This window comes from Amphibalanus amphitrite, unplaced genomic scaffold, assembly GCF_019059575.1.
Source record: "Amphibalanus amphitrite isolate SeventyFive unplaced genomic scaffold, NRLGWU_Aamphi_draft 000651F_arrow, whole genome shotgun sequence".
NCBI classification, from domain to species: domain Eukaryota; kingdom Metazoa; phylum Arthropoda; class Thecostraca; order Balanomorpha; family Balanidae; genus Amphibalanus; species Amphibalanus amphitrite.
This window is the reverse complement of record NW_024882145.1, coordinates 271019-337187: the sequence shown is the minus strand read 5'-3', so window position 1 is coordinate 337187 and position 66169 is coordinate 271019. Positions and strand designations below refer to the sequence as shown.

Here is a 66169-nt window from a genome sequence, read left to right as displayed (position 1 = left end):
CATCCACAACCTGCCAGAATCAACAGGGGACACTCACACTGACAAAAGGAAGGGTGATGAGGAAAAGTTCACTGGCATGGTAAAGGATAGTGGTGTCAATCGGAACTTGAATCTTCGGAATTCCGATTTTGTCCAATGTCCAATTCGGAATTCGGTTGGACAATGGCAGCAGGCTTTGGACAACTTTGGAGAATCGCTTGCTACACCTCAACATTTTCAAAAAGTATTCGTGTTTAACATTGATTGGCTATTAGAAAGCTCAGCTTTCGATATGATTAACACTTTTGAGCTTGTAACGGTACATGAAAAGCAAATTAAATAACAGTGTTGAGTGTAAACTATTGCGTAGGTGTCGGACATCTTTGGACAAATGGCTGGCTTGGACATTTTTGGACGGACAATCGACATAAGCATTGGACATTGGACGGACTTTGGACATACGTTTTCTGAAATTGACACCACTAGTAAAGGAGGGTTTGAAACTCGTAGTGAAATGTGCCAATTCGTACAGAATTGGCAAGAGGGTGGAGAACAAACCTCGGCTTCTACTCATTACCCTCACGAACATGGATGACAGGATGAACATCTTGAGGTCCGCTGCTATTCTAAGATCAACAACAGAGTGGGACAATGTGTATATCACCCCGGACCTCACATGGCAGGAACGTGAAAAGGCACGCACACTGCGGCAAGAGCTTGCCAGAAGGAAAGCCGCCGGAGAGAAGTTCCTACAGATCAGGCACGGCAGGATAGTACCCGTTCCAGAGGATAAACGACACCCCACTAGCAGGACCTCAGTGACTCATACCCCTACTCAGTCAACAGGATTCCAACCAGTGACACAGAACAGCAATGGGAACACTGACAGTGGCGGATCTAGGATTTGAGTTTAGGGGGGGCAAACATTGCGCCGCCAGGCAAGTCGGCGAGAATTTCAAACGTCCAGTCTAAGGAGCAAAAAAAAAACGAGCTACCCCTATTTTTCTCCTCGGATTTTGGGATTTTTTTTTTTTTTGATTTTTTACATTTTTGTCAGTCCGGCCAAGCCAGGGCAGCGCAAAAAAATTGCAGCCACCCTGACTCCGGGAGATAGTTAGAGAATAGCTCACCGGCGCTATGGACGGTCCGTCCTCTATCTCCCGCATCACCTCGGCAAGACCTCGTCCGAAAGGTCCGCCCGCGCCGGTTCTCAAGGGCTTCTGTATCCGGAGACCGATAAGGGTCGCAGCAGCAGGTTCATGTGTAAATGCCCACGACCAAAGGCCACATCAGCGTACCTGCGAATTCAGGGGCGTCGCCACGGATTTTTGACTGGGGGGGGGGGGACGGATTGGCTGACTAAAAACCCAAAAGTTAGTTAGTTTACCGTACAATTTCAGGCCTATGCACTAGGGGAGAGCGGGGCCAGTTGAAACACGGGGTCAGATGAAACATGGCTTTATTTTCAACAGTATGCAACATATGGCGTTGCCGACACCACTGCGCATCCGCGCTCGACCACTTCCTTTGTCAACGGCGTTTGGGTGGCAAACGGACGGTAATTTTGATTTGACACTTGTTTTTGTGTTTTTGAGGGGCGTTTGGGAGAAATCGTTTTTATGAATATTTTGTGATATCTCATATACCTTTGTTTGCTGAAAGAAGAACTCCTGGCTCCGGAATAACACCTTATTTGGCCCTTCATTCAGCATGATGCCTTCCCTCCAGCTCGTTTGACATGTGATTTACGGCGCGTGCGAGGTGGCGGGAGCGGATGGGGTCAATTGAAACGCTTCTCTGAGGGTCAGTTGAAACAGGGCCACAATCCGTTTCAATGGACCCCGGTGACCTTTGCAATGGTTATTGTTCAGGGGCTGTAAACATTAAAGGAAATAGTCCACCTTTAAAATGAGCTTTTAAACTGAAATAGTAGTTTAATAGAGCTCAATTTTTGACCCCTTTTTCTCCAGCCTTTTGCTTGAAAGCACACTATAGCCTGAGATATTTCTCATTTTCCTCATCCGCCCATTTTACCATAGTCTATGTACTTTATGTCACCTATTATGAGGAACTTTGCACTTTTAGCTTTCCAACGACCTATTGAATGTAGCATTTGGAAAAGTAAACTGGACAAAATATCTCCTTAAGAAAGTGGCCTTATCGAGGAAAACATCCCATTGTTAAGGATAGGTGCAATTGACCCCATGGGCTGGTTCAATTGACCCTCGCATTGGGGTCATTTGAAACGGGCGTAGAGCTGTTTTATAAGCATGCGTTTGGCAGCAAAATATGTTTGAAACATAATTTTACATATCTTAAAATAAAGCCAAAAGAGCATATTTTTTCATGGTATTGTGCATTTTTCGATATGACAACTAGATCTCGCTGTGCATGTCAATATATAAAAAGTGTGGTTCAACTGGCCCCGCTCTCCCCTACTTGTAATGCATACACAATACACATGTTCTCATGTTCTCGCGTGGAGGCGTTATTAGTCACACTCTTTTCTACCTGTGCATGAATTGGCGGCGCGAAGCGCCGCGAAAATTCACAAAAACTCTTGGCAAAACAGTCCCAAAACGCATAGATTTTGCATCCCGCGTAATAAGTTTGATACCAGGACAGTTAGGGTCTGGTCACCAAGTCCAGCAGCCCTGCCTCTAAAAAATCGTGTGGTCCTCTGTAAACTGCTGTCAACCATTACAGCTTTTTCCAACTTCTGTGCAGTGTAGCTGCAAGACTGCGGGGTCGAAGTCGACTTCGGTCGTAGTCGACGGTTTTGGTCGGATACGGAGTTGGAGTCACCAAAATCGTAACAGACTTCAACTCTGAAGTCAGAGTCAACGTCATCCCCGAGGATGGGTCGAATAAGAGCTGGAGATTCTGTTGGCTGTGGTGATTGTAGGGGTCATGGTAAGACCAAGGTAGGGGCATACTGAGCATTACGTCCTCCTGGGCTCTCTCAGACCAGGACGAGGTCCTCTCACCCTCAAGCATCAAGCGTTCAAAGGCCATGGTGAGACCTTCTGCTATCGGATGGCCTCGAACGGGAAGAGGGCCGTTTGAGAGTGAGCTGAAGGTCTTGACTATTACGAATATCCTATGTAAAATGCATGGTCTCTGCAAGCTGTTGTCCTACTGCACTCTGAGACTTTGGGACAGATCTTCAGCCCTTGTTGGATATGGTCGCCCCTACAACTGGAGCTTTGGCTCCCTATCGAGGACCTGGGACGGACAGTCCAGAGCTGCACCTCGTAGGCAATGTTATCTTTTAATGTGCCAAGAAACGTTCAAAGAGACAAAAACATCACATCACATGTTTTTTCACTCCGATGCGGGCCGAGGGATGCCGTGGTCGGAGATGGAGTGGGGACTCCGAGCGTTTTTTTAAAGCCGGAGTCGGAGTTACCAAAATCATCTACTCCGCAGCCCTGTAAGCAAGGGTACAGTGTCAGCAATTCGCAGATTCAATTTGTATACGAGTAGGTATCCGCAATTTCATCCCAAAACGACAATACACCAATGTCGTAGGTCACTTTTTAAATCATTCATGGGGATATTTTTGTGGGGGACGTCCCCCCTGGTCCCCTGGATTCCTCGACTGGGGGGGACGCGTCCCCCGTCCCCCCCCCCCGGTTTCGACGCCCATGCCTGCGATACTATACGCATTACGCAGTCAGGGTTGCCACGTAGTTAAACGTATTAACAGTTGTTTCCGGTAATAGAAAATGAGATCAGTCGATTAAGAATCCCAACAAGAAATAGACGAAGAACAGCGCATTTGTTTTCGGTCCTGCATTTATTGATGCAATTACAATGAACATTCCTTAACTTTGGGACTAAAGTTCGCGAGCTAGCAAAATTATACAATAAGTGTTACTTTCGACTTTCGAGAGGAGATAAACGATGCTTCTACAGACTACATAGGACCAGACCACAGCGCAACAGCCAACGGAATCACACTGAACAGCGTTAAGTTCCCACAACATATATACTGAGCTTCTCCAACACCTCGCAAACCAAAAGCTCTGACTGAGCCTTCCTGTATTTGTCCCCGTTAGATAACGGTATGGCTCATGAAAAAGCCGCGATTGGTAATCTTCTTTACGTTATTCCTCTCAGAAACCTATCTCGCACTTGTTCTCAAAGGCACGCAGTACACCGTTCTTTCTGGCCATCACTGCTCGGGGTTACATGAGCAGAGTTAATACGCATTACAAACGGACTACAATGGTGAGCGAATAGGAAAATCCGTTCCTGATACGCATTTACTTGCTCATGTAACCCCGGTAACTGAGTGACACAGCGGCAGTAGCTCAACCATATCGTTCACTCAACACTGTAAAAAAAAGTTTAGCATTTGGGGTACTAACGGCTGCTATTCGTAGCACCTTTTAGCGTCAAAAGAACCCTACGACGTATTTACAAAGAAGCATGGTGCTAATACTGTGCTAATGATAGCTAACATTCCCATCAAATATTATAAGTTTAGATCACCTATTCTTCTACTGAGCTTAACGGCTACTTCTGCTAGTACCCAGTCCATCAGTGAGTGCTCTTTCAAGCTGGATTTCTAATTAGAACCATTTTAAGTGTTTTAGAAGTTGGTAATGCTGAATATGGTGCTTACGTTAGTATCACAATAGAACCGGACATGCTTACAGAGGAAACAAATTTGAAATTGGCGCCAAAGAAAGTAGCTAAGCCCTGCTTTACAAATCTCTGGGAGTCTTATCACCAGCCCTTTAGCACGTTTTGACGGCGCAGAGCGATATGCGCATGCGCGTGCCAGCTGTTTCCGGCCACGTGTTGCGCCATTTTAGTGGAGTCCGTTGGTCGTGGTGGGAGTGTGTGCACGTGCTCCGGTATATGAAGTGAAATGAAGTGAAGTGAAGTGCTCCGGGCACATGCCACCGAGTGATAGCTCTGGAATGATAGCTTAAATCAGCTATTATCGGTGGAATCCGTCGTGCGTGGCATGGGAGTGCGTGCCCCTGCTCCGGGAGGCAGTGAGGTGGAGGGAAGTGCAGTGCAGCAGTGCAGTGAAGTGAAGTGAAGTGCTCCGGGGCCGGGTGGTACATGAGCATTTGCCACCGGCACCGACACTTGCCACCGACACCGACGTTGATCGACTTTGGTGAGTCTGACACGTTGTATCTTTTGACATTATCTTATATTGTTTAAGTGCTTCATATTCCGACTTTGGCAAATCGCGCTTCTTGGTCTGAAGGAAAGTTGTGTTGTTTGCGAAAATAGCTCCCAACAGAAAAAAACCTTGAAACTGATCCAGTTTTTTTTTTTGCTCCAGGCATGGGGCCTGGTCAGTTCTTCCGTCGACTACCACTTACAATGGAGGACAACTACGACAACAACACGCGGTCTCCGGTTCCGTCTATCACTAAACGCCGTCTGGTCGTGGATGAGGTCGAACTTATGGCCATGAACGGAACGTCGGTTCAACGACTACTCCCCCCCCCCCGCCTCCCCCAGTCGATCTCGCGTTAATCGTCGGTCACTGCGAGTGTGCAGGTATATGAGCGACCTTTCGTTATTTCCTGTACGTTTGTTTGTGTATATATTTACATTTGTTTTTCATGCAGATGATATAAAGTGTTAATAAATGTTCCATTATTATTTTTTAATTTTATAATGTGTTGGATGCTTGAAAGATGCACTTACACGGGAATATTGCAGAATGCAAAACACAATCATTGAGACTTGTAGGTATCACTTATCTAGGATATAACCTTTTTTGCACGTCTTTTCGGCCTTACACAATTTCCTTTTTGGTAATTGATTAGTCCTTTTTGCAGTAACTAGTGAAAGTATGTATGTGCTGCTAAAGAAAGCAGTTTTTGCGAACTTTTCATGCAGCAGCTTTAACTAGTATAGATATTCTACTTTCAGCCCCAATGCTTTCGTTAGCATTATTCTACTTGTCGTGGGGTAACAATAGCGCTAAAACGGTTCATATGTGAGTACGGAAGGTACTAACTGCATGCTATTCTTAGCACCTTTTAAAGTTTAGCACCGCTAGGGTACTGAAAATTGGTCTAGCAGGTGTAGGGTACTACATTTAGTACACGAGTGCTAAACAAATATGGGTACTTATATTAGCACCTTGATACTAAACTAGATCTTAGTTAAGTACGAATAAAATGCTTAACTTAGCACCGCTAGGGTACTGAAAATTAGTCAATTGAAAAGTACCTCTATGGTGCTAAACTTTTTTTACAGTGAACCAGTTCTATCTCGCCTGCCATGTTACAGCTACCACCAGCTACACTAATGTAGCCACAGTGGAAATGCTAGGTACTAATGGATATTTAGACCCACCAATATTTTTTCAGCTCCTACACCCATGCTATCTAGCAATAAAATATTATGCAAACACTTCTTATATACCCATGCAAACCCACCACTGTCCAACCGCTCACCAGTGTGGTGACCCCTGACCCCACTGGCGTCTGGCGGTCTGCTGAGTTCTATAGCCTTGGGTCTGCTGTTGACGGTTTGTTTACTTGGTTCAAGGTTTCAATAAATCGCGTTATTTTTTTTTTTGGTAGCAGTAGCACTAGTAGCACTGCTGATGGATGATGGACTGACAAGTGACATTCATGGGGCGGAGGACTTTTTATCAGCTCACAACTTAATATCACGAATATGACAACCTTCTAGACCTCCATTTATTTCACATTTTCTTTTTAAACACCATATTTTTAGTATTCAAGTTGTAGTTTTTTTAGGGGGGGGGGGGGGCAAAAAGATATGTTTGCCCAGAGGTTTTCCGTTTAGGGGGGGCAATTGCCCATTTTGCCCCAACGTAGATCCGCCACTGAACACTGATGATGCACAGCCACCAGCCCAACACTATCAGGCTCCACCTGGACCTAGCTGGGTCCGCAGTACCGATCTACTGTCAACCACCCAGCACCCACAGGCCACACCTGCTGCTGGTATGTTACCATCTCTCCGTACCCTGGCTCCCGAACTCAGCGGAGTTGAGCAGCCAGCTCAGCCGGCAGACAGCAGAAACCAGATCTGACTAGGCAATGAGGATATGCGCAAGGCCAAGAGGTACAAGGCTCTCTATACAAATATTGATCAATTTGTAAATAAGAGGGATGACCTCGGCATGATGGTGGCAAATGACATACCAGACTTCATTCTTCTTACTGAGATTATTCCCAAGGCCCAGGTGCACCCCATCCCCCTCGCCACCCTCAACATCCCTGGGTATAATCTGTACCTTAACTTCGACCCTGCGGCTAACAACCTGGGCAGTTGTGGACAAAGAGGAGTTGGTATTTTCACCAAATTACCAATCAAAGCTACTCTGGCAGCATTCCCAACATCCCCACAAGTGGAGCAAGTCTGGCTGCAAGTTCCACTCCAACCTCCTGAGCAGCTTCTTGTGGGGTGCGTTTACCGGAGCCCTGGCGCCCATGGACCATTATCAACCAAGCATCTAGTAGAGCTCTTCAACCTCTGCTCATCAAGCAAGAACACACAAATTGTGATTGCGGGGGACATGAACTTTCCCCAGATTGACTGGGTCAACAGCTTCTCGAATGCTCCAGATGGCCACCACACACACCACTTTATCGAAGGCATACAGGAATGCGGTCTCATCCAGCACGTGACTGAGAAGACGCGGTACAGAGACGGGGTGCTGCCTAGTGCTCTCGACATCATTCTGAGCAATGAAGAGGGGTTTGTCCAAAACCTCACTTACCATCCTCCCATAGGCAACAGCGACCACGTGGTACTTCGATTCGACATGATTGGCTACGAACAGATTACTGACCCAACTACGCCCCGCCTCAACTACCACAAGGGTAACTACGCCCTCCTGAATGAACACATTAGGAACACGGTGTGGGACAGACCTGTTCCTCCTGACCCTCACCAACGTTACGAGTCCTTCAAGAAGACACTGACCCGCTTGACTGGGTCATGCATACCAAAATCGTGCCCAGCTAGCAAACGGCGGAGCATCTACATGAACAGGGAAGCGATGCGCCTGAAAAAGAAGAAGCGGGAGCTCTGGACCACCTACACCAAGTCGCTTGACGTCCTTCACCTTGCTCGCTACAAACGCTGCAACAACGACCTGAGGCGACTCACCCGAAACCTTAGAACGGAGCTGGAACTCAAGCTGGCATTGGACATCAAGTCCAATCCCAAAGGATTCTGGCGGTACGCTTCCTCGCGCACTAAGACAAGGACTGGCGTTGAGAATCTCCGCACAGGAGCAGGCGAATTGACGGCCAACGACGACGAGAAGGCACAAGTGCTCAATACATACTTCAGCTCAGTCTGCACGGACGATGACCTTCGCCCCATCTCCACCGCACACGACGGCACCTACAGGGGACCAGAAATCGAGGATGTTGTCGTCACCGCTGACCTAGTGAGACTGAAGCTCAAGCAGCTAAAGACGTCATCTGCGGCCGGGCCAGATGGTCTTCACCCTCGCGTCCTCCACGAGATCAGGGACTCGGTATCCAGCGAGCTTGCATCAATCTACAGGGAAACACTCGACACTGGAGTCCTACCAGAGGATTGGTCCCTGGCCGACGTAATCCCTATCTACAAGAAGGGCAGCAAGGACAATCCGAACAACTACAGACCCGTCAGTCTGACGTCGATACCGTGCAAAGTCATCGAATCGATCATCAGAGACGAGATCACGGACCACCTCAAAACCGAAGACCTCATCTCCGACGCCCAGCACGGGTTCCGCCCGGGCAGATCGTGCGCCACGCAGCTGCTGATCGCCATTGAGGAATGGAGCAGGTTGATCGAACGCGGCCATCCCATTGACGTCCTCTATCTTGACCTCGCCAAGGCGTTTAACACTGTCTCGACACGGAGGCTTCTCCATAAGGTGGCAGCGCACGGAATCAGAGGGAAGCTGCTCCGATGGATCGAGGCATTCTTGGTGGGAAGGAAGCAGCGAGTGATTGTCGGCAACTCCCGTTCGGCTTGGATCCCCGTGCCGAGCGGAGTCCCGCAAGGTTCGGTGTTGGCCCCAACGCTGTTCCTGCTCTATGTCAACGACCTGCCTAGCGTCCTGAACTGCAATGTCAAAATTTTCGCTGACGACAGCAAACTCTACCAGGCCGTCCGAAATCCAGAGGATGCACTCTCCCTACAGTCCGACCTCGACGCCGCTACAAGGTGGAGTACGGATTGGCAGCTAAGTTTCAACGCTGACAAATGTAAGATCCTGCACATCGGCCGTCAGGCACTCAACCATGACTACTACATGAGTGGAACAGCGCTACAGGCGGTGACAGAGGAGAGAGATCTGGGAGTGATCGTCGACTCGGACCTGAAGTTCAGGCAGCAGGCAGCAGCGGCCGTCAGCAAGGCTTCGCGAATCATGGCGGTGATTCGTCGATCCTTCTGCCTGCTGGACCAGAAGACCCTGCCACTGCTCTTCAAGACGCTGGTGCGCCCACATCTCGAATATGGTAATATCGTCTGGGGCCCCTTCAACCGGACAGATCAGCTTCGTGTCGAGCGTGTCCAACGCAGGGCTACGAGGCTGGTTCGAGACATCCGCCACCTGCCATACGAAGCAAGGTTGAAGTCCCTGAAGCTGCCCTCGCTGCGATACCGACGTCGACGTGGGGACATGATCGCTGTCTTTCAACTGATACACGGGAAGCTGGATCTGAAGCCAGAAGAGTTCTTCGACAGAACACATGCCAGGGAAACCAGAGGACACCCGTGGCGCCTGGCCAAACCCCGAGCAACTTCACGCGTCCGTCGAAACGCCTTCTCAACGAGAGTCATCAACGACTGGAATGGACTACCGCTGGCAGTCGTGAGCGCCGACTCTCTCAACCAGTTCAAGAATCGTCTCGACAAGCACTGGGCCCATCTCCTATACACACCACCTACGTCCTATGAGCCCTAACATGATCCGTCTAGAAGCTCGACTGGACCGGTAGTTTACAGGCCTTTGGCCTCTCTAAATTCCGTTCAACTTAAGTAAGTAAGTAAGTAAGTAAGTAAGTCAAAACTAAGATAAACCAACCACAAAACAATGAAAATTAACGCTTACCGTCTTTTCGTCTTTCCTCAATGATCAGACGACAGACCGAGAAAAAATGTTTTTAAAAACTCTGTAACTTTTGTCTTCAACAAATCAGAGAACGAGAAGCCGAACAGCTATCGATCCTAGGTTGTTCCTCAATTTTGTCTGCTTTTTAGGCCCTCGAATCAACCGCTAGGTGTCGCCACTTTTCATACGCAACCTTGATTAGTTTGCTTGTTTGTTGCTGAACGCCGGTCTGTATGTATTATGTATTGTGTGTTGACTGTTGTGTTTGTGTGTATTGATGTCCTGTCCTCAGTCCTAGAGTATATAAGTTGAATTGAGAAGGTATGTACCAAGGCTATGTAAACCGCATGTACCGTTTAGTTTAATAGTATTTGCTCAGCAAAACGTCACACGATCATAATAAGTCAAAGTCAAAGTTGTAGCTTGAGCTCCAGAAAAATCCACAGCAATGAAACATTTTAATTAAGTCTCAATACAAATTTTTGTTTCAATTTGCATAGATACCTACCTGCCTACCCACTTAACAATTTGCTTATCTTGTACACAAGTTGTAATAGGATGTTTTAAATCACTTGCTGTGAATCTTGTGGACAATGATGGTTCCAGAAATGTGGTACCTTGACCTATTGTGTCGGAAGTTGTGAGGGATAGGCACCACACGAATACTCGGGCCGTACTATTTTCTGGACGATTTGCCAGCTGGCGATGTATGGTGGAGCTAGCAGAGCTTGTTATATATCAATGCCAGATACCAATAACTTAATATCTCAATCTATATTTTAATTTTTCTATGAGTGTCATTTTACGTGTTTGTGTTCAAGTTCATCTTCTACCGTGTTTATATCAATAAATAACAAAGCTATTGTACATCACCAGCTGGCCAGCCAGCCGATTTTATCCAGTTGTTAGCAAGGCCTCAATACCCCCACTTGAACAAATTTGATTACTTGAAGCTGGGCTCCAGGTAGGTTCAGACCCTTATGGGGATATTACTGATTTCAACCATGAGAAATAAGTATCAATTAATAAAATCAGTTGGGCTAACTAGGCTTGTTCAATCTAAAAGTGGACACATCATTAATTTGATTCTGATTCTGATGGGTGGGGTACTGACTACTGACCATGTATGGACATGTAATCAATTTATTTATGTAGTTTAGTGTGCTCTTGCCTTCAAATCATTATAATGACTGCACAAAAAAATGTTATGGCTTGCGAGCCAGCATCCAATAATTTTCAAAATCAAGTGAGCATTGTACAGGTCTCGCGAGATTAAGCGGTAGGTTTTGCACTTTTACATTTCCGGTTATATCTCAGAAACTAATCGATCTACGATGAAGCCATTTTACACGATCATGGCCGGCTTGTTACCCAACAAGTCGATCGCATCTTCAACACTTAAAAGCTTAAGACGACGAAGATATAGCCTGAAGTACACTAAATTTTCTAGGTGCAAAACCTACCGCTAAAACCCGCGAGACCTGTACATATTGGCCTTGGTGAACGACAAAATAGGGAGTCAATTTTAAAAATGTAAAAGCTGCTTTAAGAAACTCATCCTGTATCATTCTTGTATCAATTCATAAATCACATATTTTAGTTTTTTATTAGTCAGCAAAATGAAATTGCTTTAGCCTTGAGTTGTACCATTGTAATGCATTATTGGTTGTTAGTTGGTCGTCAGAAGTGGGGTTCCTCAAGGCTCAGTTCTGGGGCCCCTCTTGTTTCTGTTTGTGGATGATATTCCTTCTGTGGTCGACTGCTCTGTGAAGATGTTCGCTGGCGACACGAAGCTCTACCGAAACGTATCCAAGCGGCATGACAGAGACTCCCATTCAGAAGACGCTGAGGTTGTGGGGCTGGCTGTCGCTCAACAAAGAGCTGGCAGAGACCACTCCACTGAACACACCCAGCTGTCGATTGAAGAACAGCGTCGGAACACTAGTGGTGCCCTACCTGAGGTTGACGAGGAGGGAGAGGTGGTTGTCTCTCACTTCAGAGATGTCAGATACCACTCTGCCCGACCATCGTCCCCACAGCAGGTGCGAGACACAACGGCAGCGACAACTCTTCAAGGCGACATTGATGCCCTAGTGACATGGTCTGACCGGTGGCAACTCCCATTCAACGAAGGCAAGTGCAAGATCCTGCACCTGGGGAATAACAATCCCCGGATCAAGTACAGGGTGTCTCAAAAGTTCGCTTACACATTTCCCATGTCAATAAAGCATATAAGAACCGGCCAAAAATCTAAGGTTTTGGTGTCCGTGTGTACACTAGACAAATATGCATGCTTTGACAACTGATTCGGAAGGTTGGAAACCAAACCCTTTGCTGTATCTCCAAAAATATTTGCTCATACCGATATTCGTCACTCCGTCAGCTGCCGGAGGCTGATAAAAGGTTACCAGATTTCAAGCTCTTGTAGGGGAATCCGCTGCAGTTTCTGCGTCGGATTTAGGTTTGACGAGCTCCCCGGCAACATCCGCTTCTCCCTGAAAGCCGACAGCTTGCATCGACACCATCCGTGAGTATTTTGTAGGTCTTCTCTGGCGCTAACTCCTTCATGAATGACTGGCGCCGACTTCCCAAGCACCATTTTTCTTTTCAAAACAACCCCATTCCTGAACAAATGGGAAGTACCAGGGGCCAATTTTTCGCAGCATATCGTAGCAGAATGTGTCGGCCATCTGTTTCTTAGACACATTTTGCAAATTTTGCAAATCCCGAACGCTCGTAATTCCCAACGCCAAGACCTTCGCTGGGTTCCGGAGTGTTTTCCTCAGGAGAGGTTCTGCTTTGTAAACGGCCAAAACCTGTCCATCGTGCGGTTTTGTCCGGATTTTGTGTGTAAAAGAAAGCTATTTGCTCCAGATCTGCCTCTTGAAACTTCGTTAGATAAAACTTTACATTAATTGACACTTTTGGAGGGTCACTTGTCCTCAGCATTGACGATTTTCGCATTATTTTCCCTCAAAATTTAGCGTTATAGATATTATAAACAATTTTAAATGATATTTTGTCTTTATTTTATGATGACCTGCAATTTTTGAAACTGGGTAACCTCTGTCTGTGAGCTTCTAGTCAGTTTTCAATAGTTAGGACTGCATTTTCAGCTGCTTTCCGGAGCACGAGTCTGCTGCGGTACAAGGGTCGTTCAAAGCGCTGTTAGTCTCGCATGGCTTTGTCCTTCAAAAAATTTAGCCACCGTTTTTATTAGATGACCAACATGTTGTACTCATCCTCGCCGACACTTTGCCATGTGTCATTTCCGACCTAACCATTCCCATTACTCGTGAAGCAGAGTTTCTCAGCCGACCCGAGTATGCGACCTCCATTTTCATGCCTGATCCATGGTCAGAGGTGAACCCTTTTTGTGAGCTCATGAAGGGTCGAATGCGCTTGAAAACGATGAAGCTGCTTGAGGAAGGTTGTTACCAATGCCCATGCAAAATTTCGACTGTTAATTTCTTGTTGATTCAGAATTATTGACAAAAAAGCATGGCTGGTACCTGTAAGCGAACTTTTGAGACACCCTGTACACCATGCGAGAAGTCGACCTAGAGGCGGTGGAAACAGAGCACGACCTCGGTGTCCATATCGACTCCTTGCTCAAGTTTCGCAAACAAGCCACCACTGCTGCTGCGAAGGCCAATCAGATCTTGGCAGTCATCAGGCGCTCCTTCGAACTTATCGACGAATTCACACTCCCACTGCTATACAAGACTCTGGTGCGCCCACATTTAGAGTACGGAAACTTGGCATGGGGCCCGTTCAATCGGGCCGACCAACTCCTGATTGAAAAAGTCCAAAGGAGAGCAACACGCCTGGTAGCTTCCATCAGACACCTCCCCTACGAAGAACGTCTACGAGTGCTAAAGCTGCCTTCATTGTTCTACCGCCGACGACGAGGTGACATGATCCAAATGTATCAGCTGTTTCATGGAGGGGTCGACCTGTCTCCTGAGGATTTCTTTGCGGCTGCCACTGACAATCGTACCCGAGGCCACTCGATGAAAGTCCAGAAGCCCAGAGCGGAAACCAGGCCAAGAAGACAGTCGTTTAGCGTGAGGGTCGTCAATGACTGGAACAGTTTACCCCCAACGGTCGTCGGCGCTGCCTCAGTCGATCAATTCAAATCAAGACTGGACGCCCACTGGGCAAACATCAGGTAGGTCTGATACCTGATAGGAGTTAGAAAGGTCCCACCTGATACGAGCTCGATGAGAGCGGTTCCCTACAGGCCAAGTGGCCTCAAAATTCCGATCATATTAAAGGGACCCTCCCACCTTAACATTAGTTTTGAGTTGAGATAGCCAAGTTTGCGGCCAGGCTCAGAAACCACCATTTATCCTGGTCGCAACCCCCGCAGCTTTATGGTGTTCAAGAAATTTCTTCCCTTTACTTGCAGGGTGGGACCAGCGTGGTCCCTATCTCTTAACCATTACGGGAATCTGATGACGTCATCAGGCTTTCGAACGTCCGTTAAATGTTTGACTAAAACGTTTTGTAGCACGCGGTGGTATATGCTGCTTTGCGCGCAACAAATGCCGCACTTTCAAATAAAGTCGCTAGGAACAGCGGAGATCCCAAAAAGTAAACAAAAGTAAAAGTCTAATATCTTGAAAACCGGTGAATATTTTTCGATAAAATTTGGTAGATATTCGTTTTTGCTCTTTCTGAACCGAGCGACATCACTTTCATGCCAATTCATTAACTTTTTTGAAGGTGGGAGGGTCCCTTTAAGGTAAGGTAAGGTATTATTATTTATTTTAGGTTTTCCTAACCCTTTTTCGGATCTTGACAATGTGAAATTATTAATTTTGATCAAATGTCATGAAGGCAGTATACAACCAGGCCTAGTGCTGAGGATGCCACTTTTTGAGAATGATAGCAAGATTGATGGTAAATTCTTGCAAGTCATGATTGCATCCATATTCAGTATGCACTCTATTTGTGAATAAAAATAGCCAGCTACTTGTGGTCTGTAGAATCAATATTTTGATTCTCCTTTACCAGTCAGTCAAGTTTTTGATTGCCTATTTTTGTTTATAAATCAGAGTATGATTTTAAAAGCAAGAATTTTGTGTTCAGTAGACAGCTTAAATATTTTTATGCAATATTAAGATCATTCCCGGCGTCAAAATAACGGTTTCCATATTTCCCCATTGACTAATGGTGAGGTCACGTGACCGACCTGACCTCATCTAACCTTTAAGAAATATCCGAGATAGGTATTTATGTTGTAAGACCTCTGTAGGATATTAATTAGCCTCTGCCGTCAGGTCAATAACCGTTTAACCCGCGCCCTGCTGGGGGGGGGGGGGGTGTTTGAACATCCCCCCCTTGTGGTTTTTCGCGAATATCTCAAAAACGGCGGCGCGGAGCGCCGCCGTTTTTGGTACACCTTATCATACATCAATTCTACACATGTTGTGAAAATTTCAGACCAAGATCATTCAAGGTCAGGTCACCAGGTCACTTGAAGTGACCTCACCTCATAAAAAGTTTCAATGTCTGCTATAGCTACACCGAGTGACCGATCGCTTTGAAACTTTCAGAGATTGATAAGGGTAACAGTATCTATAAAATATATATCACGGAATTTTGATATCGGTGACCTTAGGTCAGGTCAATTTTGCGACCTCTCCATTATAAGTCAATGGGAGAAAATTGAAATGCGCCTCTTTTGGACGAAAGACATTATAAACACTCCCAAACACTGAATTACAAGTGGTATAGACACACTTGACATTAAAATGGTGTCCGTGACCCCTGTTTATGCCCTGAGGTCATCTTAGGTCACGAATGGTATCTAACAGTTTTTCGCAAATAACTTTTGTTAGAGGCATGCAAGAGCGATGAAAACGCCTTAGATGTGTTCAGCTCGACGATACGGATCGACTGATATGCAACATGACCCTTTCCGGTCAGGTCATGACCTTGACCTGAGGTCAAATTTTCAAGTTGACCTTTCAAGGTCAAGTTATAGTTCATTCGATGCGTCTTGACGAGAGGAACACGATGCCGGTAAAAGTAAGCTCGTACAAGGCTTGGGTCAAAAGTTATTGCAGAAAACTGTTTCCGAAAAACGGCTATTTTGGTGTATATACTCTGGCTATTTTTGCAGTTTTTGCCCCCTGAAACCAAAACCTTTGACGTTAGGTCAAATCTGAGAGAATTACTCAGAAAGGGCGTTAATAAGGCTATCGAATGCGCTTTTCTGGCTTTATTGGTTCCCGAGTTATGCGTTGGCTTCCTGGAAATTGTCGCCATTCGACCTAAAAATCGGCGAAATTTTGCCTTCAATGACCTCTGGTGACCTGACCTTTGACCTGACCAAAAAATCGACTGAAGTGATTTCGTCATTATTTTTTACGCTCTTTCGAGCGCCGCCTTCCGCGTATCGCTACGTGGCCCAGGAGCCGAGTTACAAGGGGGTGTTCAAACACCCCCCCCCCCCCCAGCAGGGCGTGGAAATCCATGACCCCCAGCCGGGCGCGGGTTAAGAAACAAATTTCTCAGAAATTTCGTACTTGTCCTATGCCGGCTGTAACACCTTCGTCTTTGAAAGGATATGCGTTTTGACACACTGTTGTAGGCTTTCACTCTCTGTCGGTAAATGTGTTGTGCATGCTAGATAAATTGAATATTTTTTCCTCACATTTAAGCAAGTGGATTAAGAGGCTTGCATTTCTCGGGCATATTGTGCACTTTAATCGGTAGGCACTAAAACGGTCAGACCGTAGGCATGATGATAGCGCGTTTGCTGTGACCCAGTTAGATAATGACACGTGGTGACTACTGCACTTTCATCACTGCTCTCTGAACACTTCAGGTTTATCATTGGGTGTTGCAACATGCATTGGTCTTATCCTAGCACCATGTGGAAAGTAACACGCACTGGCGGTATTTTTCCGTGCTCACAGCTCGTGAGACTTAACCCGCGCCCCGCTGGGGGGGGGGGGGGATGAATCTGCAGGAATCGAGACTTAATAAAAAGAATATACGAGATTTCACTTCGTCTTTTAAATGGCTACCTCGTTGATCTGACCTTGACCGGGCCTGTGACGTTCTTAGGCGACAAAATTTGCTCTTTGGGTCCGTCTTGTAGAATGCTTTCGATTGCCGTTTTCCTTGTCTTTCTACGACCAATCGTTCGAAAATGTAACAGGGGGCAGAATCTCCTCCCTCTCCCCCCCCCCCTCCCAGCGGGGCGCGTAAGGGTGACAAATGATTAAGGTACCTATTTGTGGTTACTATTGGTGGTAAGTTTTCTCATTGTTTTTATTATTGGGCAGACGGCATCATTAAGATCGGAACAAATTTAAGAACGAGGAAGCTTCACGGTGTATGTATGCGAGCCAATAGCGATGTATTGGGGATGCGTGCCACGTTAAAATCTTAACCGTTCCATGCCTAAGTGGAACAAAAACGAAACATCAGACCATTTATCGCTGTTTTTTACATTAGGAGATATTTTCAAATGTGACATAGCTTCTCAGCATTCTTCTTTCAATACGCATAGCAAAATGTAGAATGATCGAAGCAGGCTGCCAACACTCAACAGTGTCCCAGCACCCACAGTATCGTGCAACTCCGCCCATGACGCGGTTTACGCAACACGGATCAATAACACCACTTCTCTGAGCGGGACAGTCAGCTGGCTAGTGTTGTGCAATCAGACGCCACTGCAAGCTCGTTGTCCATTACATTGGACGTCACGGGAATCGTTAGCATAAACCCAGGCCCCAGGGAAGGGTCGAACTGACTGTGCTGTGCATTAGACCCGGTCCAAACTGGTTTTTCACGCCACCGTCCTCGTTAACGACTCATTGATTTTTAAAACGACTGCGTAGCCTAACCGTTCCTTATGTTTCGTGTCCACAGACAACACTAGCAAGCGGGCGACGCTGTGTAGTGCGTCTCTGACTCAAAACTGGGCGGCTTCTGGTCCAGCATGTCCACCCTGCTGCGTGTCACCTCCGCCGGCTGCGGCGTTCTGGCCGTGGGCGTGCTGGCAGCGCGCAAGTCGCGCCGCCGGCCGCCGCCGTCCCCTGCCACTGACGTCCAGCGCCGGTTCCACGGCCCGCTGCCCACCCGCGCCGAGCAGCTAGAACGCCTGCGCAGCGAGCAGTTTGACGTGCTGGTGGTGGGCGGCGGCGCGACCGGCGCCGGCTGTGCCCTGGATGCCGCCAGTCGCGGCCTCAGCACCGCCATGATCGAGATGGACGACTTCGGCTCGGGCACGTCCAGCAGAAGCACCAAGCTGCTGCACGGTGGTGTGCGCTACCTACAGAAGGCCATCATGAACCTGGACCTGGAGCAGTATAGGATGGTGCGGGAGGCGCTCAACGAGCGTGCCAACCTGCTGGAGATCGCGCCGCATCTGTCCTACCCGCTGCCGATCATGCTGCCTGTCTACAAGTGGTGGCAGCTGCCATACTTTTACGCCGGAATCAAAATGTACGATATCGTGGCCGGCTCCAAATGTCTCAAGTCGTCCTACATTCTCAGCAAGCGCAGTGCGCTGGAGCTGTTCCCGATGCTGAAGACGGATGCCCTAGTGGGAGCGATCGTGTACTATGACGGTCAGCACAACGACGCCAGAATGAACACCGCCATCGCCATCACCGCCGTGCGGCTTGGAGCGAGCGTCGCCAACCACTGTCGCGCGGTGGAGCTGCTGAAGGAACCCGCGGAGAAGGGCGGGGAGCCGCGAGTGTGCGGCGCCATCTGCGAGGATGTACTGACCGGGGAGCGGTTCTCAGTCCGGGCGCGGTGTGTCATCAACGCCACGGGACCGTTCACTGATTCCCTGCGCCAGATGGATGACCCCAAGTTGAAGGAGATCTGCGCACCGTCGGCAGGCGTGCACGTGGTCCTTCCCGGATATTACAGTCCCGACTCGATGGGTCTGCTCGACCCCTCGACCTCCGACGGCAGGGTCATCTTCTTCCTGCCCTGGATGAAGCACACCATCGCCGGCACCACCGACTCGCCGTGCGAGGTGACGCCGAACCCGACACCCAGCGAGGAGGACATCGCCTTCATCCTCGGCGAGGTCCGCAACTACCTGAGCCCCGAGATCGAGGTACGACGTGGCGACGTGCTGTCTGCGTGGAGCGGCATTCGACCGCTGGTCTCCGACCCGAACCAGCCCGACACGCAGAGTATCGCGCGAAACCACATCGTTCACGTGTCGCCCTCAGGTCTGGTCACCATCGCCGGCGGCAAGTGGACTACCTACCGGTCCATGGCTGAGGAGACCATCGATACCGCGGTCCGCGCCACCGGCCTGAAGCCCAGCTCTGGCTGTCGCACCCAAGGCCTCCTCTTGGAGGGCGCGCATGACTGGACGCCCAACATGTACATCCGACTTGTCCAGGACATGGGCTTCGACCCGGAGGTGGCCAAACACTTGGCTGACACCTACGGAGACCGTGCATTCGCTGTGGCGAAACTTGCGGCGCTAACTGGAAAGGCGTTCCCGACGGTGGGTAAGCGACTTGAGGAGGAGTTCCCTTACCTGGAAGCGGAGGTGCGCTACGCTGTGAAGGAGTACGCCGCCACCGCTGTGGACGTGATCGGACGTCGCCTGCGGCTGGCGTTTCTCAACAATGTCGTCGCAGAGCAGGTGCTACCTCGCGTGGTTGAAATTATGGCCGAGGAGCTCGGCTGGAACGCTGCGGAGAAACAGCGTCAACACGAGCAAGCGTTGACGTTCCTGCGTACAGAGATGGGTCAGATGGTGAACCAGGAGTCGCGCCTGCAGGTGCCCATCAGCCTGACCGTTCGAGAAGTACAGGCGTACACCCGCCGCTTCCAGGAGCTCGACCGCGAGAAGAAGGGCTTCATCACCGTTAACGACTTGCGCCAGGAGTTGGAGGACATGCCCGGAGCCCATATCCACAACATGCTCTCCGAGGCGGACCCGGCGCACCACGGCTGCGTCGACCTGGCTACTTACATGCAGATTATGGCGGGGCTGAAGAGAGGCACCCCTCGTGGCACCCGCGCACGTCAGAAGGATGCCGGGAGCGACAACGTCCGGATCCCCGTGGAAAGAAGCGGTGGTGGCGTGTGACCAAGATGCCAGTGAGACCAAGTCTTTGCAGAGCTGACAGCTTTGTGATGAGTGAATGACGCGGGTGGAAATTGAATAACTGAAAGATGCCGGATATGATAAGTAACTAGATCTGTTGAAATGCAAATTATGAATATGCTTCAGTGAAGCATTCATTGAGGCTTAAAGCAATCGTGCAATTGAAGTTCTTTGCCAGAATGAAATACTTCATTAAAAATACCAATTGTGATATTTTACTCTTTATTACAGTGAATGAAACTAAAAGTACTTGTATTCGCGTGGGGACACAAAAAGCAGGAATAGTGGAAGCATGTCGGACAAGCTACTTGTGTTAAAAATCGAAAGGGTAACTGAATTGCGCGGTTGATGTATGGTCGTCTCGTGTTTATATGTTGCCGAAATGACATTAGGAATGCTTGGTGGTGATGCTGCTAAGTTCACTGATCCAACAAGTTTCTGCAACGACCTGTGGTGATATAGGATCACCCTCTGCCAGAGTTGGATGTAGAAAGCAAATCAAAACTACCAGTTACTGACGAAGTGGTGCGGAGGTCGTGGTAGTCCCCCGATCACCTTCACTTACCGACTGCAGAGGTCACACTCGAGGGCCGCGGCCCACTGACTAACTGGGCCGTGTTGACCGCCGTGACACCGCCGTTCAGCGCTGCGCGTCACTGATACGCCTCAACGAACACCGTGCTCTGGCGACTGGCGACTTCAACCATGCGCGACCACGCGAGCTACTTCATGTCACCGAAACACTGGCCAACGGATTGCCAACCGTGACAAAGACATAATTCAGCACTAATCATTTGTGTGCGTGTGCGTAAGTGGTTACTTTCGCCTAAGAGGAAGCTAAGTAAGCGATTTGTTGTTGCTGCATGCTTACCTGTCTTCCAATCTATCGAAGGAACGCGGTGATGGCTGATGCTGAGTGGTCCCATGGATCATGTAGGTAGTCTTGAAGACACTAGGAAATTTGTTGAGAGAACAATGGCTGGGTTCTACGTGTCACGATTGGTTCGCGTCTATTGTCTTACTACTCGTGCTCTTGCTGTTGTGAGCTAGCGTGTTTGTGAGTTGTGATTGGTTACTCACGAAACTTGAGTTCTTCACTTGAGGCAGCGGGTTTTTCTTGTTTCTGTTCCTTACCTAGTTATTTGCTCTTTCTGTTACGGTTTTTATTGGGTTTCGATTAAATCTAATAGTTTTATCGGAAACAGTCTGTGACGTTTCTCCATGTCAGGAATCCGATGCTGCCCTCGGCTTTTCATGTCAAATTGTGCTGCTTAGTGTTCACACGTTTGGTAGTTGTAAGCGCGCTGAGGGCCGTTGTGGCGTTTTCCAGATGGGTTTTATGTGACGGTACTGGTATGAAGGACTAGTCAGTCTTATCTAATTTATGAAATGCGCAGTTCCGATCATATTCAGAAAGCAACGAAGTTACGGGAAATGTGTGTTTTTCAGTATTACGTTATTTAAGAATTAGATGAATGCGTTCAACTGTAATTTTGTGTTCACATGCCCTTGCCGACATTATCTATAAGACATCTGTTCTGTCAAAAAGCTGAGTTTGTCCCACGTTTGAACTGGGATGTGTGGCTAGTTATACAGAAAAAGAACCGATTACCCTGTTGAGCACATCCCTGGCGTAATGCTGGCCCCCATCGTGAATGCTGCATCTCGCGCGGTGTTGCTGCAAATACACTGCATTTACGTGACAAAAGTATGGGCTTTGGTATTCAATGGAACGAGCTGTGAGCACGAAGGAGAAGCATTGGTCGTCCCATTTGCATCCCTTCACACATGGTATGATGTAGGGCATCAGCTAGGGAATTGGGAATTTTGACCCGGGGGGGGGGGGGCAGGCATGGGCCGCGTCATATCTAGACCTTCGAAGCCATCTGTAGTAGCTTCGAGGTCTAGTCAACTTTGTACCCTCACTAACGTTTCTTTGATGAATGAATAGTTGGCTATTAGGTACTCGAAGATCATCGAGCATGTTACCGGTCGAATCATCGTTTTATATTTCACCTCTGGACTCACTGCACATCCTCAGAGAGGATAGCAGATGGATAACAAAAGACGCGACCGATATGGAATCGGACTCACGAGTTACGCTGCGACATCTGTTAGATTGTCATGTGTGACTACTAGCTCCACCTGCGAAACCTAACAGCAAAGGGCGCATGGATGGTGCGATACGCACTTACGCCCATAACGGTGACCAAAGATTACCCAAGCTTTATTGCGCTGATATAAATGACACCTATAAATACACTAAGGAGTTAAGGACACTGGCGTAAGCACCAAAACCCTCACCAAAATACCATTTTATGCTATTGCATGTAAACATCTCGCATCCACTGTTGGCTTGCTCCAATTGCCGTATGACGTTTATGTGCACATTAGTGGTGTCAATCGGAACTTGAATCTTCGGAATTCCGATTTTGTCCAATGTCCAATTCGGAATTCGGTTGGACAATGACAGCAGGCTTTGGATAACTTTGGACAATCGCTTGCTACACCTCAACATTTTTATAAAGTAATCGTGTTTAACATTGATTGGCTATTAGGATGCTCAGCTTTCGATATGATTAACGCTTTTGAGCTGGTGATGGTACATTAAAAGCAAATTAAATAACAACGTTGAGTGTTAACTATTGCGAAGGTGTCGGACATCTTTGGACAAATGGCTGGCTTGAACATTTTTGGACGGGCAATCGACATAAGTATTGGACATTTGACGGACATTGGACAAACGTTTTCTGAAATTGACACCACTAGTGCACATACGGCTTATGGGACAGTGAGATAATGGATAGGCTCGCTGTTGTCACTGACGAGTGTGCGCTGCACACCGCGCACTGTGCCGCCATCCTGCTGTGACTGAGGGCATGGTTGGTACGATAGCACAGCTAACACTTCACTCGCAGTCTGTGAGTTCATGAGTCGTTGTAACACACTCGGACGATGTGGGTCTTCTGGTAGTTCCCTCAGAAGCACGTGAGTCAATGAGTTGCAAGAGCTCCCACGGCAGTCTCATAATGAAGTTTTCGCTTTGCGGCCCAATCACGGAATCTGAGTCTCGTCCTACTCTTCCTACGGGGTATCATCACATATCGTCCCCATGATCACCACTGCTGTCCAAGTCAGCGAAGACGCAGCACATTCCAAAACGGCATCATGACACGCACCAGTCCTAAACACGCATCAGGCTGGCCGAGGGCTATCACATTTCGTCACACGATCGCACTCATACGCTCAGTATTTCGTTCTACAGGACAGCACCGCACTGGTAGTTCTGGATGGACGGTAGAGTACACTGGAGTCTGGATCCAGACAGGCACACTACCCGAGGTAGCTGAGGAGGATGATGACCAATATGACGATGATGACGGCCACCAGAATCCCGCATACGATCCGCATCTTCCGGCCTCGCTGCTGCTTTTTCAGCGCTCCGTGAAGCTGCTTGGCACCTCCTTCTGCTTTCGCAGCCGTCTGGAACGTCTGTGGAAATAACGAGCTTTAGTTAGCCATTTAACTACGAAATATGTATACGCATTACGCTCACATAAACATCATGCCACGACTAGTGTATATGTAGGTATCTATACCTACATATATAGCCATTACATAATTCATTAAGAGCTGCTGACAACAAATGAACTATCAAATTTACCTTACGTCATGTTCGACTTTCGAGGCAAACAAAGTTAAGTTATCACAACAAATAGATAGAGCGACGCGACTCATAACCCTAATAGGTACTATGTTTAGGTACATTTAAAGAAAAATGGCGTATCATTCACTTTGACTTCATTCGTTGATCTGTAACTTAAGTTCACGCTGCTGCGCAAAACTCGGGTAAGCGGTTAATTCGGGAAGCGGTTTTATAACTTTTAGGGCAAGTGAAACGGGGAAATTGAGAACACAGCTCTAGTCGCGAGTAACTAAAAGAAATTTGGAGACAGCGACACAGTTCAACTGTCGTCATTACAATTTACAGCACGTTTGCTGCGTCTGAAGCGATATTGCCCTACAATGCTCAGTAACTGTTCTCATTGCATTTCGTCCATAAATGGCAGTAGCAAAACGCCTGGTGAGTGATACACTGTCGCAATAATGACATATTCGCGTTGCGCCCCTGGATGGCAGTAGCAGGACGCCTGCAGATATACTGTGCCGCAATGAACTATGTATACCTGCACGTTTCGCCGCTAGATGGCAGTAGCAGAGCGCCTGCAGATATACTGTGCCGCAATGAACTAGTTATGCTTGCACCTTTCGCCCCTAGATGGCAGTAGCAGAGCGCCTGCAGATATACTGTGCCGCAATGAGCTATACCTGCACGTTTCGCCCCTAGATGGCAGTAGCAGGACGCCTGCAGATATACTGTGCCGCAGTAATCTACATATACCTGCACGTTTCGCCCCTAGATGGCAGTAGCAGAACGCCTGCAGATATACTGTGCCGCAATGAACTAAACCTGCACCTTTCGCCCCTAGATGGCAGTAGCAGGACGCCTGCAGATATACTGTCCCGCAATGTCCTATCCCCGGACGTGCTATAAATATGTATGTACAGTAGGTCTACTAAAAAAGTCCCCCGCTCCAGAGGCGGCCGGCCGGCCGAACCCCCGGATTCCAGCCCCGACTCTATTGCGCAGGCCGCGGCAGCGACACGGGTCAGGTCGCGGCGCCCGGCGAGTGGGTCAGTTGGCGGCGGCCGGCCGTGGAGTGAGGACGCCGTGTGTGGGGCGCAGAGATGCCGCGGTGCAGAGGGGAAGATAATGACTCTGCACGATGCCGGAAATGATGCCTTTGTGATCTAAATTAAACACCTGCAGTGCATATCCTCCCTTGCCCCATTCCGATTTTATCATAATCCTTCAATAATCCGTAATGGCCATTCAACGCAAGCAAGCAAACAAAACAACCCGTTTAGTGGCGACATCATCTCGGATAAAAAAGCGACAGTGATGAATAGACTTAGCGCGAGGGCAAATCGAGGGGTATAACTATATGTATCACATACCGATTATTTTATTCCCATCTAGCGACTTAAGATTAAGGATCTTGTCCAATAAGTCAGCGGCCGTTCTAGACACAGATAAATGCTTTGTTTTCGGTCGCATAATCATCTGCAATAATTCGAAGCGAGGTTTAACCCTCGCCGGCCGAGAAGAAGTGGCGGCCATGTATTTTTTTGCGGTAGCTCAAAGCACGCCATCAATGGACTTTGCAAGACTTGCCGAATCAAATGTTATGCAACATGTCCTCCTTTCAACAGCTTCGTGACCTGCGTTGCCATAACATGACATTGACCTGAGGTAAACATCCTAAATTGCTTCACCTAAACAAAAAAGCATATAAATCGACGCGTCTGAGAACAGAAAACACGATTATATCGAAATGACGATAACGCGTTAAGTTATTTACCAAAAACCGATCAAATGCTTTGGGGCCCTTGACCTGCCCTAAGAGGTCACTGATATTTTAAAATGGGGTACTAGTCGCTGCGTCACGTAACGACGCAAACGCTCGTTTTTTCCGCGAGGCTCTAGCAGCTAGCTCAATTATAGGAGCTAAACATGGGGTCGGGGAATCGCTCCCTCCTCACTCACTATTTGGCCGGGATAGTGTTTGCAATTATTGTTAAAATCTAGCATTTTAAGATTTCAAATGGCCCATTTTTTCCCGCCCAAGTCTTTAAATTCAGGGTCAAAACACCAGGTCACGTCAAGTGACCTTACCTCAAGGAAAGTTCCTGTGCTCATCATATCTAAATACACCGACTAACCGACCGCTTCAGAACTTTCAGCGATTTTAACCCACGCCCCGTAGGGGGGCCGAAACGCTCCCCCCCTGTCCTTTTTCCGTCGATAGCTCCTAAACGACTGGAGATATCGCCACTGAACTTTCAGGACCCCTCCGGGCATCAATTTTACACATTGTGACCAAAATTTTCCAGAGGCTATGATAGGTTGGCCACAAATGACGTCACAATGACGTCATGTTCTGCCATTTTCGACCGAAAAAAGACCTTCGCGAGAAGAGCTGTCAGGCCTACAGCTTTGAAGATACAGAAAAATGATCAAGATATAAAAGGTGTAGAATCGACAGGGCTACAAAATTGCTATCTCGGATTTTTGAAACTTTTCAGTTTTGACCCCCAAAAATAAAAAACCCATTTTTTGTATATATTAGCCAAAAAATCCAAAAAGTTTATGAGTTTCGAAAAACCGGAATATATGTGATAGCACCTACCGTTTTCTATATACATACTAAATTTCAGATCGATATCTCGTTTTTTGCGAAGTTATAGCGAAAAAAAAAACTGTTCAAAAATGATGACGTCAAATTTTCAAACTCAATTTTTGGCAATTCTAGACATCTTAGGGCAAAACAAAGACCACCATTGGACTCCCCGTGACGAGCTGTATCGAATTGATACTCATTTTATGCAAAATATCAACTTTGAAATTTGACCTAATTTGACCTGACCTTGACCTGAACTTTACCAAAACGTGACCTAAGCTGGCCCCAAAGGCTGCCTGACCCACATTTTAGCATTTGTCATGTAAAATGGACCATAAAACATGTATCACACGACACTTTCATATTGTGACCCCCAGTGACCTGACCTCTGTGACCTGACCTGGTATCAATGACCTAAGATAGCGAAGTTTGTGTTTGACGAACAATGTACCATCGATGATTTTCAATAACTTACCAATTTACTCGATTTCACAACACATTTCTTGAAATGCCTGTGAATGGTGAAAATCCGACCTTTGACCTGACCTGTGACGTCACCGGTTTGACCTAGGCCAATGAAAGTTGGTCACAAGGTAGTTCCCTCTTGGGGCTATCGAACACCGTTTGAATTTTGAAAATCGGCCGGTAAGTTTCCGAGATCTTAGGGGGAGGGGCCGAAACGACCCCCCCCCCCCTACGGGTGGTATAGGGTCCGCCGGTAGCCCTACGGGGCGCGGGTTAATGGGCAACAGTATATGTATTTGAAACGTTTATTTTGCATGTTTGACATTGTTGACAGAAAGGCCGGGTCAATTTCGAGATCACTCAAGTCAATGGGAGAAAATTGAACTGCGCTTTTTTGGACGGAACGCATAACAAACACTCTGAGAACATGTGGTGCTTACTGCTTGATGAGATACAATACCGAATGAGAAAATTGTTTGTTTTGTTGGGGGCCATCTTTTTCGGTCTGAAAAGGCCCTTGCAGAGCTATGACATAACTATGCTCTGGTGTAGTAATTGGGTTGTGCGAGCCAGCGACAGTGATCTGCGGAAGCGAGACTGTTCCCGTGGGACGATTGCCCTGTCGGGACGGTCCAGCCGTCTCCCAAACGGTCACCCGAAAAGGATTATGTGTCCTGGAATGGATCCGACATCAACTACAGGTTGGCTGGTGGGGTGACCTCCAGTTCAGAGAGGGAAACATGAAGACTAGGGGCGATGCGGATTGGTTTTTCCTGAGGATAGCGAGGACGGAAGGAATCTAGCACCCTTGACCCTTCCTTATACTGAATGTATCTCAGGCTGTTAAATCTCCTAAGCGTTTTTTCTCGACATCGTCAAGGTGTCATTAACACAAATATGAAATCCGGGAGGGTAAATCAAATATAGAAATTGTGGCCAACAGAACATTATCAGTTGCGTTCAACATACTCATAAGCATGTTCACGCACCCAGCTTACATATGAGCCATGTAATAATTATTTTTGATAGACATGCTTAAGTTATGAAATCATCTGAAGTGTTTGTAAAGTTCCACGATACGGATCTAATATCCTGCTATGCATTATGACCATTTCTGGTCAGGTCATGTCTTTGAACATAGGCCAAATTTTTCAAATGACCTTTAAAGATCAACTTTTGATTCATTCGAAGCGTTTTGATAAGAGGAACACGAGGCTGGTAAAATTAATTTCATGCAAGTTTTAAGCTAAAAACTTTTAAGTGCTTGTGGAAAAGCAATTGGTTTTCTCATAATACCGATGGTGGCAGTTGTTGTTATTTACATGCTAAGCCGTTGACCTTAGTTAAATCTGGCAATATTATTCAGACATAGCGGTAAACGAGCTGATTGTTGTGTTAGGTTAGGCTCTTTCAGTCGATTTCAGAGTGGGAAGGATGATAGGAATTAGGGGGAGACAGGGGACCTGGGCGGGAGTCCTGGACCTCATGCTCCGCTGGGGCCGAGCCCATCACGTGGGTTGGATTGCCCTGACACATGAATAGCCCTGGGCGGTGTTTCACGGCCCCGCGCTGCAGCACGCTGCGCTGCGCTGCTGCATTGTTGCGGCGGTTGATATGAATTCGGCTCCACGCTAGCGTTGCAAGCTTCCGAGTCTGTTGATGTTCCCATGGAAATTGGAAACCTAATGCACCGGTGCGCGCAACGCACCCTGTCTAAGCAAAATTTTATGATCGATGACCTCTAGTGACATGACCTCTGGCTACGACCCGATCCAAATTTGATTGAAGAATTTTTGGTCTTCTTTTTGCTTCCTTTGACGCTACTTCGAATACCAATTAGATGCCCAAAGCTGAGTTATAAGAATGATGCTCAATCCCCATTTCCCCTCCAACAGGGCGTGAGAGTCTACGCATTCCTGTGGGGCTAACAATGACTATCTCATAATCATTGTGGTCATGAACATCTACTGCCATTCTTTAACACCGGTTTCGCTGCGCTGAGCGGTGGCCGTCCCGTTTGTTGGATTCTACAGCTGGCTGGCGGAAAGCGTTACCGGCCGCCCGTCCACCGCCCGCGGCCGGACCGAGCGGTCCCGCTGACCCTACCTGACCTGAGCGCGGCGCGATATGGGGCAGGCAGACGGGGGTTCGGCTCAGCGAAGGCAGCGCCCACTGGTGCTGGGGACTTTTTTAATAGACCTACTGTACATACCTACGGTAATGCAGGACTGAGCACTAGCCTAGCCAAGGAAACAAAAATGTTGATCGGGAAGCGTCGCATGTCATGGAATCGGTAATGGGCGTGCTAATAATGACAATGGAGTCACATCCGTCCGTCGTTTCCCTCCTCAGGATACTGAAATGCTTCTCCTCCACGATGCAACCACCACTCCGGGCTGGACAATATAGCTTAGTACACGAGCGTTTCTAAAATTTCATTTTGTGACCGAGACGCAGTCGAGGTCACAAAATGAAAATTTAGAAACGCGCAACTTTTCTAAGCAACTTTATCTCATGTGGGCTGCTCCCTCGGAGTGGCACTGCTGCTCCCGAGGGAGCACACCCGTAGCCGGGTGCAATGAGTACCTTGGGGCTGGTGGCCTGTCCTCTGGACGGGCTCAGCCCCGGCGACTCACTATAGGTGCCTGCCCAGACCAATGTCTCCCCCTAATTCCTATTATCCTCCCGGCTCTGAAATGGTCTCATTGAACCGAAAGGGCCTAACCCAACAAAACAAACAAGACAATGGAGTGAGACGCGGGTTAAAAATGAAACTGGTCGTAACCTGCCAATAAATATTTTACAAATGAATGAACACTAAAAAATAGCATGCAACAGCATTCAATCACAAAGAGATCCAGAGATAGTGAACTGCTCAGTAAAAAAGGTTACCAGTGCCGAGTTAAAGGATAACTACCATCTGTGCAGTGTGCACCGTGTTCTCACATTTTCCTCGATGCGGTCGACCATCTCGCCCTGCTGCTGCACCAGTAGCGACAGCTGGAGGAACATCTCGTGCAGCTGCTGTATGGACATCTCCAGTGCGCGGATCTGCTCGTACCGCTCCTCGGCTTCGTTCAGTTCTGCACGCGCTGTCTCCACGCGCATCAGAATGCCTGCAGGGGGAGGTAGGGTGGTGGAAAATAACAAACCATGTAGTGGGCTGTGGGCTAAACTGCACCATTTCTCTGCAGTCTGCTTGCCTGAAGCAAATATGAAATTACAAATTTAAATACGAATCACCAAATATAGCGCTAGAAAATGCTTACACTTTACAGTTAAAACTACTTGAGACCGGAGACGTAAACTTTCTATGCACCAATCGCACCGCCTCCAACCAAAACGGAAAGTAGGACAGATGTCTCGGACCTCAAACCATATCATACACGTTATAATAGTTTGAAACGATTCGCAAGAATCATAGACACCTTTTTACGCTTAATAAATGTGTCTTATGATGTGATTTCATAAGTCTACATCATAGCCCTCAATGGTTAAACCATGCTGTAAGAATCACAGCCGCGTGTGGGTGAGCAAAAGTCGTACTTTCGTTGAAGATCTGGGCGTCGCCTCGGTCTATCAAGTTCTCCAGTTCGTCGTCGTCCATGTCGGCGCCCGTGATCTGCAGTTGCCGCTTCAGGTGATCCTTCTTCCTGGCCGCACAAAAACAAATAGGACGTGGAGTGACAACTGGGAGTGGGCCCTCATCGAAGGCAACGGGACTGACATAGCAGCTTATATAGGGCGGCGTAACAGGTAACAGAGTCGGGGTAATATATCACAAAAAGAAGATTCGCAAGTCGAAAGATTTGTGCATACCCACTTTGTTTTTCATTATCTTTCTATTGATTATAAGCAAAGGCTATATCATCATTCACACCATAACTATATTAACCATGCTCATCACAGCCATCAATCATATATATGTTATCATTCAATGAGAGCCAAATGAAGCAAACGCGCGTCTCACGCGTGCATACTTTGCCCTGAAGTTCATCTCCTCCTCGTTGAAACGTTGGACGACAGTGAGCAGCTGGGTGCGAAAACCGTTCACCTGGTTCTGCAGCATCTTGGCCTGGGTCGCCGTCAGCTCCGGCAGGGACTCCGTCAGCTGGTGGAAGGACCGGTGACGTCACTATTATGCAGTCGTCGTATGCAGGATTGTTTACATGTCGCTGTTAAAAGCAGTCGGATGTAACTTTGATTTAACTGACAGGCATTGTCAGCGCACTTAGATTACAAATGTTCAGTGATTTAGAAAAGCGTGCAAAACGGGATCTTCCTGATTTTAGCATCTCATGAGGGCTTGGTTTGTGCATCAGTTTTGCTCGCTCCATCTAATGCTGCCGGAAGCAAGGTTATATGCCATGCCATCTAAGGGACTACGGCCTACTCGAGTCACATAAGACATCCCTATTCTTTTGACAGGTGCTGAGAACGTTATTAAGCATTTCCCTCTTCGATTCCATTTCCCTGTTGCCCCAGTCATTCAAAGTGGTCAGTCTCATGCGCGCGGTGTCCGATTCGAACGATCACGAAATCTTATCTGTATCTCAGTACAACTGCTCGTGTTTGAAGTGGCATTCCACCCGTATCATACTTGCACTGCACTGTTGAGGCTCTGGCAAATTCCTCATAATTTTACGATAATACAAGCCATGGATGGCCCACGTGGAAGTCAAGGCCAGGCATCCATGGCCTGGCAGACAAGGTAGCGACCGAAACAGCCAACCAAGCATGCCTGCATTCATCTCATGACTCACGACCCACGAAAAAGCAACATCCTAGCTCACCTTCTTCTGGAGTCTGTCCAGCTTGGTCTTGATCCGGCTGATGTTGGCGAGGGCGGCCGCGGCGCTGTCCTGGGTCTGTTGCCAGGCCTGCTCCTGGTGTCTCGGTGAGTTCAGCTGACGACACTGCTGCCTGCTGACCTCGTCCACAGCGGCGCGCGTCTCGGCCAGCGCGGCGCTCAGCTCGGCCAGCTCCTGCTGCAGCTGCTGCACCAGCGGCTGCTCCTGCTGGCCGGCAGCTGCCGCAGCTGTCCCCGCAGCTGTCCCGGCAGCTGCCCCGGCCGGGGCACGGCGGAGGAAGCGCGCCAGCCGGGAGGGACGCGAGACGACCACCACCGGCTGGCCGGCCTCCGGGTCAGAGGAGCTCGCAGGAGCTGCCGGAGGTGCGGGAGCCGCCGGAGCCGCCGGGAGAGGCGCGGGGGTGATGGTTGGAGCATTTCCGGCCCGCTGCTGCAGCTCTAGAAGACGATCTCGAGCCATCGTGACTGATGTCCTGTCAGACTCGGGAAGCAACCAGCAGCCAGCCTAACTGGCCCAGAAGAGGTCACTTGGACTTGAAGAGGTCACTTGAAGCGGTATTTCGAAGCAGTTTTGAACTGGACGCTTGAATAAGTCATTGAAGAGGTCGCTTGAAGATGTCACTTCAAGATGTCACTTGAAAAAATCCCTCGAAGAAATCATTACAATCGAGAGCGTGTCACCAACAGAGCGTGTCAAACCTGACCGGACCCAGCCAGTCAGACCTGATCACAAGGTAAGGTCACGCGGTCAGACACAAGGTCACTTCACGAAGTGACGATATTGTCTCAGGTTGCGACACTAAAGTTGCGTTTTAGTGCCGATTGCAGGACCACTTGATTGCTGGATATGTGTAAAAGACCAGATGTCAGACCGCTGTTTATCAGCTAAGCCTTGCAGCACCACTGGCGCGGCGCCGTTTGGCGGCGTCTGATGTCTGTGGTCGATTCACTGAGACCCAGCGTCGCACCAGCCGGCGCCGCTGACCAAATCACTATCGAGTCACGCCACAATCACTGCCAGCCGCTGACACCGACTCCTGTGACACTGACACTCCGATTGACACAAACAGCTGACACCGACACCAGTGACTCTTCACTTCAATCCAGCGTGGCTTTAGTACACTGTCTTCACGGGTGTCCGCCCCTATCGGCCCACGTCCACCGTCCCGCGAGTGTGCACTGCGATAGGGCGCCTGCCGTCCGCCCGCTCCACTGCCAGAGGCGGCTCCAGCGCCGCAGATTTGGGAGGCGGGCTCTTCGGTGTCCTCCCCGCACCCACCATAGGCAGATCGCCAGAACCGCGCAGAAGACAAACAGCGTCACAGCTGGCAAACACGTGTCGCTGCGGCGCCAGGCGGCCGATCGATTCAGGGGAGGATCGCCAGGTGCCGCGCCGCCGTCGCTCGTGCACCTGGCGGAGCCGGTGACGTCATACACTGCACACTATGACGTCATCGGTGAGTCACGGCGCCGACGACGCCACGGAATGGAATGTGTGATTGTGTGATGGGGATTGTCTACCGTTGTGCTGAGTCACGTGCACCACTCGTGTTAAATTTTCGGTGCCTGAAGAGAGTAAGATGATTGGTGCTCTGGAATTGGCCGGCATTTCATGACACATTAGCTAAAACCACCAACAGGAAAGAGATAGGCATTGGGCATCACTACCAAAATTATGCAACATATTCAGCTAGATAACACTCGCTCGAAGTCAGAAAGGGCAGCAATGAATTAAAAAAGAGGTGGCAGATCGAATTAAATGCGTCATGACTTCCTGACCTATGACCAGCTTCGTGACCTGAGCGACCACCTTGACCCGACCTTGATCTGAGGTCAACACTCTGCTTTGAACTCACCTAAACAAAAAGCATGCCATTCGACGCGCCTGAGCGCGGGTAAAATGATGGTGTCAAGATTGTGGCTATGTGACTATTTATGATGAAATAATTTAACAAAAAGCAAGCCCGTGCCTTGTGATATTTGAGCTGACCTCAGAGGTGACCGGCGAGTTGACCCGAGGACTTATAAATATGAACCAGTCGCTGAGTCGCGTAACGGTGCACAACTTCTTTCAGGTCTAGCTCAATGATAGGCGCAAAACGGTGAGGGAACCCTCATCCGGGGCGTATGTATGTGGAAATAATCGCAAAGCTTTCGCCCAATTCGGGAAGCCCCGCTTAGTTATTCATAACGGTAATGGTCGGAAAAGGTTGATGAGATAAATCCAGTCGGGATTGGATATGACATTCGCAAACCAACAAACAAACAAACAAACAAACAAAAGGTTTACAGGATAAGGTTTACCTTTTGACAAAAGGTCTAAATAAAGAAAAATGTTACGTCTCGCACCACCCCTTTGACCCGGGAAGTGTTGGGCCCTAGCTCTTAAGGCTGAAACAGACTCTTTCCGCGTTCAGGAAATCGCATGCGAGAGCCTTTTTCAAATACATTGTAATTCTTCTCGCATCAATCGCTTGCGGGAGGTGCGTGCGTTTGATGCGAGCGTGCTAGTTCCATGTATTTGAATAGGCTCTCGCATGCGATTTCCTGTCTGCGGAAAGAGTCTGTTTCAGGCTTTAGGAAGCCAGATAGCCGTGTATATGTTACATATATAAGTGATAAGTTTATTTCATTACACAAGGAATCTTGCCGCCGTCGTAGTCTCTTGATCTTTCGAGGGGGTAGCCTCAATGTCACACACCGCCACTAACGGTAAATATGTATAGTGGCTCGAGACCGCTGAACCAGCAACGATGATTCGACAAGACCTCAAATAAACGCTCCGGGAACCGAGGGCGATCGTCTTCACCTCTCGACCCGTTGAGTGGAGCATTTCACGTTCATTGTCACCTTGGTGAGTGCGTGAGTGTGTAAGAGTGTGGGTGTGGGTGTGGGTGTGGGTGTGGGTGTGGGTGTGGATGTGGGCATGGCTGTGAGTGGAGGGATTTTCCGCCGCGGTCAGAGATCGACCAAATCCGGATGAAGCTGACGCTGAATCTCAATGGGGATGTTCGGCTTATTTCCTCACCAGGTGGCAGCACTGCCTTCTTTGGACACAGAAACTGTGGCGGCGAATGCGCCACTGTGTTTTGCACTGTGTGGAGTACGTGCGGTGTCGGTCCGAGGGACTGAATTTCGGTGAATTTGATAGCAATTGATTTGAATTTTGCTTAGATGGGTTGTGAATTTATATTCAGCAAGTGTCACAAACATGGAAAGGCAAGTTTACAAAGGACAGGAGACTTAGAAAGGCTTCAATTGACGTAGCCGAAGAGAGGCGAGAAGCCGAAGATAGACCGACTCCAAACGGTAATTCCATCGATGTATCACGTTTCCCGACATTTTTTTTTTTATGGCGAGCATAACTAAGAGTATAAAATAGTCTAACTTAACTCCTAGCTGGATCTTGTATTGCCCATATGAAGTAATTTACCTGTATAAGTTTAGGTATGGGCATATCATTATAGGAAATTGACCTGCCCTTAGAGAAAGGCATTAAAAGATGATACATGCTGCTGATAATGATTATATAAATTCAATGCATTTTTATAAGATCCATTGCAAGCATTTTAGCAGTGTTCTACTTTGTCTGGTACCAAAGATATTGCATGCAGATAAAGGTTATGATGGAAAAAGACAAATAGGATCTATTTTGACACCAGCAACTAGGAAGTATATGTAATAGAACACTAAGCTACCTACTATTTATGAATTGTTACAAGTATTGATCATCCTACATGGTGTTACAGGTGCCCAGTGCAATCATGCTTCTGGTGCGGAGCTGTCAGGATGGAGTCCGAGGAATCAAGGAAGGCAGAGGACCTGCGTATGAAGGAACCAGCCCTGCGGATGAAGTTCTGAGGTGCATACAGAGGGATCCCACTGAAAGGCCAGGTAGGAGTTGGTGAACAGCTTGTGCACTGCAGTATATCATCCAGAAGTAACTGATAGCCTTTCTTGCAAAATGTTTTTTTTTTTAACTCATCACCACCTAAAGCTACTCATTATTGATATAATATCTTCATTTCATCAAGTAAATAATTGTTTACTCTAAGTTTTGATTCACACTGAAGTGAACACCATTTTAGAATATTCACTCAGCTTTTTTAGCAACTAAATATGGGCAAGTTTTTTGCTGTTTTTTAAAATTAATTTTCACCTTCTAGAACATTTGTATAGGTAACTGCAATAAAAGTGCATTTCAAAATTGCAAATACTTTGTGTAAAGTTCATGGGTCTTGATGATGTCACTGTATCCAGTTCATCATATCAGATTTCAACTTTGCTTAAACTGCAATGTTTTGCTAATTGCTTCAATATATAAAGTCCTTTTATCCATGCATGTTAAACATATGTATCTCATTATGACTTGCCAAGAACTTTTCCTACTGTCTTATGCCATTTTTCATTTATTCACAGGTGCAATGCTGCATTGATAAGATCCAGATTCAAGAGCATGGATGCTACCAGATCCTGTGATTTGAAGTTACCAGTGTCACTGCTGCTACAAATGAGATCAGCAACACTTCCTTTGGTGAAAGTTTAGAGGAGCAAACAGTTGGTGCTCTGTGTAGTCAAGCAGTGGAGTTTTGCACAATCATGAAGTTGATTAAGGTGTCAATTTTTGCTCTGGCTTCTGGGACACCTTGGATCTACATTGCAACCTATGCTAGTGTTCAACATTTTGTGTCATAGTATCACTGATGCAAAGCGTGTTGCATCATACACAAATGAGAGCTAGCAAATTGTCAGATATTTTCTAGTGATAGAGAACTGCATGCCTCAAGCAATTGTTGAAAGTGATAAGTGGTGAATGGTAGGGCTCAGCCACAGCTCAGCTCCTCCCTTCAAAAGCTATCAATCAGCTCTAGAAGAGTAGTCATAGCAATTCTTCATATGTGAAGGCTACTTGCCTGAACAGAACATTGTGGATTTGTTAAAGTACCTCTTTATTACAAGTTTGTGCCCATTACAAGCCAAGCTTAGTTTACTTAGTTTGTTGCAAGTTTTCCAGGCAGCCTTCACACTTGTGTCGCTGAATATTAAACTTTAACTGATAGACCGACGAGATATTGTCCCTTTCGCATCAGATTGTAATCAGTCAGTCGTGTTGGTAGAAGGTATAGTCTGTCTTAAAAGTACCGCGCAAAGTGACAGTGGATCCATCAAGCCTGACCGAGGAAGGGCCTGCTATAATTTGAAAGTCACCGAACCAATTGACCTGGGGAACGGACGAGGATGTCATATAGAGCCACGCAGAAATCGCCGGTGATTCGTTGCCCATCATTACAGAATGAACGCATGCCGGATGAAGGGTTAAGGCAATAGTCTGTACAAACTACAGGGATGTGATTGACTTATCTGGCAGTGACGAGCGCTAGAGGTCAACTTAACCCGCGCCCCACTGGGGTCTCCGTATAACACGCCCTACTGGGGGGGGGGGCTATTCATAGCCCCCCCTGCTAACTCCGAAACTACTGGGCCGATCGTCAAAATTCAAACGGCGTCTGATAGCCCCGGAAAAACTGTCGAGCGAAACCTAATTTCATTGACCTCGAGGTCACCGATGACGTCACAGGTCAGGTCAAAGTAAAAATTATTAGCATTTTGGCTTCTTCACGTTTTGGGCTCTGGCCGCCGTCTTACAAGTCAGAGCAGGCTCATTTTTGGTTCACGCACTCGTGAACAGATACTCTAGATACTCTGAGGGTACCAAACTTGTACTTTGATTTTCAGGTCAAGGTCAGGTCATCACAGGTCACGAAAATATTATATCATGCGTCGGTCACGTGACACATGTTTTATGGTCCATTTAGGCCAAACATTTCGAATTTGATGTCGTCTGTGTCATTCGAGGTCATTTTGAGTCGAATTTAGTTTAGGTCAGGTCACTTTTAGGTCAAAAAAGGTCAAATTTTGAAGTTAAAATTTTTTAACAAAAAAGGTGTCTATTGGATGCAGTTTGAGCTCAGGAACACGATGGTGCTATTTACATTGGCGTACGATGTCAAATACGTGCTGAAAAATTGATTTGAAAAATTAATAATTGTTAATTTTTTGCAATAATGCGTATAACTTGGCCATTTTTGAAGATATTTAGCTAAAACTTGCTAGAGTTAGTCATAATAATGCGTTCTATCATATATATTCCGGTTTTTTTTCGAAAAGTCAAAAACTTTTTGAAAAAAAATGTAAAAATATAAATTTTGAATTTTATTATATAAAATTTTCGAAATTTTCAAAATTTCGAAAATCCGAGATAGCAGTTTGATAGCGCAGTCTATTCTGAGTCCTCTCATGCAAAGAAATTGGATCTAGCTTAAAAACTGAGCTCTTGGGAGCGATTGCCGTGGTTCAATGTTTTGCGTCGAAATCGGCCGAACATGACGTCACTCTGACGTCATTTCCGGCCGACCTATGGTAGGTACGAAGTTCAAATTTTGACACAAGGTGTCAAATTGATGCAGCCGAAGGTACTGAAAGTTTGGCGTCGATACGTCAAGTGGTTTGGAAGTTATTGCAGAAAAACGGGAGGGGGGGCTATAAATAGCCCCCCCCCCCAGTGGGGCGCGGGTTAAGACCGTAGGTATGCGTTCTTGTCATGGAATATGTGCTGTAAATCGATTGTTTCATGCGTGTGAATATATGTCTGAATGTAATAAGGGTTTTAATTTCAACTGTGTAAGTTAAAATATGTGATAACATCGTATCTTTCGTACTCCGTAGCTTTTGGTGACCATTCGATCAGCTCCCTTTCCTTCCGCTTAATGACGATGTAGTAGTTTGCCTTTCACACGCGTCATTGTCTTCCTAATATCGAAAATCAACTGTAGTTACTCATTTTAGCAAAAGGATGAACCTGAAAAAGACATGAAACGCAGTTTCCGTTCGCGGCGCGTCGGCCGCTGTCGCCGTCCGCAGTGTTATCCCTGCCCCGGCCGGCGCCCGGCCGGCGCGTTGTGTCCAAAGCATACCGTGCTGCCACCTGGTGAAACTTTTCGGAACTCTTAGCGCGAACATCCCCATTAGATCATTTTATTCCAGCCATTCATGAAAGATCAAGTTTGGAGTTTGGACCCTCAAATCTCCTTGGCCGGCAGGGAGAAGCGGGTGGTAAGGGTACACCCCAGATGTTTTGATTCGAAGTGGTTCAGAACGTCCTGGACTTGTTGAGCTTAAGATTCACACACCAAAAATGAAAACTAAGGGTATCGAAAGCACCTTAAATATTGATTACATAATACATTAGAGTGTATCGATTTGAGGGTTTTTATTCCAGATTGAGAGGAAACTGTCAGATAAAGTGGCGCTATATATTTGTAAGTAAGAAAAACACAAAATCGGTGTCCTGCGGTCAGTATTCTCTGGTCCGCGCCCACTTCTTTGAGACCATCTCGCCGTAACACGGGCTCCTATGGGATAACCTACTAGCGACATCTAGAATTGTAGGTGGCGCTAGCGTCGGCATGACGTTTTAACACAGTTTGTGGTGCCTGATGCTGATCTTACTCACTCAATAGCGTTTGTTTTCCTTAATTGCCCATAATAATTTGTTTCAGACGTCTAGTTTAACAACTTCAAATGACAGTTAGAGGTTCCTTTGACATACTTCATAGCATAAAATAACAAAACACACAGGGAGTGTGGAGTTTTAGCTACACATATGCCTATTTTGCCCTAGTTTTGCTCTCGGCTCTCGGCCTAGGCCCTGTTCTGTCTGGGGCAGATCGAAACCTATCTTATACCTTGGTGTGTATAGGAGAGCGTTACATGCGTTGGAAGGCTTGCATGGACTTTGAATGCCCATATCTGTATCATTATCATTAACAGTATCAAACCGCATCTATGCACTTTTCTCCTACGCTATGTTTTCGTGCTGTTCTCATGTCTCCTGTTCTATGATCACTGTATGTTTGTCTGGGTCACAAATGGCCATTGCTTTTGAGCAAAGTAATAGAAATACCCTAAAAACTAAAGTGCATTGCGTACACCAGTGCCTATCGCGCACCAGCCCAGTTCACCGTCAGTTAGCAAAGAGCTCTTCATTTAGTGCCTGTGACGCTTGAAACGGCTGAGCGGCAACAGAGGCAAAGTGTGTACGGCACATGAGTCAAATAATAGGATTCTGGATTATGTATGAAAGCAATGGTGAAAGGTATTTTATTAACTCGGTTGGCGCGGCGGAGAAGGACCGACGTAAAAGTCGGTCTCGTCATTGGCCTCGGCAAGTGCGCCGAGCAGGGCCCGAACGTGAGCTAGCTACAGCAGGGGTCATATCACGGACTGGTTGACAGTCAATCTGTGCCGGTGACCGGGCTCTTGCATGTGATCCTGTATTAAAACACCGCAGACTCACGAGTCCTGGTTGACTATAGCCGTCTCTCGCATGCGGCAGTTCAGTTTGGTAGTATGCCTATTCCACCTACATAGACGCACCTGTTCGGGTACAGATAGTGCGCTGTTCCGGTACAGACGGCACCCGTTCCGTGCTTCCATCCTCAGGATACTGAAATCCTTCTGCACGCCGAAACCCCCTCCGGGCTGGACAGGCAACTTTATCTCATGCGGGCTGCTCCTTGGAGCGGCACCGCGGCTCCCGAGGGAGCGCACCCCGTAGCCGGGTGCAGTGAGTACTTTGGGGATGGGTGGCCTGTCCTCTGGACGGGCTCAGCCCCGGCGACTCACTAGGGTGCCTGCCCAGACCAATGTCACCCCCTAATTCCTATCATCCTTCCGGCTCTGAAATGGTCTTGTCGGACCGAAAGAGCCTATCCCAACAAAACAAACAAACAAATACAGACGGCATCGCCGGGTCTCGAGGGGACCGGTGACGGCACTGTCGCCGCCGTTGGTCGCGGTGACACGGGCGGCGGGAAAGTCACCGGACCTGCACCATAGTACGGTGAATGGTTGGGCCTTCGCCGGCAGTAACTATTTATTTGGGATGCGAGCTGTATGTAATACTACCAGCGCACGATATTCACCGTCTTCGCCGCGCGGTAAGAGAGGAGCCCACGGCAGTCCGGTAGGATAGGCTGAGTTGTGACAAGTTCTACCCCGAAAGTGACCACCTTTGGGGCACTGAGGGACCGCTTGACGTGGCCACTCGTCGGTTTCGGTTTCACCTACTGGCTACTAATTTTAACAGCAGACGTTCGGAGACTGCTAAGTGGGTTTGTTCGTTATGCTTGGTTAGAGCCTATGGGTTAGTCTATTCGAGAACATTTTAGGGCCGTGGTATGATGAATAAATGAATTAGCGGGGAGAGGGCAATATCAGAATAAAGTCGACCATCGGGCACCGGCTGTGTGCCGCAGCGTCTCAGTCAAAAGACACCATAATGGCTGCAATGCTCTGAGTCAGGCTATGCTGGGATGATAAAACACGAGAGGGAGAGGGCAATGTAAGGTTCAATCAACCAAGGCTCAATCGGTTCAATCAACCACTGACGACTAGTCCGCTGTACCGCTGGGACGGCATTTCAGCGCCGGGACATACTGTTTTGACGGCAAGTCACAACGGGACAGACTAGAGCATACATTTGTTGAAATGGTCACTCCGAAGGCCGAAGCTGACTTCCATCGGTTGTCTGCTAGGCGGACCGTTAATCCGGAACACGGAGAAGTGCAAGCAAGGATGATGGTGAATTAGCCGTAATATAGGACAGAAAGCAAACTGGCTCACCAGTCACCAGTTACCGAGCACCTGACCAGTGTCCACTTTGACATTTGGTCGCTGGTAACACAATTGTACCGGCTATATGTAGTCCTTAAAGTACGATGCGGCAGGAGCTCAGTTGCTAATAGTTGCCTAATCTGCTATTTACTTGTTCGTATTTAAGAGCTCAGGGCGCTAATGCATAGGTAATGTGTATTGTGTTATGTGTGATAATGTGTGGAAAGCTATGCGTTTGCAATGGAAAACACTTGCAATGGAAAAAACAGCAATATACCAACACCAATGATGTAAAAAATGTGCATAATTTAATCCGAATGGCTTTTTTTACGTTTACAGATGTCTGAAATTAAGTTAGAGACAGTCTGGAATCACTGCCATCTAGCGTCAAAAGGGGAGAACTAAAGCTTCATCCTACGTCCGCAGCAGTTGGAATGGGGTTTACAAAAACCGTTCCGGGTCAGTCAATTTTGAGTTTTGAGGAAAATGTTGCGCCCAGATATTATTTTTATGTCCTTGCGCCAAATAATATGCCAGTTTCCTTGCAAATTTCGGTTATCGATACACTCTATAATACATACGCTACTTTTGAAAGGTCCAATGCTTAAATTTAGCATTGTTGACTTTGCGTGACGCAATATATGACGTCCATTATTCCATATATGACGTCAATAAAGTCACCAGAGATTTTCATCAATTATAATTCAGATGAAAATTCAGATCGAGATAACGAGTCGCGAAGCTACCGATATGCTCAGAAAGACCTTTTGAATGGAATGATATGCAGCATAGGGTAGGGTGGGGTAATTTGAACATGTGGGGCAATTTGAACATAGTGTGAATAACACAAAATTACGGAAAATCCATAAGTGGCATGACAATAAGACCAATGAGAGAAATTATCATAACTAAAAGGGCTATCATATGAACGGGGTTTAAAGATTCAGGGAATGAAGATGTTGACGCACAGTGTAAAAAATCAATTTCGCAAGGATAAACGCCTATACAACACGTCATTGCAACTTCATTGCAGCGCAAAATCCTGCATTGCTAGCGCCTAATACGCAACGGCTTTTGTTGTACAATGACCTAATCAGTGCCTTCAATCCACGAAATTTGCTTTTGAAACCTGTTTTTAAAAGTGGCAAAATAACTTTTAGCGTGGGGTAATTTGAACATAGTGTGGGGACTTCAATGAAGACAGGGATAGCTCCGAAGAAACAACGCTCCCAGTCTTTTTTTTTTTTTGCCAATATTTTCGACCCAAAGCAGTAGCAGATAAGTGATGCCAGTTTTAGAAAATGTACATCTAATATCCGTCTAATGTCCGGCATTTTCGTTGATTTTCCGTCCAAAAATGTTAAACTCAACTATTTGTCCAAATATGTCCGAAAATTATGCAGCTATCAACACTCAAAACCGTCATTTATATTGCTTATCATGTAATTTTACCAGCCGAAAAGTGTTCATTATATTGAGTGCTTAACAAGCTTTCCATTCGCCAATCAATGCTACGCACGATTACTTGATAAAAATGCTTAAGTGTGGCAGGCCATCGCCCAATGTTGTCCAGGCTACTATACCTTTGTGCAATCAATTCCGAATTGGACATTATGACGAATCGGAATTCCGAATGTCCAGGTTCCGATTGGCACCACTATAACAGATGAAGTAAGGTTTGGTAGAGTTTTTATCGAACGGAGATGATAGACGTTCTGTTAATTGAAGAGAGGCGAATTCTGTCAACTGACCGGTGTGCAGCGTGCAGATATTGATACTCTGCAACTGTTATTTTTGTTGTTGCGTTGATTTTTCAAATGAAGGTATGTTTAGAATTGCTCTGTCTATTCGTTTATGGGTCAAACAACATCGGTGCTGGCGATACTATCGTTTTTATGGCAGGTAAAGGCAGTATGTTCAAATTACCCCACGGTGGGGCAATTTGAACACACTGTGACTTGGTGGAGAAGTGATGCTATGCTATTCAAGGTATGCTCGGTTCGTCCAGAAATGAGGCTTGCATGGTAAAAGCAAGTGACACATGCGCTACTGAAACAGTTTTTCTTCATCTAGGGTTGAGCTGGAATTTGTTGCAACGGAGCAGACGTAAAAATATGTTCAAATTACCCCACACTACCCTAACTTCCTCGGGTCAACTTCATGACCTAGAAAATTTGAGTGACTGAAGTTTAAATTGACATTGACCTGAAGCCACTACCCTATGTTTATCTCACCCAACCAAAACGTATATCGTTCTACGTGCTTAAATCGGTGCACTGCGGCCATGTTTGGTGATTTTTTCAGCACAAAACTGGATTTCTTCTGAGCGTTCGAATACAATTTGAATTGATACCTACTTGAAAAGACGACAGTTTTCATGGATCACCTGTGCGAGATTTTACACTTACCTGGGTTTAGCTCTCAGTTCATTTAGCAGTTATTCACAGCATGTCAGTTATTAACATGAGATGTGCTATCTGATTGGTTCATTTCAATGCCTCCTTTGCATCCCGCAGCAGCTTCTGAGATCTGAACACTATTGTATCCAGTACTATGGAGAATGAGATGGACAGCTAAGCCTCTGGAGTTTGAGTTCAACAACCGATCACTCTCAGCGGTGATTGGTCAGACTGCTGAGACCGGCAGCCAATCGGAGTGCAGTGCCGGCAATGGCTCATCAGCACTTGATGACGGCAGCAAAAGGTCGTCAGAGCCGCGACTTTACAGGAGGTTGCCGAGGAGAGCGGACCGGTGCTACCACCGGCTACAGTGCTGCCCTGGGAAGTGGTGTCATAAAAGGCGAGAGCGCGAACGGTGGCCGTCCCTCGTTTGGCTCCAATGATGCTGTCGCAGATTCTACTGTACCTGGTGAGTTCATTGTGATGCTGTTCACATGGGTCATGGGTCACGCTATACCGAGATATAGCTCGGAGGAGGAGGTTCCTCCTCAAAGGAGGAGGCTTAGCCCAATTCCGCTGAGAATACGGTATACCGTATTCTCAGCGGAATTGGCTAAGCCTCCTCCTTTGAATGAAAAGCAAACATCATATTCAATGAGTGCATTGAAGCAGTGCAGCCTTCCCAAGTAAATTTAATGAAGAGTCACAGACAATACACATTGAATCACATTGCTAGAAAATTATATTAAAGTTAATGCAAATCCATTTGCACTGTTTAGGGTTTCCATGGTGCGTTAGAGCTAAGTGGTTCAAATGAATCATGGAAAGGTGCCGAAAGTGTAAAGCGAGATTGATAAACTACGGGCATACACTTCGCGAATATCGTCATTTGACAATTATTAAACATTTTCCGATATCTTTTGGAGCCTCTATCAAAACAGCCTACAGTGAATCGTCACAGAGCGAGCTCGTTGACTACCTTCGCTCCAATAAATACGAATCAGAAGCATATGCGCGCTCCCTTATAAGACGCGTAGCTGACCGTCATCCTATGTAAATGTGCGTTTGGAATACAACGTCTCACTGCGGCCCCACTGCGCTGGCTGGCCCCATCTACCCCGTCTGGCTACGTCACTAAACAAGCACGCACCCCTGTGACCGGGCATGACTTCCCGGGTGCTACATCCGCCCCGCCTGCTCCTGCGCAGAGGGAGCTCTCAGTGTGGGCCGGCGCCACGGCGTGTGTTGAATATGAACCAGTTCCGACCGATCTCAGACGGCTGGCGTTGTTTCCAGACGACATTGTTCGCCTTTGGGGGATTATCGCTGGCAGAGCGATGACACTGAATGCATAAATAGTTGCTTGTTGATGAAGTCTTTGCATGCAGACGTGTTCACAGCATGTGCTGTAGACAGACAGAGATGTATGCTGGTGGGGGAGCAGCGAACACCCATTGAGGGCATCCTGCTCACTGCTCATGGAAATCAATAGGAATTTATCATGGTAAACGGCGATAACCTTTGAGTGATCCCTGGCATGGTATCATCCCGTGATGCCATTGTGCTCTGGGCATCCACTATCCGCCGTTTGGTCGCTGTGATCCACCACAGTGGTCGGTGTTATCCGCCACTGTGATCAGTATTATCCACCACGTGTTCGATGATAATGAGCTGCGGATGCCGATCTGATACCATTCGGTCGTGTCGCGAGTGTTGGACTCCCACCGGAAGTCATTGTTTGGCGTATACACCTCCGACTCCCGGCCCGCCGCCGTATACCGGGGAACTGCGAGGGCGGACTTGGAACACAGGAAGGGAGCCACTATCGCGCCCGGCAGTTCCGTTGTCGCAGCTATGGCAGAGGTCAGCGACCTTTGAAGTTTGAGACCATTGAGTGAGAGCATTACGCCAGAGTTGATCAATGTCCATGGTATGCACATACGATAAATGTGCTGCGTCCTGCTAGTTGCCGCCAAGGTGCTTTTTTCAATTTTTTTGCGATTTTTACAAATCGCTATTGTACCATTGGTGACGTTCCAAAGAAAACCTTTTCATACGCTAAGTTATGTTTTACCGTTCTACGTTCGTTAGATATTTGAAATCGTCTATTTGGTTAGTATAGTTGAGATATATCTATCATTTTGTTATTCATAAAGGCATCAGGCAATCATAGAGAGTTGCTCGCTTTTTTGCACCATTTAAGCTTCCAATTTAGGCATCACATATTTCGCGACTGATGGCATGCTGATTTTTTAGTGTCTGCAGTGGGTGACTTATTTTCCGGATGCTTACGTCATCGGATCGCCAACATGGCAGCCTTCCCAGTCGCCGTCAACGAAATATGGACAGGTGAGCAATGCACTAATGAGTGGTAATGAGTGCTGCACAAAATAAACATATGACGGAAACGGTATGATATAATAGCCGTTTTCACGACGTGCTAGCCGGCGAATGCACCTAATTTGACCAAATCTGCATCTAATCTCTTTTACATACAGCAAACATCTTCATTTTATGAATTTATTTCAGTGTTTTTATTGATGATACTCTCTGATAATATGATAAAGGAGGCATATAAGCAATTAGTGCAACCCCAGCTGATATCTTCTAAGCGATACACTGAACCTAATTTGACCAAATCTGCACCTAATCCGCATCAAATGTGCACCAAATGTGTACCAGATGGCCGTCGTGAAAACGGCTAATATTTACGTAAACGTTGTTTAACCCGCGCGGGGCTGGGGGGGGGGGTAAATTTTACCCCCCCCCCCCTCGCGAATTTTTGCAATATCTCAAAAACGGCGGCGCGCAGCGCCGCCAAACTCTCAGTACCTTTTCTTACATCAATTTGACACGTTCCCTGAGAATTTGAGCGAAATCCTTCGGAAAATTGTTGAGAAATTGACGTTTTAGTGACGTCATGTTCGCCATTTTCGCCTCAAAAACGGCAAAAGTTCAAACGCCGCTAACATCTTCATTTTTAAAGGAATCAAGACGTAACAAAAAAAGGATATACGTAATTTTACTTTGTCTATCAAATGGCTATCTCCGTTTTTTTTAGAAATTTTGGATTTTTGCCCAATTTTTTTCTTCAAAAAACTGACTTTTTTGGGAAAATAATTATAAAATCCAAAATTTTGAGTGTATCAAAAAAACCGGAATATATGTCAGAAGAGTGGTCTATGTGCACCTACATACCAAGTTTTAGAAGAATCGGTTCAAAAATGTGGGAGTTATTCAAAATTTTATGACGTCACGACACACAAAAAAATGAAAAATGACTTTTTTGGAAGTTCTAGACCTCGTACGGAAACAAAAATAGCACCATTCGATTCGCCGTGAAAAACTGCATCAGATAGACACCTTTTTAGGCCTTAACAACCAACTTAAAAGTTTGACCTCACTTGACCTGACCTTGACCTGACCTCGATCTGAAATTCATCCAGAGGTGGTCCATATCACTTATTGAGTGTGCCTATTGAATTCTATGAGTAAAATGACCCATAAAACATGTGTCGCACATGCCCTTTTCTATATTTTGTTTTTGGTGACCTGACCTGACCTGACCTGACCTTGACCTTGACCTCTGAATGATATTGTATGCAACGAATATTGTCTTGGTAGCCTAAGAACACGTTTTGGGCGATCAGTCTCAGTCCATGACTCCATTCTTCGGCAAAGTCGGTGCAAGGCCGATGCTGTAGGAACTTGCAATTTGTACCCTTGACCTGACCTTGACCTTGACCTCAAACTTAAAATTAAGGACATATTTGTAGTTGTTCGTGATGAGATCTTTCGATTGGCGTTTGAATTTTCCAAATCGGACCATTAGTTCGGGAGATAACAGGGGGGTAAATTTTACCCCCCCAGCCCCGCGCGTTCGGCTGGAGAGGAGACCCCAGCCCCGCGCGGGTTAACTTTATACATTATTTATGCATAGATAAACCTCTCCCTTGAGATGAATATCGATCGGTAGAGTAACAACTTACAAAAACTCTGTAATCAATTTCTTTCTCAATGTTGCCAAGGTTACTGGACCTCAGTTTTTGACGCGCTACTCCGCCGTTTTACCGCAGGGCTGGCGGCGGCAGCGGGCGGTGTTTCCAGCCCCTCCAGGAGGTGTACCTGCACCGACAGCTCCCAGCGCTGTCCCGGTCCGGCCGCCCGCTCCCCCCATAGAGACCCTCCCCATCCGACCACCAGCGCCGCCTCCCGGTCTGGTGCTGGGCCCACCAGCGCCGCCCCCCGGTCCGGTGCTGGGCCCACCAGCGCCGCCGCCGGGAGCCACCCTTTCGGCGACTGGCGCCGCTCGGGCGCTGCTTCCGCCGGAGTTTGAGACGAGACGGAATAGAAGAGCGGCTCAGGGGGCGTACCCGTGCACCTGCCGACCTCACCCTTACGAATGTAGCTGCAGGGTGGGCCAGCGCCGCGTTCCCCCGACTGCCCGACGTCTCCCTCCGGCCCCGCCCAGCCCGCCGAGCCCTCCTGTGGCGCGTCCGGCACCGCCAGCTCCGCCGACGGCAGCGCCACCTGCACCACCGACCATAGCGCCACCTGCGCCGCCGGGACCAGGCTCTACACTCCCGGCACCGGCGGCACACAGCGTGCGGGCTGCAGGTATGACCCAGCATCTACGCCAGCTATAGCGCAGGCCACTGGGCGATGGTTAGCTCAAGTTACAGCTTTTCATATGTCACACATGCTGGGCTGTCTTCCAGCTGACTTTATCAGCTCATGTGAACCGCTTAATAGCTGAGTCCGAATTGGAGACAGAACTCGGCACGAAGAGACATTCACCTCTGCCATAGGGGCATAAACGCATTTGTATTACACAGAACACTTGATGCTGGAAATATCATCTCTCACAATGACATAGAGTGCCTGCTGCCTATGTCTTACAGGCACCCACTACCCACATCCCGGACCCCAGTGGGTAGTGGGTGAGTCCCATTCCTGTGGACTTGAGTCCCATTCTGACGTGCTCTCCCTGGTGGCACCCACTACCCACATCCCCAGTGTAATCCTGTGGACTTAGTCCCATTCTGACGTGCTCTCCCTGGTGCTCCGTCGTCCGTCAGACATCAGCTGCATCCAGTCAGCGAGCGAGGAGCTGCTGACCGCCACCCTGCTGATGGACGGAGCACCGATCGCGCCGCCGCTGATCGACCAGCGGCCCGACATTAACCTGCTGACATCAGCGCGGTGCTCGCTGAAATCAGCCGTGGGAGACTGGCCGTCGCTGAGGCTGACCGTCAGGGAGTTTGGGGCCTGCGGAGTGGAGGAGTGTGTGAAGGGAGAGGTGAGGAGGGAGAGAGAGTGTGAGGGGAGAGGCAATGAGTGAGGAGTGAGGGTGTATGAAAGGAGATTTGAGAGAGTGAAAAGGTGGAGGGTGAGTGAGTGAGTGTAAGGACAGGCGAAGGAGAGATGTGATAGGTGGAGGGAGAGGAAAGGGAGAAGCAACGAAGAGGCGAGAAAGACGTAAGGGAGAGGTGAAAGAGAGGCGAGGGAAAGGCGATAAAAGGAGAGGTGGGTATGGAGTGGCTCATAGCTGAATGAGAGATTTTTAATAAATGAAGCCGGCTTTTATAATGAACAGCGAAGATCGTGTGAAGTAGGATAAACGAAGTTGGTGTATTTTCTATTCTGACCGCACCTGACAATGGATTTACCCGACTGTTCTGCTGCTCGCAGCGCTGGCTCTGCGTCACTGTGCGGTTCCCGAGACTGGCCGGTCTGCGTCTTCTGGAGGATAGCGTGGTCCGGCTCCGCTGTCTGCCCAAAGAGCGCAGACACGCCCTCGAGAAGCAGCTCACCCTGCAGGCGCCGAGGTATACCGGCAGCGTCTGACGTTGAGAGAAAACTAGATGAACGGCTGAGAGCGAGCTAGTAGGCACTAGATCGGATTCGGATGTAAACGTTTAGCATATAAATTTACTCAAAATTGGCGGTGGCTGCAAGGGCCCGGACGATGTATGTATTGTACACACACTGCCGACTGCGTGGAACTTGTTGCCGTAGAGCAGACATGTTTGTCGCAGGTGTAAGGCCCCGGCAAAATTTGACTGCCTGGGTCCAGCTAAATACTGCAAATGCTGCGTACCCAGTAAATTGTTATGCGTAATCATTTGCAATCTAAATAGAATTGCTCCAGCTCGCGAGTTGGCTAGATACTGATGATGCGCTCTTTTTTTTCTCTCTCTCTCTCTCTCTCTCTCTCTCTCTCTCTCTCTCTCTCTCTCTCTCTGTCTCTGTCTCTGTCTCTGTCTCTGTCTCTGTCTCTGTCTCTGTCTCTGTCTCTGTCTCTGTCTCTGTCTCTGTCTCTGTCTCTGTCTCTGTCTCTGTCTCTGTCTCTGTCTCTGTCTCTCTCTGTCTCTCTCTGTCTCTCTCTGTCTGTCTCTGTCTCTGTCTCTCTCTCTCTCTCTCTCTCTCTCTCTCTCTCTCTCTGTCTCTCTCTCTCTCTCTCTCTCTCTCTCTCTCTCTCTCTCTCTCTCTCTCTCTCTCTCTCTCTCTCTCTCTCTCTCTCTCTCTCTCTCTCTCTCTCTCTCTCTCTCTCTCTCTCTCTCTCTCTCTCTCTCTCTCTCTCTCTCTCTCTCTCTCTCGTGCTCCCATGCCAGGCTGGACCGCTTACCAATAGCGTCCTACTCTGGGGCGACGGAGGCCTCCGAGTCCGGCCTCCCCGAATTTGACGTTCAGCTACTGCACCGCGGTCGGGGCCAGTTCCGGTTCACACCGGTCCACACCGGCTACGACAGCGTGCACCTGGGAGACGAGATGGAACTGAGAACGACCGTCCGAGACGGAGACGGTGAGCGGAGCGAATCTCTTATCCCCGATCCTATAGATACTCTGAATCTACATAACGTAGAAACTTCAGACTTTGGGGCGAGAGGAAGGGCAGGTTGGTAATCAGTAAGCTTCGATCTCACTTTGCCAGAGACACAACAACCTCTTTGTGATTTTTGCGCCTCTCTCCATGCTCGATATTATCGAGTCTTACAGCGGCCCTGACTGCGTTTTCGGCAGGCTGGCGGTACAGTCGTCTGACGGGACTGGTACTGGAACGTGTACCGGCCGATGGCGAGGTACAACCTAACGACATTGTACCGCTGGTGCTCAGTGATGGATGTGCCAACCGAGAGTACAAGGTACCGTGGAGCTGCCGCCCACATCGATGCAAACACGGTCGATAGCGTTGAAAGTTGTTTGACTTGCCATGCCATGGGCCTGCACTAAACATATTGCCTGGTGCTGTTCATTCAGAGGTCAATGTATTCACTAGCAAGGGGAAAATTATGCAGACAATTATAACATATTTTTCGTGTAGGAAAAAACGTTTCATCCTTCTGCATGGTGCATGCTACATACCCGTAACCTTCGTTGGAGAATTTGCTGAAAGTTATTCCTCACTTATTCATGTGCCTTGCAGATCAGCAGCAAGAACACACAAGATGCATTACCTGCCCCTAATCTTTTCCAGCTACTGGCACCTGAGAACCCTTCGTGGTTTGAGAATGATCCTCTGGTGGTCCGGTTCTCGTTCCGGGCATTCTCCTTCCAGGGAGTGACCTCGGATGACCTGATCAGGGTCACAGTCCGGATTGCCGCCTGCAGATACTACGAGCCCGACTGTAGACCAGTGAGATATCGCAGTTTTTGTGGCTTTTTTTGCCTCAAAATAGACGTCTAGCTTTCCAATGCACGGCTCACACTTGATTGTTGCTTAGAAATTGGGTTGCTTTGCTTTCTTTTCTGAATTAGCGCATGCAAAAAAATAGTTTTCACGTAGTGATGAAAGAATGAATGTTTTTATGATGCATTGGTCTTAAGCGAACTATAACGCTGAGATTATTCGGTTTTTATTTTAAAGCTTCTCGTACCTAATCATTTTCCATTATTAAGTACGGAATACGGATCAGCCAACGTTCCCTAATGCAGGTGACTGGTGATGCCCCTAACATTAGCCCCGTTTACATAGGGATTGTTGCAAGCTTATAGCTCCGCCCATTATGTTGCAAAAAATGGCAATGGTGCGTTACAATTGACAAAATTATCCCCTCTAAATATGCAAAGATCACTGCATCGAAATTATCGCAAAATAAATGACCTAGAGCCTCGTCAAAAATGCTATGTAAACGCGACTATTGTCCGTGCCACTAACTGTATCCATTCGCAGCCGGTCTGTGGGCCCGGCACCTCTTCACGAGTGAGGCGCAGCACAGATTCGGAGCCAGCAGCGCTGAGTAGCAGCCGCCAGTCCCATTTCCGGGTGGTGGGACGCGCCGTGGGGGAAGGTAGGTACAGTTCTGGGTGGTGGGACACGCCGTGGGGGAAGGTAGGTACAGTTCTGGGTGGTGGGACACGCCGTGGGGGAAGGTAGGTACAGTTCTGGGTGGTGGGACACCCACTGCGGGAACGTATGCATATAGAGCTCCCGTAACTGCTGCGCCCTCTTTATAGCATTGTGCAACTGCAGTTAGGTAGGTATATACCTACCCATATAAAACTGTCAGTGCTATGAACGGCATTGTAATGTCACACACATTATTACCGCAGTAATACTTAAGATAAGTAAATTGTATGACTTGAACGTATATGTTTGAGTTCCGACGCATATATAACATAAAAATACGGTAACAGAACAATCAATTGACCACCTTTTGCATGAAAAGCTAACAGAAAAACAATGATGCATGTCGACCTACCTTGACTCAATCGTTTTGTTTCCAGAGTTGCTGATAAGCTCGCCTGTTGGACTCGAATTCTTCTATCCAGCGGCTCTTCTGGCGTTATCTGCTGTTCTCGCCCTGTCAGCCTTTGTTTCGCTGCTGTTGACGCTAGCCACGATGCGTAACACCCTCAAGAGCTTGACAGAGGCTTTTTTGAAAACTCGCTTCAGAAATGATTTTGAAGTGCTTGAAGAAAAGTGTAAATAACACTTGATCGTCGCTTGTGGCTGTAAGGATGACATTATGCAATGATGCTTGTGTGTTTCATCACTTGTTTTATTACTATACGTCTGTATTTGTAAACGTAGAATGCGGGAGGCGCTTTTTATGCGTGTGTGACAAGTGTGTGATATTTATTTTCAATAGCTTGTATTGGCTGTAATGAATTAACCCTCGCCGGACCTATTGGTTTTCTACATACGCGCCGGCCGAGGGGGGGGGGGCGGGTACCGGGGTACGACCCCCCCCCCCCCTCGCTGTTTCGCCCCTGGTGGAGCTAGCGCGTTGCGGAAAAAAACGAGCGTGTGTGCCGTTACGAGACGCACAGATTGGTACCCGATTTTAAGGTCCTAAGTCAACCGGTGACCTCTGAGATCAGGTCAAGTGCCCCAAGGTACGGTTCCGTTTTTGGAGAATAACTTCGCAAAAAAACGGCCGCAGAGCCGCGATTTTGGCAGCATCGTGTTTGCCTTGCTCAGGCGCGTCGAATGATATACTTTTTATTTGGGTGAGGTCAACTTCGGGTGTTGACCTCAGGTCACGGTCAGGTCAGCACCCCCAGGTCACGAAATCGGTCAAAGTAGGTCATTTGGCATATCATTCGATTCGGCAGGTTTTCTTGAGTCCATTGGTGGCTTTCCCGACTCGCTAGCTCAATTTGATCGGGAGTTATTGACGAAAAACCAATATGGCCCTAATGACGTCATAAATGACGTCACGCAAGGTCAACATTGCAAAAGTGACGCATCTAACCTTGCAAGGTGTGCACCAAATCACGATTCTGTGTGCTTGGGATAGTTGGAGATCGTTCCCGGCGCCAGAATAGCAGTTTTCATTTTTCCCCATTGACTTATAATGGTGAGGTCACAAAAACGACCTGACCTCATATGACCTTTAGGAAAAATCCGAGATATACAAGTTGTGAGACTAGTAATGGATATTAGATCCTGCAAGTTTCATTTCCCTGTGACATCTCCTCTGGCAGTGAGGGCGTTGCGAAGTTGCGACATCTGAAGACCGTGCAGAGGTTCACTTATGACGTCATAGGTTAGTGGCCTGACCTGACCCGAAAATGCGGCTGATCTCAAAAGATCTGGCTTGAATCAAAGGTCAGGTATGCCAAGTTTCATCTCTCTATCGCCAGCGTGTTCGGAGCTATCGTGAAAAATCCTATGCCCCCCCCCCCCCCCTCGGCTGGCGAGGGTTAATAACTAAAAGTGCTTTTATTCACTCGAAAGAAGCTCGAGAAGGAACTGCGCCAGGCATCCCTTGGGCATCCCTCTCAGACATCCGACAAGATTGCCCTGCGATGACATCTAATACAATCTGGAAGTACAGCCCACCGCTAAAGTAATGTAGGGTTTTACCAATCTCAACGGTTGGCTTTGACTAGCGATTGTTTAATGCGGAGTGATCGAAAAGAAGATGTCAATAGCTGAAGTTGCAGCTGCAAGGGTGACGATACATATAAGCTACATTCAAAGTTTCATTGTAGTGTGGCTAATCGTTCCTAAGCTTCAGAAGCAGAACATACCCATGACTGAAACCCCACATTACTTCTGCTGTGGACTGTACGTGGAGTCAGCTCTACATTGATTCAAGCAGTTAATGTTACAGTACTATTAAAATATTAATAGTATGATAAATTCCGGATTCGAAATAAAAGCGTTTCGAATCCGTTTTTTAAAAGTTTTTTTTTAGTTGTTTTATTTCGAATCTGGATTTTACTTTTAAGAAGAATGAGAGTGAGGTTAATTTTTTTACTATTTGGTACCTTTGGCTGCATCAATTTGACACCTTGTGTCAAAATATGAACTTCGTAGCTGCCATAGGTCGTCCGGAAATGACGTCAGAGTGACGTCATGTTCGGACGATTTCGACGCAAAACATTGATTACGGCAATTGCTCTCAAGAGTTCAGATGGCACTCTACACATACCGCTCACCCGTTGATGTCAATGGAAAGCCCAATTAATTTTCTATCGAAAAGAAATGAGCAATATGCTAAGAAATGGCCGGTTTTGAAGAAATATACGATTTAAAAACCCTCTGCAGTAGCAGGAAAAGAGCGTAAAAACGCATCCAGCGTATATTTTTACTATGAAGAAATCATTTTTCAGTGAGGTTTTAGATAAGGTATCGATTTAATTAACAACTTCATTACAAAAAAAAAAATGTAACTTTATTTCAAAATAGTATTTTCAAAAATGGCAGCTGTTGGCAAGTAGCTTGGAAGCGATTGTGGCGCACCGCGCCATTATCGTCCTGAGGGCGAGGCCCCCTTAGCATGTCATCAAAAGTGCAGTGACATGGGCCTGAGTAGTTGCATCTCTTTTACCAAGCATCCGGACTACTCTCGATGCATATGGGTGACCTCTACTGCAGGTGCTAAATGCAAAATGAAGAGGTGTCAAATTTGTTCCCATTACAATAACTCGGCAATTACTTGAGGGATTGCGCTGACATTTAGCATCTGAGTTGGCGCCCATCGTTCAATGCGAATCCATGTCATTGTCACGGTTGGGGTCGCTGAAACCTTCATAGGCACCCTAAAAAATCATGTGAACCTTCAAAGAACCCAAAGAACTAGGTAGCGGGGGGGGGGGTACCAAAGGTCGACATGGGCCCTCATTGACTGGCATTGGCCCCTGGACACTGATAGGACCTTCATAGGCTGGAATGGAGTCTTTGCGGTCGGGAAAGATCATTGAAGGCCTGCAAAATGGCCATCTGCGTTTGCCGAGAATCAGTAATTGGGAGGCGGGAGTTGTCCTCAACGGTCGATATGAGACGTTCAGATGGTGGCGAGGGTCCGTTAGGGGAACTCGGAAACTAGCTTAGGGCTCCTTTATAGCCCAGTAGGGCTGCTTCGGAGGCTGTGTGTGGCAATCAAGAGCACTGACGGCCTCAGCAGCGGGAGACTGGCAGTGGGCCTGGTCCAGGACTTCGGGCTTTGAACCGGAAGGTTCAGGTGTAGGAGCAAAACATTGCGCTGATGCATCGGCGCAATGTCCTCGCCCCGCTGCAGCGGCGCGCAGGCTAACTAGGAGTGAAATGCCAAAAGTTTGTGTCCTCCCCTTTCGGCTAGGGCTTACATAGGTGTAGGAACGTTTTCGAAAGTGGGGGGGGGGGGCCAGGCTCCCAGAGGCACAAAACCTCACCTACCCCCAAAATCCATTTTCTCCTCGGATTTCGGCCACTTTATTTTCGCAAGCATGCTCAAATCGGTAAAAAAGTGACAAGAAAAAAAATCGACCAAAATCTCAGGGAGACTCCCGTCCAGATATTAAATCTCATGGACGCGCCCCCCTGGCCTCCGCAGCCGCGTTGGCACCAGGAGCGGATCCAGGAAAACTCCAAGGGGAGGGTCATAAATCGAAGTACCCCTACCTACACCCAAAATTAAAACCTCAACAGATTTCGGCCACTTAATTTTGGTGGTGCCCTATTTTCATTTTTTTGCCCTGGCAGGCCTGTGGTGCCCCTGGCGGGCCTGTGGTGCCCCTGCTAGGCCGCAGGTGTCCCTGGCAGGTTTGTGGTGCCCCTGGAAGGACTGTGGTGCTTCTTACGAGCCTGAAGTGCCAGTGACAGGCCCATGGTGCCTCTGCGAGGCCGGTGGTGCCCCTGCGAGGCCGTGGTGCCCCTGCTAGGCCGCTGGTGCCCCTGGGCCCTGACAGGACTGTGGTGCTCCTGACAAGCCTGAAGTGTCCCCGACAGGCACGTGATGCCCCTGACAGTCCCAGGGTGCCCCTGCGAGGCCAGTGGGTGCCCCTGGCAAGCTTGCGGTGCCCCTGGCAAGGTCTGTGGTGCCCCTGCTAGGATTCTGGTGCCCCTGACAGCCGACAGGCCTGTAGTGCTCCTGAAAGGACTGTGGTGCCCCTGGGCCCTGACAAGCCTGAGGTGCCCCTGACAGGTCCGTGGTGCCCTTGACAGGCCCAAGGTGCCCCTGCGAGGCCGGTGGTGCCTCTGGAAGGCCTTTGGTGCCCCTGGAAGACCTGTGGTGCCCCTGACAGGTCTGTGGTGCCCCTGATAGGTCGGTGGTGCCCCTGGTAGGCCTGCCGTGGTGCCCCCGGGCCCCAAGGGGGCATGACCCATGTGACCCCACCTTGGATCCGCCACTGGTTGGCACCTATGCGAATTCCAGAAGCATCCAAAAACATTTTTTTTATTACGAGCGAGCGTGAAACGTGAGAAGTGAAAAGTTAGCAAAAGGTGTGGGGGGGGGGGCAGTTAACATTGCTAGCCCCCCATTCGAAAGTGGGGGACCATGGCCCCCTGCCCCCTGTTCCTACGCCTATGCCAGTAACCGATCAACTAATGCAAGGCCGCCTAACATAAATTGTTAGTTTACGCCGTTTACGCATTCTGCTGCGCCAGTATTGTCTCTCTTTCCAGCGCGCGCTGCCCCTAAGCTGCCACTTATTGCTTCTGACAAAATTTCCTTTCATTGGGTGGAGGAAAAATGCACTCAATAACGATGAAGCACAAATGGAAATCGTCATGGAAGGGCAGGCCGGAGAACCGTCAAGTTTGTTCTTCGGGATGGTACCTACAAATACATTAATGTTCGGCAAAAAGTGGGGGGGCAGTTAACATTACTGCCCCCCCCCCCCCACTATGAAAAGTGGGGGGCCACCGCCCCCCCCGTCCCCCCCCCCTGTTCCTACACCTATGAGGGCTTATACATATGTACGCAAGAAAAAAGGCAGACCCGGCAAGGGTTCACCTGGCTTGAATTCGGCAAAAGCTGTGATGTTTCCATATACCCGGTAACTCTTCGGTAAATTGTATGGAGATGGTTTGCACTTGGCTTCTCTGCACGCTCTGAATTTGACATCCCCGATCTGTTGCAAGTCCGATGTTCAATGTTCATACGCCGGTCATACCCTCGCCCTCGCTATCCGACTCCACATTTGAAGTTCTCATTTGTTTTTGTTTAATCGCGAAGTTCACTTGTGTCAACTATCGGCACACGTAGCTCTCCTATGTTTTGACATGTGGTCACTGGCTGGCGCCAATCGAACTCAAACGTGCTCTCTCACTTCCACCAGCCAATAGCGAGTCGCCATGTGGAATGGCGCCTTGAACCTTCGCGTACATAAACCGAGCTTTGGATAGATCATCACCACTAAGGCTAGTCGCTTGCACAAAGTGAGCTAGTGCCACGTTCGCAGCATGGCGGCTCGGCTTTTCTGTCATTTACTCTTTTTATTGGTTGCGGTCTCTTTCGGGACAGGCATAACATTTCGATCTGGAAGAGCTTCAAAGCACGCCTGGACCAGCTTGGTACAAAATGAAGACATCGAGGTAAGGCCTGCACCTGTAAAGGCTTGTCCTTGGCGCATGGTGTAACTTTGGGCAGATAATTATGACATACCTTAGTTTCTGTATCTGTGTAACTTTCTGAAGCCACCCATTCTGAAGTTTCCGTCAGTGTTCGTTTTCATTGTGCTACGATCCCAAAGTGTGCTCAGTGTCGCTAATTTGTCACGCACATCACCCACTTCCCTCTCCTCAGCCGCGCCATCAGGACTGCCCCTCAGGATGGGTGGGCCCCCACCGCGGCACCTGTTACAAACTCGTCACGGACAAAGCGCTGAACTGGGACGGCGCCAACGCCACCGGGTGTCCGAGCCAGCATGAGGGCGCTCACCTCGCGGCCATCACCTACGACAACAAGGCCTTCCTTTCCAAGCAGAGCGACATCCGAAAGGGCTCCTATTACTGGATCGGCCTTCGCTCGCCGTACACCAAGTGGAACCAGGACACGGAGTTTGAGACTGACATCGATTATACCAACTGGGAGGTCATCAAGGCTCAGGAGCCCGACGGCGCTGCTATCTCCAACGACGACTGTGTCATCATGTCGGGAGCCGGTGCAGGAACCGAATTTCAGCCGCCGGGCGTCTGGGCCGATACGCACTGCGACAGCACCCTGTCCTATGTCTGCGAGACTGAACAGGAGGTGAGAGACGGCTGGAACAGGAGGAGGAGGGAGGGCTACAAGGTGGGAGAAAGGCATAGAATGATAGGGGGTTCAAGGTAAGAACAAAGTCACAAGGTAATAGGAACACATACAACCAGTATAGCGCCTTTTGGGGCGACTAACGGAGCGAGCGAGGGGGTGAGTCTTGCACGTGCGAAATTTCGAGGGGGTACCTCCAACTGACTTGTGCACGGCACCCTACTGACCGGTTTCTAGCGATGTGCCAAATTTGAGCACAATCGGCCCAGCCGTTCTCGAGATCTGGGAGCGGCACCCTGCACGTGCGCACGTGCAAAATGGGTCCCAACTGACTTGTACACGGCACCCTACTAACTGGTCCCTAACTGTGTACCAAATTTGAGCGCCATCGGTCCAGCCGTTCTCGAGATCTGGAAACGACCCCTGCACGTGCGCACGTGCAGCAGCACCCCAACTGTGGCACATGGATATGCAGTGCCTAGTGGGTGCCTACCTACATACCAACTTTCAGCGCAATCGGCCAAGTAGTTACCGAGATATTGCAACAATTACAAAAGTGACACCTCTTCGTTTTGCACGTGGCACGTGCATAAGGGGTCACCCACATGCATCGGGAATAGTCCAATACTTGGTAGAAGGAATGAAGCTACCCTACAAAAATTACCGCATGTAAATCGGTCAAGTGGTTGCTGAGATATAAGCCTCGCAAAAGCGTCCGCACGGCCGGCCGGCCGGCCGGCCGGCCGCTCATACTCAGAAATTTCCGTTATTCTACGTAAGACTCCGCTCGCTTCGCTCGCTCCGTAATGAGGGGGGAGTCAAGAACTTATACCAGTATAGCGCCTTTTGGGGCGACTAACGGAGCGAGCGAGAGGGTGAGCCTTGCACGTGCGAAATTTCGAGGGGTACCTCCAACTGACTTGTGCACGGCACCCTACTAACCGGTCTCTAGCGATGTGCCAAATTTGAGCACAATCGGCCCAGCCGTTCTCGAGATCTGGAAGCGGCACCCTGCACGTGCGCACGTGCAGAATGGGTCCCAACTGACTTGTGCACGGCACCCTACTAACTGGTCCCTAACCGGGTACCAAATTTGAGCGCCATCGGTCCAGCCGTTCTCGAGATCTGGAAACGCCCCCTGCACGTGCGCACGTGCAGCAGCACCCCAACTCTGGCACATGGATATGCAGTGCCTAGTGGGTGCCTACCTACATGCCAACTTTCAGCGCAATCGGCCAAGTAGTTACCGAGATATTGCAACAATTACAAAACTGACACCTCTTCGTTTTGCGCGTGGCACGTGCATAAGGGGTCACCCACATGCATCGGGAATAGTCCAATACTTGGTAGAAGGAATGAAGCTACCCTACAAAAATTACCCCGTGTAAATCGGTCAAGTGGTTGCTGAGATATAAGCCTCGCAAAAGCGTCCGCACGGCCGGCCGGCCGGCCGGCCGGCCGGCCGCTCATACTCAGAAATTTCCGTTATTCTACGTAAGACTCCGCTCGCTTCGCTCGCTCCGTAATAATCCCCAAAAAGGAAATCAAGAGCATAAAGAGATGATAAAATAAATTGAAGAAAGCGAGAGGGTAGTTTGGATGTGATAAAGATACGTTCAAAGCTGGGCAGTGGGCAGCTTCTACGGTGCAACAGTATACCGTAAGTCTGAGAAAATCCCAGCCGGCTAGAGGACACCTAAACTTTTTGCATAGAAAGTGGTCGTGAAAACGGCTTCTATGTACCGTTTTTGTGACCTTGTGACCTGACCCGAGGCCACTGCAACACAAAACTCCAAGGTCATATGTCAAATGGATGCCCCAAGTTGTGTCTGAAATTTGGTGTCGCTAAGTCTAATGGTTTTTACGCTATAAACGATAAACCCAGCGATTCCGTTGCCGCTATTATAGTCCAACTTTAGGTACCCTGACATTTTACCGGTTTTGGTGACCTGGTGACTTGACCTGAACTGGCAGAGACCTGAAATTTTCAGGGAAGGTGCCGAAAGGCTGCCCCAGAGGGTATGCCAAATTTGGCGACGTTATTTGCGAAAGACCGTATGGGGTTGCATCAACCCCCTCCCCCCCGGGCCCGGCGGGGTTGAGGCTGAAACAGACTCTTCCTGCATTCAGGAAATCGCATGCGAGAGCCTATTCAAATACGTTATAATTCTTCCCGCATCAATTGCATGCGGGAGGTGCGTGCGATTGATGCGAGCGTGCTTCCATGTATTTGAATAAGCTCTCGCATGCGATTTTTTGACTGCGGAAAGAGTCTGTTTCAGGCTTGGCTTTATTAGACTTGAGTGAATTCTCGCCCACAGGGCATCGTCAGACAAGCAATCAGCAACAATTTTGTTGATTGCTTGTCTGACGTTGCCCTGTGGGCGAGAATTCACGCAACTCTAATGCATCATATTCGACATTTAACATTAATATGTATATTCGAGAAAAAGGTCAGTAACAATCATTCTATAATATTACAAGATGTTCCTCGCGAGAGCACTCAACTACATATCTTGTAAGAGGTTCGTAAATTGTAAACTCAAATTCATGGTCGGAGGTATCGTGAAGTCCAAAAGTCAAATGTTGTTAATCTTTACTTGTACACTCAAGTTTTTTTTTGTAATTGCAAGCTATATTTGTTAGTGAAACAGGCCTCTGTCATAGGCGGAGGAACGGGGAGGGCACCGGGACACCATGCCCCCCTTTGATTTTGGCATTTTAACATTATGAGCCCTATGGGCGTTGCATGGCAAGAATGGGACCAAAAATCGGCAGTGCCCCCCTTAAATTGAAGGTGTTCCGCAGCTACTGACCTCTGTTTGAAAAAGCTGAAGTTCAGTTTTTAAAAGATGCGTTTTAATTAGAAAAAAATGTAATCCAATTTGAATGGCATCTTTTTCAAACGGAGGTGCATCCGTTTTCAACCTGAGCTTCAACTTCTTAAAACTGAAGGAAAAAAGGTGTAGTTTCCATACTCTTAGCTATCTCGCCGGTATCTTAACTGGTCTGCTCATTCACAGGACGGCGCATGCGCAGAGGGCTGGGAACTTCTGAACGGCCGCTGCTTCCGACTCTCCTCTATAGATGACTTCAAGAGCTGGCAGGCAGCGAGGGACGCCTGTGCTTCCACCGTTCCGTCCTCTCGTCTGGCAGTCATCGACTTCCAGCTGCCCGGCGACTCCCGGGTGGTGAAGGACAGTGTGGCGTTCTGGGTCGCCCTGCGATCCACGCCGGGCTCGGACGGAGTTCTACGCTGGAGCAGCCCAGGGAAACCCCAGGTGGTCAACACCAACTGGCAGCAAATTGTCAGCGTGGAGCCCAACGGTGTGCCGGAGAGGAACGAGCTCTGCGTGGCGGTGAACGGGGTCAACTCAATGGATATTTACGCTGTTGGGGAATGGGCCGACGTCGACTGCAGCTTTAAGACGCAGTATCTCTGCGAGATGCACCCGTAAGACGCAGTATCGGTCAGATGCAGGCGTGAGGTGTGGTATCTGTAGATACTAGAGATTTGTAGATATCTGTAGGTACGGTATCTATGGATCCCTAGTGTCTGTAGGAACTGAGATAATCTATGGACTGCGAATAGGTGATTGCATTTCCGTAATTGATGGTCTGACTTTTTTGCGGCAAAAAAAAATCGTTTTCTTCATATCGTATGGTATTCACAGGCTTTTCGCGGTTGTCTGTTTTAAACGCATTTTCTCTTGAATTCGTAACAGGTTGTTATAGCATGTTTACACTTCTTTTGATGCTAAAAAGGCGTTCATTGGCAAGTGATGTTTGAAAATAAATACTTTGTTTCGAATTTTCGTGTGCCTTAACCGACAGCCAGGATGGATTGCTGAAACAGTAGAGTAGATATCTGAACACACTATGTACCTACAACTAACACAAACAAGTAACCAGTGTTTGTCGCTGGTTATGTCCTGCGGCAAAGGGACAAAGAGAAGGAGTATAGGCGGATAAAAATTTTACGCCTCTGTTAAGGCCTGGCTACACGATGCGTTTTCTGCGTGTGTTTTTTTTGCGGATTTGCGCAGTTTGCATAATATTGTTCTAGAAAAAAAACGATATTACGTTTTGTATATGTTTTAATGTTAAATTATAGTTAACCCGCGACCGCCTGGGGGGGGGGGCGGGGGGCGGATCCGACCCCCTCCGTTTTTCTTGAATAACTCATGAGCCGCTTACGCTATCAACTTGAAACTTTGCATACCTTCTCCCCCATTAATTTGACGTCTTCTGTGTAATTTGTAAGAAAAAAAATCCAAAAATTTTTGAGATATATTGATTTTAGTGATGTAACTACATGGTGTTTTCAGTCAAAAGTGGTAAATATTAAAAAAAATCACCAAAAATCAAGGTTTAAAGCAAATTGCAAATTAATGACATGAATAGACGCAGCTTAACGACTTCTTTAAAATGGCTATCTCGGATGTTCCATAAAATGCGTTTTTCACCCCCAAAAATTCAAAAAAAAACTATATTTTTGGAAAACAGCAAATAAATCCAAAAAAGAATTTCCAAAAAACGGAATATGTGTTATAGAGCTCTATAAGAACATTAAATGTCCCAAATTTAAACTTTCCATCTTGATTTTTGACCCCCAAATTGTAAAAAAATAGCTCCAACATGCATAAGGCATGGTAACGTCATAATCATTTTCGTGAATTAGAGGCACTTCTGAACATCGCATGTGAAAACAAATGGCACCACTAGATTCCTGGGACAAAGCTTGTCTAGAAAAGTGCATTTTTATGTCAAAAATAAAAATATGAAAATTTGACTTTTTTCTCAGCCCTCGTTTAGTTATGTATTGGTATAAACGTTTTTTATGCATTCAATGTACACTTATTACCAGCACAGTGACTTGGGGTCACATATAACCATTACCATCGGATTTGGCGTGAAAAAATAAGCCATAAAACTGTGTCGCACGCCCATGTAGCAGAAAGTGAAAACCGTGACCTTTGGTGACCTGACCTGACCTTGACCCGTACTTAGTATGACCCCTATACGCACATGGTACCTTTTCTAGGTCTTTGAGGTCATTTTTGGTGAGTTTTGAGCAGCAGCTATCGATTCCGCTGTCCCTAAGCCTAATCATGCAAAATCCCAGAATTTGACCTTTGACCTGACCTTGACCCGAAAGTTGACCTCAATCTTAAAATCTTAAGAGTACTTTGGGAAGGTCTCGTAGAGACCTTTCGAACGCCGCCTCGCGGGCCTCGATAGGACCATTGGTTCTCGAGATAACAGGGGGGTCGAATCCGACCCCCCCCCCCCCCAGGCTGTCGTGCGTACGGAAATAGCCCAGGCGGTGCTGGGTTAATTTATATAGGTAATAGTTATATAAACCTGTGTATATAACAATGCCAAGGCTATATCATTTATAACTTTTTTATAGAACGATATTAGGCAAAACACGTAAACTCGCAAAATAAAGGGCACGCAGAAAAACGTATAGTGCAGAATGGGCCGTTACTCGTAATAACGTATGTTGGACCATGTGGCGACATGCAATAAGCGACGTCCGAAAGAACGTCAAATCCAAGACAGAGTACCTAGTACACGGGTACTTTGTGTTACTTGGGTACACGTTGGAAGACCAACAATTTAAATAAATATACAAACCCTATTCATCAGTGATCACACGAACTTCAGTCACAATAAGTACCTAAGGAAGGGTATCATTGGATTTATAATTCAATAGTCGCATCGCAGTAATGAGGAAGCCTGATACACACATAGACATAGCAATATACGTGTTGATTAGTGTTTAGAAAGGCCTTTCAATAAAATATGCATTTTTAAATTGTTTTTGAATGACCTCTTTACAAAATGATGCTTTTCATTCATGTGTTTTTTGTTTTAGATGAATTTTCGGCCACGAGCGATGATCACATCAATGCCAAAATATAAGAATATTGGAATACGAAAAAGAATAAAAAGAATGCAAAAAATATTGGAATATAAAATACAAATTGTAGTTTTGTATTTGTATATGTATTTGTATTTGTATTTGTATTTGTATTTGTGTCTTGTCCCCAAATATACTTATATTTTGGCATCGATGAGATAATGGTCCTGGCCAAAAATTCATCTAAAACAAAAAATACATGAATGAAAAGTATAATTTTGTAGGGAGGTAATTCGAAAACATTTAAACGATTTAAATGCCTTACATTCAGCGAGCACTAAACGAAAATAAAATATTCATTTGCTTTAAACTATATTCTGACAAACCTTGAATTTTTGACCTTGACCACAGGTCAAGGTCAGGTCACCTTGACCACAGGTCAAGGTCAGGTCACCTTGACCACAGGTCAAGGTCACGACCTGACCGGAAAGGGTCATGTTGCATATCAGTCGATCCGTATTGTCGAGCTGAACACATCTGGCGTGTTTTCACACCACTCTAGCACGTCTCAATCAAAAGTTATAGCGAACAATACTGCTGTTGACCGAACATGACCTGAGATGTGTGGGAATGATGCATGGACAGAACAAAAAAAAAAAACGGCGCTCTGCGCCGCCGTTTTTTAGATATGCGCGAAAAACGTGAGGAGGGGGCGTAAAAACCCCGTCCAGCATGGCGCGGGTAAAGAACTACTAAAATTCCTGAGTTATAAACGGACCAAACAGGCATCTATTAGGTACCCGCTAGCTATTCCGTTGTGAAAACGGATAAAATGGGTTTTGGGACAAGGGCGACAAAGGCCATTCGGTGAATGGCTCGCTTGAGCCCAGTCTCGGCTCCATAGGCAAAATGTCACCCTGTGGCATCCAAGGCTGTTGCTGCTGTTCGTTATCACGCACATCACCTACACACCAGTCATGTAGAACGCATTTGGGGTGACAAACGAGCGAGCAAGACAGTGGGCCCACGTGCGAAAGTTTTGAGAGAAAGACCTCCAACTGACTTTTGCCGGCCACACTTTTGTAAGCATTATGTGAATATATTATGCATTTTGTAGGTACTGTGTAGAGAAGTATCAATTACTTGGCTCATCTGAGAAGTAATTATCAATCATATCCTCATAATATTATTATTGTATTCACGATTGGTAGTGAAAATAACTACCTTCAAGTGCAGCCAACTATGAAGACTCTGTATGCAGTGCATCCAACAGACTAGTGAAAGTCCACGCAGTAAGAAGGCAGTCGACCACGCACCACAGTGAGCAGCGATAAGACCCCCCTGGCCGTGACACTGGAGACGCCACTGCGCGGCGCCCTGACCCGTCAGCTGAGTGAGAGCTGTGAGAGGGCGCGCTGGGCTGTCGGGGCCGCAGCTCCGAGGTCGCCGTCAGTGGCGCGCGTGGGGCGGAGAGGGGTCGGTGCTGTGCCTGTTTAGTTTGGGTTCAGCACCTGTGGTGAGGAGCAAGTGAGGAGTGGAGATACAACACGTGGCGTACTGTAGCAGTGCACTTGACTTTTGGTTTACACAAGTGATAGAACTTCATGGTGAAAAGTGGCTGACAAAATAGTGTGTGACCTCTGC

The 66169-nt window shown here is 47.7% G+C and overlaps 4 protein-coding genes and 1 long non-coding RNA gene across 6 annotated transcripts; 4 read left to right on the top strand and 1 right to left on the bottom strand.

Moving 5' to 3' along the window:
* Positions 1–10255: 10255 nt before the first annotated feature.
* Positions 10256–21870, top strand: LOC122363996 (glycerol-3-phosphate dehydrogenase, mitochondrial-like). Its single transcript, XM_043333924.1, has 2 exons — positions 10256–10375; positions 17945–21870. Exon 2 carries the CDS (start codon positions 18015–18017, stop codon positions 20139–20141), a length of 2127 nt encoding a protein of 708 aa, XP_043189859.1. The 5' UTR covers positions 10256–10375; positions 17945–18014; the 3' UTR covers positions 20142–21870.
* A 274-nt stretch (positions 21871–22144) lies between these two features.
* LOC122363988 (syntaxin-1A-like) lies at positions 22145–32980 on the bottom strand. Its single transcript, XM_043333911.1, has 5 exons — positions 31660–32980; positions 30847–30977; positions 30413–30519; positions 29813–29982; positions 22145–23651 (listed from the first exon to the last, which is right to left on the bottom strand). Exons 1-5 carry the CDS (start codon positions 32134–32136, stop codon positions 23493–23495), a joined length of 1044 nt encoding a protein of 347 aa, XP_043189846.1. The 5' UTR covers positions 32137–32980; the 3' UTR covers positions 22145–23492.
* A 1703-nt stretch (positions 32981–34683) lies between these two features.
* Positions 34684–36460, top strand: LOC122364005. 2 transcript variants are annotated; one of them, XR_006253471.1, is made up of 3 exons: positions 34684–34985; positions 35426–35538; positions 36096–36460. It is a non-coding gene; the product is annotated as an uncharacterized LOC122364005 (long non-coding RNA). The 2 variants fall into 2 exon arrangements; XR_006253470.1 differs by having other exon boundaries at positions 35426–35570.
* Positions 36461–46091: 9631 nt separating this feature from the next.
* LOC122363992 lies at positions 46092–52895 on the top strand. The gene is made up of 9 exons (XM_043333916.1): positions 46092–46099; positions 48222–48367; positions 48829–49049; positions 49442–49578; positions 50365–50555; positions 50774–50895; positions 51228–51386; positions 51924–52041; positions 52478–52895. Exons 1-9 carry the CDS (start codon positions 46092–46094, stop codon positions 52681–52683), a joined length of 1308 nt encoding a protein of 435 aa, XP_043189851.1. The 3' UTR covers positions 52684–52895.
* A 4915-nt stretch (positions 52896–57810) lies between these two features.
* On the top strand, positions 57811–62470 carry LOC122363995 (macrophage mannose receptor 1-like). Its single transcript, XM_043333923.1, has 3 exons — positions 57811–58001; positions 58213–58659; positions 61683–62470. The coding sequence occupies exons 1-3, from the start codon at positions 57870–57872 to the stop codon at positions 62115–62117; spliced, it is 1014 nt and encodes a 337-aa protein (XP_043189858.1). The 5' UTR covers positions 57811–57869; the 3' UTR covers positions 62118–62470.
* The last annotated feature ends 3699 nt before the right edge of the window (positions 62471–66169 follow it).

Excerpts from the sequence above, each read along its gene's own strand:
- LOC122363996 (XM_043333924.1), top strand. The coding sequence starts at position 18,015 with ATGTCCACCCTGCTGCGTGTCACCTCCGCCGGCTGCGGCGTTCTGGCC.
- LOC122363988 (XM_043333911.1), bottom strand. The coding sequence starts at position 32,136 with ATGGCTCGAGATCGTCTTCTAGAGCTGCAGCAGCGGGCCGGAAATGCT. Across the intron at positions 30,978-31,659 it reads TGGACAGACTCCAGAAGAAG|CTGACGGAGTCCCTGCCGGA; the intron begins GTGAGCTAGGAT and ends TCCTTCCACCAG. Across the intron at positions 30,520-30,846 it reads GAGATGAACTTCAGGGCAAA|GAAGAAGGATCACCTGAAGC; the intron begins GTATGCACGCGT and ends TTGTGCGGCCAG.
- LOC122363992 (XM_043333916.1), top strand. Across the intron at positions 49,050-49,441 it reads AGGAGTGTGTGAAGGGAGAG|CGCTGGCTCTGCGTCACTGT; the intron begins GTGAGGAGGGAG and ends TGCTGCTCGCAG. Across the intron at positions 50,896-51,227 it reads GTGCCAACCGAGAGTACAAG|CTACTGGCACCTGAGAACCC; the intron begins GTACCGTGGAGC and ends AATCTTTTCCAG.
- LOC122363995 (XM_043333923.1), top strand. The coding sequence starts at position 57,870 with ATGGCGGCTCGGCTTTTCTGTCATTTACTCTTTTTATTGGTTGCGGTC. Across the intron at positions 58,002-58,212 it reads TACAAAATGAAGACATCGAG|CCGCGCCATCAGGACTGCCC; the intron begins GTAAGGCCTGCA and ends CCCTCTCCTCAG. Across the intron at positions 58,660-61,682 it reads TCTGCGAGACTGAACAGGAG|GACGGCGCATGCGCAGAGGG; the intron begins GTGAGAGACGGC and ends GCTCATTCACAG.